The sequence below is a fragment of the Thamnophis sirtalis genome, unplaced genomic scaffold (genome assembly GCF_051295495.1).
Source record: "Thamnophis sirtalis isolate CommonGarterSnake01/CBP01778 unplaced genomic scaffold, rThaSir2_p1.2 scaffold_4, whole genome shotgun sequence".
NCBI lineage: Eukaryota > Metazoa > Chordata > Lepidosauria > Squamata > Natricidae > Thamnophis > Thamnophis sirtalis.
In genome coordinates this window covers 125,401,904-125,473,992 of record NW_028261384.1, presented here as the reverse complement: position 1 = coordinate 125,473,992, position 72,089 = coordinate 125,401,904, and the positions used below count along the sequence as shown (strand labels likewise).

At 43.2% G+C, this 72,089-nt stretch overlaps 1 protein-coding gene across 1 annotated transcript; it reads left to right on the top strand.

Moving 5' to 3' along the window:
- Window positions 1-29,174: 29,174 nt before the first annotated feature.
- LOC106549928 (solute carrier family 12 member 3-like) lies at window positions 29,175-70,766 on the top strand. Its single transcript, XM_087712010.1, has 26 exons — window positions 29,175-29,453; window positions 30,342-30,485; window positions 31,310-31,385; window positions 32,870-32,965; window positions 36,685-36,824; window positions 37,652-37,762; window positions 39,048-39,159; window positions 40,540-40,670; window positions 44,956-45,040; window positions 45,130-45,290; window positions 45,412-45,519; window positions 48,092-48,215; window positions 50,032-50,133; window positions 52,157-52,312; window positions 53,267-53,366; window positions 55,860-55,971; window positions 56,346-56,468; window positions 58,125-58,231; window positions 59,873-59,955; window positions 60,469-60,522; window positions 61,449-61,550; window positions 64,570-64,681; window positions 66,260-66,346; window positions 67,833-67,968; window positions 68,572-68,639; window positions 70,549-70,766. The coding sequence occupies exons 1-26, from the start codon at window positions 29,175-29,177 to the stop codon at window positions 70,688-70,690; spliced, it is 3,051 nt and encodes a 1,016-aa protein (XP_087568136.1). The 3' UTR covers window positions 70,691-70,766.
- The last annotated feature ends 1,323 nt before the right edge of the window (window positions 70,767-72,089 follow it).

Here is a 72,089-nt window from a genome sequence, read left to right as displayed (position 1 = left end):
GGTCCCTTCCAACTCTGCTATTGTATTGTATTGTATTGTATTGTATTGCATTGTATTGTTAAATAAATGCATCTGCCAAGTTTACAAGGACTCCATCTCCCCACTCAAGAACCCAGAGATATTCTCCACCCATAACTCTTTGAATGCCCTGCTCTGTAGTTTATGCATGGAGCTTGCCCTCATTTGCCTCTGGATTAGCAAATTTCGGGAGTTTCAGAAGTTGAGATTTACAGCTTTGGATCCTGTCCAAATCAGCACCATGGACCAGTTCCCGGGGTGCTACCATTTCAAAATCTTCACAGCTCATCAAAGAAGGAAGCAACAGACTCTAGGATTGTGTTCTATAGTTTTGCCTCCTGTTATGGATGTGCATCTCCATTTCCCAATAGCGACAGGTTTGAATGGGTTAGGTTAAACCACAGCCCGGAGCATTTCTATGACATAGGTTTATTTACACAGATACACAATAAGGGCATGTGTTGAAGGTGTGACTCCTCTCGACCTCTCTTCTCCAAGGGGACGATTAAGCAATTGAAATTACCAAAGGTAGGCAAGGCATTGCAAACCTAATTCAGTACATCCAACCCCAGTCACCCTTCATTAGCAATAGCAATAGCATTTAGGTTTACCTTCTGCCCTATGGGTGGTTCACAGCACTCTCTGACCAGTTTACAATGTTTTGCATATCGCCACCCCCACCCCCAACAATCTGTGTCCTGAGCCCTATCAGGATTGAACTCCAGGCTGTGGAAGAGTTTGCTTGCAATACGGCATTGTAATTTCCAAAGCCACTCGGGGTTAGCAGGAAGAGAGAAAGTTGGGTCATATCTACCCTACACGTAATATTTGAGCTCAGAGTACAATAGAGCTGGAAGGGACCTTGGAGGTCTTCTAGTCCAGCCCCCTGCTCAAGTAGGAGAAGCTATACCAATTCAGACAAGTGGCTATCTAGTCTTTTCTTAAAAACCTCCATTGATGGAGCAGCCGCGATTTCCAAAGGCAATTTCTGTTCAACTGGTTAATTGTTCTCACTATTAGGAAGTTTCTTCTTAATTCAAGGTTGCTTCTCTTTTTGATTAGTTTCTAACCATTGTTTATTGTCCTGTCCTCTAGTGCTTTGGAAAAGAATTTGACCCTCTTCTCTGTGGCAGGCCCACAAACACTGGAATACTGCTATCATGTTACCCCTAATTCTTCTTTTCTTTAGACTAGCCAAACCTGAATTCTGCAGCTGTTCTTCCTATGTTTTAGTCTCCAGGCATTTGATCATCTTAGTTGCTCTTCTCTGAACTTTTTCCAAAGTCTCAACATCTCTTTTGTTGTATGGGGATGTGGCTAGGTTTTTTCTAATCCCCTTGAACTGCCTTCATAAAATGTTCCTGGCTATCCATTACCTTTGATCAAACTTCACATCTTTAGAGTCAGATGTAGGAATGGAAGGCCCGCTGCTTTGTTAAAACTTCTAGCCCACAATTCAGGTTGTCCTTGATTTACAGCAGTTCATTCAGTGACCATTCAAAGTTACAACAGTACTGGAAAAAAATGAGACACAATGACCTCATTTCACAGTTACGAATTTTGGCAGCTTCTCCATGGTTATGGGATCAAAATTCAGATGCTTGGCAACTGGTTCATATTTATGACCGTCGCCGTGTCCCAAGGTCACATGCTCCTCTTTTGCCACCTTCTGACTAGCAAAGTCAAAGGGAGGAGTCAGATTCGGTTAACAACCATGTGAGTCCCTTAAGGATCAGAACGATTCACTTAATGGCTGCAGCAGACAAGATCATCAAATCGCAATGGGATTCACTCAACCACTTCCCTGGTCAAGGGTAATATAGGTTTAGGTGCTATTGCTATAGAATGGAATGGAATGGAATGGAATGGAGTGGAGTGGAGTGGAGTGGAGTGGAGTAGAGTAGAATAGAATAGAATAGAATAGAATAGAATAGAATAGAATAGAATAGAATAGAATAGTTTATTGGCCAAGTGGGATTGGACACACAAGGAATTTGTCTTTGGTGCTTATGCTCTCAGTGTACATAAAAAGACAAGTTACATCCGTCAAGAATCCTAGGTACAAAACTTAATGATAGTCATGGGGTACAAATAAGCAAATAGGAAATGATCAATCAATATAAATCGTAAGGGTACAAGCAACAAAGTTACAGTCCTGCAGTCATCAGTTGGAGGAGATGGGTGATAGGAACCATGAGAAGATTAATATTAATAGTAATGCAGCCTTTGTGAATAGTTTGATCTATTTGTTTAGCAGAGTGATGGGGAAATACTGTTCTTGTGTCTTGTTGCCTTGGTGTGCAGTGCTCTATAGCGTCATTTTGAGGGTGGGAGCTGAAACAATTTGTGTCCAGGATGTGAGTATGTCAGTAAATATTTTCACAGTCCTCTTTTTCACACGTGCAGTGTACAGGTCCTTGGCGGAAGGCAAGTTGGCAGTAATTGTTTTTTCTGCAGTTCTGATTGTCCTGTGAAGTCTGTGTCTGTCTTGTTTGGTTGCAGAACCAAATCAGACAGTTATAGAGGTGCAGATGACAGACTCAAGAATTCCTCTGTAGAACTGTATCGGCAGGTCCTTGGGCAGTTTGAGCTTCCTGAGTTGTGCAGAAAGAACATTCTTTGTTGTGCTTTTTTGATGATGTTTTAGGTGTCCACTTTAGGTCTTGAGATATGACAGAACCTAGACATTTACCTGTAGGACATGTACATGCTGGTTTCAAATGTGGAGACCTTGACGAGTACAGGATAGAAAAAGAAAGTGGCTAGGACAGCTCTATTTTTTTCCCCCTAACCAGATGCAACCACAACATTTGGCAAGGTCTGAGCCTCAGCCAATTAAAAGGGTTGTGTGTTTGGTTCCTGCTTTAGCCGGCACTAGCAAGTTCTTCCCATCTGGGGAGAGTCCCCAGTTTTGGGCCAGCGAGGTCATGCTTGTTCCTCCATGCCACATGACACCTTGCTACTGTATTCAGGACCTCACTGCCTGGTTAGTGTTGCAAGAAGACAGCCTCAGCCAGCATGGGTGGGGCTGGAGTTTCGATGCTTATGGAGTGGCTGGCACATGGTTGTGAGCTCGCCTGTGTGCAAGAGTAAGGAAGGGGAGGATACACCGACTCAACGATGAGGCATTGCTCCATAGGTTTATTAGCTGCAGGGAGGCATGTCAACCAAGAACATGCTTCCATCCCTTCTGTAGGATCAGAGCGTGCCTGTTTGGGAAGGGCTACAGGATTGGCGGGACAGTCTGCGTAGCATCTTCAGAGCGAGTGGAAGAGAGGATTGGAGATGCACTGCTGGTTGAACCGTAACCCAGGTATTGCTTTGAGGCTGTAAGAAAAATCTTCAAAAGGTAGTTTCTTCCCGACTGCACCTGATGATGTTCTGCTTGCTTTCAATGCTTTCGCATCTGATGAAGTCCTGCTGGGCGAAGCTCTAATTCAGAGCCCTTCAAACTTGGCAACCTTAAAACTTGTGGACTTCAAGTCTCAGAATTCTGGGAGCTGAAATCCACAAGTCTTAAAATTGCCAAGTTTGGGGACTCCTGCTCTAACTGTTGCCTCTTTATAGTAATGAAATGTGTTGTTGTACTTTGTATTTCAAGGGGTTGGGTGATCAGCTACAGCTTCCCCTAACTCCCTTAACTTTCTGAGTCAAGGAAAGCTTTCCTCTTCTAAGTAATGATCCTGTCCTGAAGCTGTTGGAGAGGCAATAACCCTGTTTTAAAATATCTGTTATTCCCAAATTCTGAAATTCTTTGTGTGCATGAATGTCCCCTTAATCCCCTCTGCTTTTTCTTCTTGGCCTCTTCTTTTTTCCTTTAGATTTTGTAGAGCTATCAGATCTGACTTGCAAAACCCTAATTAATCACCATATGGCAGCAAAGAGCAATGTAAAAAAAAAAAGTATACTCTGCTACCCTCAAGTGCTGAACCTGATTTTTACACTCCATGTGGAGTAGCCCCTGTTTTGTTCCCTAAAATGTGGAGATCATTTCGGACGGCATGATCATTTTAACTGTGATTGTGTTCATCGATCACTTTATATGTATTATGTGTGGTTTGATGGGTTATGTCAGCTTACAGTAGCCTGTTCAACAATCACGGTTTGGAAAATTACGGTTTAGTCTACAATACGGATCTTCTTTATTTCCATATTTATCTTGTTTATTAATGTTTCATTGTTTATTTTATTGTTCTATTATTTCGCCTTCTGTTACGGTTACTCTGCTTTCTTTTCTTCATTTATTTTATTGTTGTAAGCTGTCTAGAATAGCCCCATAGCAAGATAGGCGGCAAATAAATTTAACAAATAAAAATTTAAAAATAAGTTTATGCTGGGAGAAAAAACAAACAAACTGTGGGTATTTACAAACCCATAGAAACCTGGAATCATGCTTTCAAAGGGATAAGCAGCTTTCTCACAGTTTTTTTTAAATAAGAAAAACTGTTGCTTCTTGAGAGGAGGAGAAGGTGGCCGTTTTGTCAGGCTATTGGTGGTTTTCCTCGGTTTTTCTCAAACTTGGAAATTCGAAGATGTTTGGATTTCAACTCATGCAGGTTGCGGAGTCCTGCAGTTGAAGGACACCAGTTTCAAAATTGCCGAAGCTAGCTTATCTTCTTTTCTTCAGAAGCATAACTCTTAATAGTTTTCTCCATGCAGCCATATGTTTTGAGTTTATGGAACAAATTGTACTTTTGGCATCAGCATAGAAGCAAATTAAAAAAAATTATCTTAGCAACGCGGATCCTGATCGATAATACTTCTTGAGACATAAATCATATACGTGCCGATTTAGCAATAGAAAAAAAAAATGATTAGCAAATGACGCGTTGAAGTGTTATCATCAGTTGCTGTAGACTTGCTCTGAAGATTATATAACAAGGAAGTTATTTTCCTTCCAGGTCACTCTTCGTTACTGCTTTCTCTGTCTTTCCCAACAACTTATTTTGTCAATATGTTCTGACCTAAAAACATCAATCACAATTCTTTGTAACTAAGCCTTTCTTAAAAACCTGGAAAGTTGAGAAGAGCTTCCAACTCAGAGGTGGCCATATAGGAGAAACAATTCTCATGCTAGGACATTTCTTCAACGAGGGTTCCTAGATCATCCCTTAATTATTTGTTCCCTGCTGATCTTTGAGGTAATGTTTCTCAACCTCAGGAACTTTAAGAATTCTGGGAGTTGAAATCTACAAATCGTAAACTTGCCAGAGTTGAGAAACAATGTTCTAATGAATTCAGGGTGGTTCCTGAAACACGAGACCTTTTACTAACGCAGGATGTTATGACCAGTTGTATTGTGTCCTTTTACCTGGAACAGGTCACTTAGATGTCATCACACTTTCTTCTAGAGCTATGGAGATGTCGATCAACCATAGGGATTTCATGGATAGCTTTGAACCTGTTCTTATTTGTTGGCATAACTTAAGTTTACTGGGCTGATGCTTTGAGGTCCTAAGCAAAGATAGAAAATGGTTGTAATAAGTGGATACATTTAAATTGGGCTAGGAATTAGGTAAGATAAAGGTAAAGGTTTTTCTCGCACACATGTGCTAGTCGTTCCCGACTCTAGGGGACAGTGCTCATCTCCATTTCAAAGCTGAAGAGCCAGGACTATCCAAAGATATCTTTGTGGTCATGTGGCCGGCATGACACTGTTATCTTCCCACTAAAGGTGGTTCCTATTTTTCTACTTGCATTTTTACATGCTTTTGAACTGCTAGGTTGGCAGAAGCTGGGACAAGTAATGGGAGCTCATTCTGTTATGCTGTGCTAGGGATTCGAACCGTCAATATGCCGACTTTTCAGTCGACAAGTTCAGCGTCTTAGCCACTGAGCCACCATGTCCCTTTTAGGAATTGGGCTGTCCTTCAAATAAATAAAGTTCTTAAGTCACATCTTTGGATCCTTTTCCATTGAAAAACTTTTTAAAATGGTAAAAACTCAGTGATTTTATGTTAGTTCCCACATCACATGAGTTTGTTTAACAAGCATCCAATGGCATTGTCTAGTTTTGTACAAGGAGCTAATTTATAAACTGTGGTGCTGAAAGGCACTCTAGATGGCTTCGCTGAAGATACCTACCTTACGGAAAGATGTTTCTATCCATATTGATGTGTGTTGTTGTTAGTTGCTAAGTCATCACAACCCCATGGACAACGTTCCTTCAGGCCTTCCTGTCCTCTACCATCCTCTGAAGTCCATTTAAGCTCATGCCTACTGCTTCAGTGACTCCATCCAGCCATCTCTTTCTCTGTTGTCCCCTTCTTCTTTTATCTTGTTTATTTGGATGGTGCTAAAATTGTGGTCCTTTAGAAAGTCTTTAACTTGGTTATTCTCCTGCTCTGAAGCCCGGATGAGTAAAGTTCCCATTGGGAGAAGGTATGAAAATGAGAAAGGTCACTTCTTATTGATTATTGATTATTACTTATTATTATTGAATATTTTTGTCTTGGCTTGTTTTCTGTTGTAAGCTGCCCAGTATTCCTTTGCTCATGTTCTGGGGAGGGGGAACGACACATAATTTTTCCAAACAATTAAGCATGCTAAGGTAACCTTTGCCACTTTGTGAATTCATGGGCTGGAAGAGGATTTAAACACTTAGCAGTGCACCTTGTAAGATTTCATTTAATATAATGAATGATTGCTTATTTGTATGAAAGTGTGCATTGATAAAACAACTTTCCATAAGGATGTGTTTCTCAACCTTGGCAAGTTTAAGATTGTGGACTTCCAGAATTCCCCAGCCAGAAGATACAAGGATTTTGAGTGCCAGAATTTTGGGAGTTGAAATCCACACAGCTTAAAATTTCCAAAGTTGAGAAACACTGCCGTAAGGAATAGTCAGAGTACTGTCTCTGGCAGAAGCCATAATGGCTTCAAAATAAGGTTGCACGACAATAATTGTGTGATGATGTCATTGAAGATGATTGTGATTCTGAACATAAAATGGGAATTTCCAATATTAACATCAGATCATATTCCTGTAGAAATGAAGATTTCTACAAAAAGAAAATGAAACCTACCTATCTTAGCACATTGCATAGCCACATCAGATCTTGTGGGAGAACCAAAGTTTTCCCTATGTGGTCTCTGCATCTGCTTCCTGTTCATTCTGAAATATTTCTGTAAAATAAAAGCAACTGTGTTTTGTCATATCTTGAGGTTTTGCCTCAGGAAAAATCAAAAGTGACTCAAAAACACCTTAACTTTTCCATAACTGAAGGACAAAATCCCAGACGGGCATCTTGACTAACTGTGATACTTTAATAGTACAAAACCATTAAATCTATAGGAGAACTGAAGAGAGAAATAAGTAGAATATTAGTATGGCGTAGTGGTTAGGGAGCAGGCCTACAAATCAGAAGACTGTGAGTTCTAGGCCTGCCTTACACATGAAAAATGGTTGGATGAGTTTGGGCCAATCACTAGGTGACCATGAGTTCTAGTCCCACCTCAGGCATGAAAGCCAGTTAGGTAACCCTGAACCAGTAACTCTCTCTCAGCCCAACCTACCTCACACGGATATTGTTGTGGGCAAAATAAGAGGAAGAAGAAGTATTAGATATGTAATAAATAATAAAAGGCAGGAGAAAAATGATAAACAAACAAATAAATGAATGAATACTCCCATTCAGAGAAGTCTATTTGATGGATAAAAATGTTTCCCTGTTAATCCATTAATTTAACCAATTAATCAACGCAGTGTAACACAGGACTGCCGTTTCTCAGTTGCAAAACTCTAGCGGCTCACTAGATCGCAACAAAAAGCTAGTTTTCAGAATCTCATCTAATTTTTGCAGTCTGTATATGTAGCAATGCCTCCCTTTTTATGACACTGTAATCCCTTTTCAGGGTAGAGTTGGGGGCGACTGAACAGAGGTGAGCATTTACTGGCCAGATGCCCTTCCTGATGCCTAGGTGTAACAGGCAGCAGATTTTTTTTTTCAGAAGCCCTTATGAATCCTAATATACACGTCTCTCAATTAGCCCTTTTACAGTAAGATCGGATGCTATAGATCAGTGATGGCGAACCTTTTTTGGCCCTGTGTCAAAAGCAGGGGCAGCGCAGCGGGGTCATGCACGGGTGTGCCATATCCATAATGTTATGTGCATGACCCCCTCCCCCCATGTGCATGCACGCACGACCAGCAACAACCCCCCACGGCATGGTTTTTCCCCCTCCTCAGGCTCCAGAGGCTTTCTAGGAGCCTGGGGAGGGTGAAAACAGCCTCCCTTGCCCCCCCCCGGATATCCTCCCTGAAAGCTCTGGAGGGCGAAAAACGGACCTGCGGGGAACCTGGAAGTTCAGGAATGGTGACTTCCAGTTTGTCCATAGGGCCGATTTTCGACCTTTGGAGCCTTCAGGAGGCTTCCCTGAAGGCTCTCGAGGGCAAAAATGGACCTACTGACAAACTGGAAGTCACTTCCTGTTTGCTCACTGGGCCGTTTTTTGCCCTCCAGAGCCCTCCAGGGAAGTCTCCTGAAGGCCCCTGAAGGCTCCGGAAGGCAAAAAACAGTCCTATAAGCAAACCGGAAGTCTATTCCCGAACTTTGTAGGGCAGGTTTTTCGCGCTCTGGAGGCTTCAAGGAAACTTCCAGAGGATGAAAAATAGCCTCAAAAGAAGGCCAAAGCCAGCTGGCCAGAGCACACATGCGCGCAAGCCAACTAACAGGGCAGCACCTTGCGTCCCCCAACAAATGGCTCTGCGTGCCACCTGTGGCACGCGTGCCATGGGTTCGTCATCACGGCTATAGATGTTTACAGCCCCTTCAATAAAGTCAGTGGGGCATGACCGAAAGATCTTTGTCTGTTGTCATCTACCATTAGAAGGTCCCTGCATCAGTTTGCATAGGCTTCGCTGCTCTTAACGCAACAGTCAGGAAGTTGCTTAAACAAGGAGCACACAGAAAGGATCTCAAAATGATCTATGAACCCAGAAATGGGAAGTTGCCAAGATGCTTCCGGTCTGAGTCAAAATGCTTCCCTTTTTGTTCTAGCAATCTCAGGGATGGGGTGTGTTATGTCCCTGTTTCATAAGATGTGTCCGCGCACGGTCGTTCCTGATTGGCCAAGCCGCGAAGCCAGAGTGGGAAGATTAACGCATCCTGATTGGCCGCCACGTTGACAGCTTGGGGTGCAAAAACTGTCAAGCGGGAACTGTTCTTTAGCCTAGTTCTGGAGTTGCCGTTAGCGTGTTAATAAAGGTTTCTGTTAATAGCAATAGCAGTTGGATTTATATACCGCTTCATAGGGCTTTCAGCCCTCTCTAAGCGGTTTACAGAGTCAGCATATTGCCCCCAACAACAATCCGGGTCCTCATTTTACCCACCTCGAAAGGATGGAAGACTGAGTCAACCCTGAGCCGGTGAGATTTGAACAGCCGAACTGCAGAACTGCAGTCAGCTGAAGTAGCCTGCAGTGCTGCATTTAACCACTGCGCCACCTCGGCTCTATGTTAAGTTGCCGTTTCGCCTCAGTCATTCTTGCCACCTCAAGATATATAATAGGGTGGGCATAAATGTCCCTGTTTAGAAGATGTGCTAGTTTCTTATTAATTTATTAATCACAATATTTCCCCACCTTCTTGCAATTCTTCCTCTTCCTCTTAGAAGAGAATAGAATAGAATTCTTTATTGGCCAAGTGGAATTGGACACACAAGGAATTTGTCTTTGGTGCATATGCTCTCAGTGTATATAAAAACGCAAGATACATTCATCAAGAATCATAAAAGTACAACACTTAATGATAGTCATAGGGTGCAAATAAGCAATCAGGAAAAAAATCAATATCAATATAAATTGCAAGGGATACAAGCAGCAAAGTTACAGTCCTGCAGTCATAAGCAGGAGGAGATGGGTGATAGGAACGATGAGAAGATTAGAAGTAGCGCAGATTCAGTAAATAGTTTGACAGTGGTGAGGGAATTATTTGTTTAGCAGAGTGATGGCATTCAGGAAAAAAAAAACGGTTCTTGTGTCTTGTTGCCTTGGTGTGCAGTGCTCTATAGCGTCATTTTGAGGGTAGAAATGGAAACAATTTATGTTCAGGATGTGAGGAGTCTGTATATATTTTCACAGCCCCCTTTTTGACTCGTGCAGTCTACAGGTCCTCAATGAAAGGCAGGTTGGTAGCAATTGTTTTGTTCTGCAGTTCTGATTATCCTCTGAAGCTTGTGTCAGTCTTATTGGGTTGCAGAGCCAAACCAGACGGTTATAGAGGTGCAGATGACAGACTCAATAATTCCTCTTCCTCCTCCTCCTCTTTCTCCCCCCTCCTCCTCCAACCAATGTGACCCCCCAGTATTAAAAAAAAATCTTTCATCCCACTTCCGCTGCACATAATGCAAGATATCCTGAACAAAATTGTGAGTTGCTCAGAAAGCGACTTCTTATTGAACCTGCTGCAATGAAAAAAGTAAAGACACTGATTTCCCCTTCCCCGCCACACAGCAGATGTGGTTGGTATAATTGATAGTTGCCTTCTGTGCTTCGGGATTTATGTAATTGAATATGTTTAGAGATCTGGGCGAAGCGAAGTAACTGGGTTTGGTCTGCAAAGAGCAATTCAGCTCCCAGTGGGTTTAGCCAGAGTTTGAGGCATTGTAAAGACCATCATTGTAAGTCTCACAGAGGACTTATAAACAAAAACAAAAGAAAGAAGTAGATTATCAGATAGGAAGACTTGCCAGAGATTATATGGGCCATTAGCACATCAGAGTCTGGGTGTCAGCCAGACATTTTTGAGAAAGGTACATATGCAAAGTGATAAGAATCCTCCCCTCTGTTTAATTTAGAAAAAAAATGCTGCATCCTTTATTGAATTCCTACTTCTCAATGTCCCCTGATATTTTTTTAAATTGGCTTTGCACAAGAGCACCGCTTTCAGTTCAAAAGCATCTGGACCTACACCACTGAAATATTTCTGCACTGAACTTTTTTTTAAAGTGCCATGTTTGAGGTCAGAACAAGAGTTGGAAGGGAACTTGAAGAGTTGGAAGGGATCTTGAAGTTTCCAAATAGAAAGACAAGTGAGAGAATCAGAATCTAGCTGGAAAGGACCTTGGAGGTCTTCTAGTCCAACCCCCTTGCTCAAGCAGGAGACCCTGTACCATTTCAGAGAAGTGGCTGTCCAATCTCTTCTTTAAAACCTCCAGCGATGGAGCATGGGCTGGCTGGGGAATTCTGAGAACTGAAGTCCATGCATCTTAAAGTTGCCCAGTTGAGAAGCATTGGACTAGAAGACCTCCAAGGTCCCTTCCAACTTGGTTATTCTATTAAACCCAAACCTTTGTACCTTGGGAAGCATCTCCAAAATATGACCGTATGCCTTCCATTTGAACATATCCAGATAACTATTCTGGGTCATTGGTTCAATTGCTGAAAATTGTTAAAAAATATTTTTTTTTTGAAGGGGGGCAATATTCAATTCTTGTAACTTCCAAAACCTGCATTCTGAAGAAGGATAGAAGGGATCTGGCAAGCTGTCCCACTGGTTAATTGTTCTCACTGTTAGGAAGTTTCTCCTTAATCCCACTTTGTTTCTCTTCTTGATTAGTTTCCATCCATTGTTTCTTGCCCTCCCGTCTGGTGCTTTGCTAAATAAGCTAACTCTCTCTTCTTTGTGGCAACCTACCAAATAATCCTGCAAATATTCTTTTTAGTCTCCAGGCTTTTAATAATTTTAGTTGCGCTTCTCTGCACTTTTTCCAAAGTCTCAAAATCTTCTTTGCAATGGATGCAGTATTATTCCAGGTGTGGTCTTTTTTGAAACCAAACATTCTCTGTCTGTTGAAAGTTATTCACAGAATATAGTTTCAAATCCTCAGATTGTTGTCTGTCACCAAGTCTGTTGCAATTTCTATTAATCTTTCTTAAAATGGTGTTCCCAGGATAAGATGCAATACTCAAAGGATTCCAGCAGTGTGAGAAAACGTGGAATTGTGACTTCCCATGATTGGGAAACAATACTTGTGTTATGGAAATGCATCTGCATTTTTTTGTAGCTATTTGACACCACTGACACACATTCCATTAGTAATCCATTTTTAGTTTAGGTTATGTTTTAAATACGGTAGTTGTTAATCAGCAACAGCAAAGTGACATCACTCTACAGTGATATCGATAAAACGATACAACTTTGTGGCACAGCTGAATGCCAACTCTAGCAATGGAATGGAAATGGTGGTAGATTTTAGGAGAAACCCTCCTATACTATCACCTCTTATAATACTAGACAACACAGTATCAACAGTAGAGTCCTTCAAGCTTCTAGGTTCTATCATATCTCAAGGCTTAGACTCCTAACATCAAAAATGTCATCAAAAAAGCACAACAAAGAATGTTCTTTCTGCACCAACTCAGGAAGCTCAGACTGCCCAAAGAGCTGCTGATTCTGTTCTACAGAGGAATTGTTGAGTCTGTCATCTGCACCTCCATAACTGTCTAGTTTGGCTCTGCACCAAACAAGAGCTGCAGAAAAAACCAATTGCAACCAACTTGCCTTCCATCAAAGACCTGGATATTGCACAAGTCAAAAAGAGGGCTGTGAAAAAAAACTATAGGCCCCTCACATCCGGGACACAAATTGTTTCAACTTCTATCCTCAAAACAATGCTGTAGGGCATTGCACACCAGAACAACTAGACACAAGGAAAGTTTTTTCCCCCCGAATGCCATCACTCTGCTAAACAACTAATTCCCACAACACTGTCATATTACCTACTAAGACTATATTATTATTATTATTCTCTTCCTTTCTAGTACCTATTTCTTCCCACTTATGACCAGTGGTGGGTTTCAAAAATTGTTCGAACCTATTCTGTGGGTGTGGCCTCCTTTGTGGGAGTGGCTTGCCATCCATGTGACCGGATGGGAGTGGCTTGCCGCCCATGTGACCGGATATGAAGATGCCAACAACACTTGTCAGAACCACCTTAAATTACCTCACGCACAGCACTGGCATGCATAAGAATATGATGTAAACCTGTTTCTTAAAAGGCATCTTTGGTTTGCGTTAAAACAACTTCAACACACGCAATGTTCTGATTGCACCACAAACGCAGTAGTCATCCTTACCTTTCACAGAGGCACTGAGTTTTATAAATATGACCATGATAGTGTAGAATAATCATATCCAAGGACCAGTGGTGGGTTTCAAAATTTTTTGGAACCTCTTCTGTAGATGTGGCCTGCTTTCCGGGTCCACTGGTGGAACCTCTTCTAACCAGTTCGGTAGATTTGACGAACCGGTTCTACTGAATAGGTGCGAACTGGTAGGAACCCACCTCTGCTTATGACTATAACCATGTTGCTTGTATCTTTCCATTTACATTGTTTTATTTGTTTCCTAGTATAATTTGATTGCTAATTAGTAATCTATGACAATCACTAAGTGTTGTATCTTATGATTCTTGATAAATTTATTCTATTTTATTTTTCTTTATGTACAGTTTATGCACCAAAGACAAATTCCTTGTGTGTCCAATCACATTTAGCCAATACAGAATTCTATTCTATTCTATTCTATTCTATTCTATTCTATTCTATTTGCCATAATATGGCCAGAGATTCCATTGGGTTCTGCCCACAGTTATAGTGTTTAGCCCATATCACTGTGGGATGATCGCCTGTTATTACTACCCTGTTTCCCTGAAAATAAGACCTCCCCAGATAATAAACTCAATCGGGCTTTTGAGCGCATGCGCTAAAATAATTCCTCTCCTGAAAATAACCCCCGCGCGCCAAATATTGCAACACAGCAGCAGCCAGGAAGTGCCCAGGCTCGCTGTCTCCTGCACCTCAAAAATAATAAGGCCAAGTACCTATTTTGGAGGTCAAAAGAAAATAAGCCCCTGTCTTATTTTTGGGGAAACATGGTAACAACTAAGCCTTGAGCATTAAATACTGACTTACCATACAAATGTGGTATATTCAATGTAGTACAATTATATATCCACTGTATTACTTACTTACCATGGAAGTCTGTATATACCAATATATTACAATTAAGTTTGAGTGTTTTGATATGGAGATCCTTTGGCTGAGATCATTCTAGGTCATAAATGTGGTTGTTTGGTTTTGGCTTTATTTTGACATGCAAATCCAGGTGTGATGTTTTGTAAATCACAGTTTACCCTCCTGCATGTTGTGTAAAGCTAACCTATAGCAAACAATGACTTAGCAAAACATTTCTTTAGGGAATGGTTTTTCGGGAAAGGAAGTATATGCCTGCAATTCTTCGGTGTCTTATTTCATCCAGGTTCTCTGTCTTCATTTCATTCTGCATTTGTTTCCTTCTATGAAGAGAGTCAATTTGATCTAGTGATTAAGACACCAGAAATTGTAAGTTCAATTCCAGCATCAGCCATGAAAGCCAGCTGGGTGACTTTGGGTCAGTCACTCTCTTTTCAGCCCAACACACCTCACATGATTGTTGTGAAGAAAATAGGAGGAGGAAGGTGTGCTGGACATGTTTGCCATTTAAGAAATCCAATTTGATGTAATGATTAAGGCACCAGACAAAAGAGCAGGAGGCTGTGAGTTCAAGACTCATCTTAGCCATGAAAGACAGTTGGGTCACTTTGGGACAGTCACTTTCTCTCAACCCAGTTTACCTCACAGGATGGTTGTTGTGTGGGGGAAGGAGGAGGGTGACGTATTGGATATGTTCACTTCCTTGTGAAGACCTGTCCAACCCATTACGACGCCAAGGACAATGTTCCTCCAGGCCTTCCTGTCCTCCACCGTCCTCTGGAGTGCATTCAAGCTCACACCTATTGCTTCATCCAGCCACCACATTCTTTGTCATCCTCTTCTTCTTTTGCCCTCCATGTTTCCCAGCGTTGGGCTCTTCTCCAGTGAGTCCTTTCTTCTCATTCAGGGGCCAAAGCATTTGAGTTTCATTTTCAGGGTCTGGCCTTCTAAAAGAGCAACCAGAGTTGATTTCTTCTAGGACTGAGCGGTTTGATCTCCTTGCAATTCAAGGGACTCGCAGGAGTCTTCTCCAGCACCATAGTTCAAAGCCTCAATTCTTTGGCGCTCAGCCTTTCTTAAGGTCCAACTTTCATAGCCATACATTGCAATTGGGGAAACCATAACCTTGATTATAGGCACTTTTGTGGGCAGGGTGATGTCTCTGCTTTTTAGTATGCTGTCTAGATTTGCCATAGGCCCTTGGGAGATACACCCAAAAGAGCAAAGCATGGCATGAAAGTCTTCCTTTCAGAGATTGATTTAACTGTGCTCTCTGTGAACTTCCGAAGAGATATGCAAAAAGATGAAACCCAGCCTTCAGTCCTGAAGTAAAGAGATAAAGAGTTTCCTAATCACCCAAAACACAAATAGTATAAAAAACGGAAATAATCACCCATGCCCACAGGGTATTCAAAAATAATGGTGTGTTAGCACAAAACTGGAAAAGTGAAGAGATCCCTACTGATGAGAATGTGATTGGGAAAGTATTAGAATATGCAGAAATGAACAGACTAAAGCTGGTAATTAAGGAGAAAGAGCAAACTGAATATTATAGGATATGGGAATTATTCTATCAATGGTTAGAGAATAAAAATGGAAATTGGAAATAAAAGAAGGAGATTAAAGAAGACTAGAAAATATGTTAAACTAGAGATGTAAATAATACAATAATTGTTAGTATTATGGTTATGAGGATTATTATGCTTAATATTATTATTGTATTAGTATTTGAAGATGTTAAGAGGGAAAAATGAACAAGTTTACTATGCTGAATTGTTCAATATACTATAATTGTAAAACTAGAGAATTAATACCAACGTAGTGAATGATGTTGTAAATTCTGATGGTTATTGCACAGAGATACCGTATTTGTACTCAAACAACACATTGTTTAAGAGAAGATGTAATGTTTATATATATATATTTTAATAATTGTATGGGGGAGGAACCAGAAGGAGAAGGACCTGACTTGGCTGAGAGTTTGAGCAGTGCTTTGTCTGAATCAGAATCAGAATAGAGCTGGAAGGGACCTTGGAGGTCTTCTAGTCCAGCCCTCTGCTCAGCAGGAGATCCTATATCATTTTAGACAAGTTACTGTCCAGCCTTTTCTTTAAAATCTCCATTGTTCTGAAGGCCAGCTGTTCTATTAGTTAATTGTCCTCACTGTTAGGAAGTTTATCCTTAATTCCAGATTGCTGTTCTCTTTTGTTAGTTTTCACCTGGAGGGTTATGAGTTCTCCACTTTTGTGTTAAAGACTTTAAAATATGGAGCACAAGTGAATTTTCAGCTGGGATCTGGCTTATTCCATTGCCCCAAGTGTGAGAACATTTTTAGACACACACAGATGCACAACTACTAGTTGAGGAATGGGAGCGAGACCCATGCACCACTGATCCATTTCTGCCCAGGCATTTGGACTGAGAATTGACTGAGTGTTTTATTATTACCTTAGCAATTTAAAATGGTAATGGTTATTCAGCACCGTGTGTTATTTTTTTTAAATAATGTTTTGTTTTATTTGCATCCCACTTTTATTACTTGATAAGTAGCTCAAGGCAGTGAACATAACCAATACTCATTCCTCCTCCTTTTCCCCACATCAACAATCCTATGAGGTGAGTTCAGCTGAGAAAGAGTGGCTAGCTTTCAAGGCTACAACATGACTAGAACTCACAGTCTTCTGGTTTCTGGGCCAGTACCTAGACTAGCCGCTCTTCTTTAGAAATAAGAATTATCTATGCATCAATAAATATTATTTATCAGAGGTTGTATTCAGCAGGTAGGTTCTGACCAGTTCTGGAGAACCAGTAGAAGAAATTTTGAGTAGTTCGGAAAACCGGTAAATGCCACCTCTAACTGGTCCTGCCCCCATCTATTCTTTGCCTTCGGAGTCCCAGCTGATCAGGAGGGAATGGAGATTTTACAGTATCTTTCCCCTGCTCACCAAGCCACGCCCACCAAGCCATGCCATGCTTTACAAGCCACGCCCACAGAACCGGTAGTAAAAAAAAATTGAATCCCATCACTGTTATTTATGCTACACATTTTTGAGGGTTTTAAATTTCTCCACCACCCAAGACCACCTTGTTGAGAAAGGCGACTATATAAATTGTTTTAATCAATCAAATTGTTTCTTCCCAATGGAAGAAAGAACCACCTTACAAACTGTAGGAATAGAACGAAATATGGGTTGAAGAAAACATATATATTAAAGCTGCATTTGTTTCAAAGTAATGATTGCTTTATGTCCACTGTAAACAAACTTAAATTTAAATCTGTGCTTTTGAATTTAGCTATTTTGCATTTTTTTCACAATGCATTCTCCAGTGTTGTAGGCCAGGGGTGGTAAACTCAAGAACCGGGGGCCAGATCTGGCCCGCAGGGTACTTAGATCTGGTGGCGGGGCCAAACTGTGAAGGAGTGGCGCATTGTGCTTCTGCCAGTAAAAATGGGTTCCCAAGCAGATGGTTGTGGCAGCTGAAAACGGAGTGCTCAGAGCACTGAGGCCACCATAGGTGCCCCTGGCAGGAGTGACATTGAGCTGGCCACGGACCCACCCCTGGCAGTGATGGGATTCAAATAATTTAACAACTGGTTCTCTGCCCTAATGGCCATCTGGGTAGGTCGGGCTCGGTGGCCATGTGACTGGGTGGGCATGGCCAACTCAAGGTCACTCAGTTCGATGGACGCTTTGCCTTAGCTGTTACAATGTAATAAGGGTTAACCGGAGAGGCAGTTTCTGTAAGCAGGGCAATAAAGATTAGACTAGAAACACTACCAGAATGTTTCCTTCCTTCCTTCCTTACAGGATTAATCATGTAAAGTGGTAAAAAACAAAAGGAGATTTCTTCAAACAATCGGTTCTCCGAACTACTTGGAAAGTTACCAACCGGTTCTCCCGAATAGGTGCGAACTGGCTGAATCCCACCATTGCACCCTGGCCACGGCTCCCCAGCCCCCCCCAAAGTCAAACACAACCCAGATGCAGCCCTCAGTGAAATCGAGTTTGACACCCCTGCTGTAGTCCTTTTGCTTTCTCCTCTTCTGCTCTCCTGGAGCCTTTGGTAAAGGAACAATCGAATGCATGTCCTGTCTTGCTTTATGCAAAGTTTAATTTGAATATTTTTTTTTTCATATTGTTGTTAAAGGTGTGGTGATGAAAAGAGCAGGTTGGAATATTTACTCAGCGTACTTATTCCAATTGGTTTATTTAGAGTTTGGCTTACTAAGTTACCGGTATTTGGCAAACCGATCTCACCCAGCCAATACTGTGCAGCATTTAAGATTATTGGATGAGAGACCCAGGTTCAATTCCATATTCATCCCGGAAGATCCATAGGTAACCTTGTAATAGGCTATTGGACTTGTTCATACTTCACACTAAGCCAGACTAAATCTGATTTCGGCTATGTGTACTGTGTAGATTCAGCTATTACAATATGGAAGCCATAATTTATAACTCTACCATTCCAGACCAAAGTCTCTCTTTAAAAACTGCCAGTGATGGTTCTGCAATCCTTATTACCTCCTGAATATTCCATAAACCATGCAGGCTGGGAAATTCTGGGAGTTGGAGTCCACCCATTTTAAAGTTGCTGAAGTTGAGAAACACTGGTTTTGGCCGTCATAGCTACTTATAATGACTGTAGACCAGGTAGAATTCAATGTGAGAAAAGGGACTCTTTTTAACAAATTAACAGAGTTGGAACTCTTTTTAACAGATTAACAGAGTTGGAACTCTTTTTAACAGATTAACAGAGTTGGAAGGGACCTTGTCCAAGCCCCCTCCCCCATCCAAGCAGGCAACTCTACACCATTTCTAACAGATGGCAGTCCAATCTCTTCTTAAAAGCTTCCAGTGATGAAGCTGCCACTTCAACTGAAGGCAAGCTGTTTCATTGGTTGATTGCTGTCACTGTCAGAAAATTTCTCCCTATTTACAGATTGAATCTCTCCTTGTTCAGTTTCCATCCATTATTCCTTGTCTGGCCTTCAGTGCTTCAGAAAATAGCTCGACCCCCTCCTCTCTGTGGCAGCCCTTCAAATATTGGAACACTGCTGTCATGTCTCCCCTGGTCCGTCTCTTCTCTAGACTAGCCATGCCCAGTTCCTGCAACAGTTCATCATATGTTTTAGCCTCCAGTCCTCTAATCATCTTATTGCTCTTCTCTGCTCTCTTGTTCCAGGTCTGTGCATCTAACAGGCCATAGTTAGACCCAGAATGTTGGTCTATGTGACCATTACCCTTATCCAGCATGACAATTATCCTTGTTCAACAACCATTCTGTAGTTCTTAAAGACTCCTTTTTGCCTTGGTGAGACAAAGGTTTTGAAATAATTAGTGGGTCCCAAGAAAAGTACAACTGAAACCCTCTATCATACAATCTGCTCCAGCGGAACAATGTGCAGGAAATGTCATGGAAAGATGCTAACATCTTAGGAAATTCTTTAGTAGGGACATTCTCCCTTCCTCTGCTGCCCAGCCCAAAACTTTGATGATCAAAAATACTCAGCGGTGAATGTCAGGACATTTTGCTTTCCAGGAATTGTCACCTTAAATTAGAATAAGCCAAACAGGTGAATATAAATCGACTTCTGAATGATTAAAAATCAAGGGTTTTTATCAACTTCCTTGAAAAGCAGGGAAGGGAGAGAAATTGAGATGTTGACAATGAAGCAAATAGCACAAGACTTTCATACATATAGAGACGGAAGGACTCACACATTCCCACAAGTGATGAATGGATATTGCAGTTCATGAAGTTGGCAGAGATGACAACACTGTTTTGATTAAACAAAAGACTTTGTCTAGCTGTGTTCCTACTGGGAAACCAACTTTGAACTGTTTACTTGAAGGTGAAAGAAATTAAATTTCTAACTCTGGGTGGTTGGAACTGTTTGCAACTGTAGAAATACTATGTGCTATAATTCATTTTTGAAACTCAACATTAAGAAAACTAAGATCATGGCATCAGGCCTCTCAATTCCTGGCAAATAGATGGGGAAGAAATGGAGGTAATGACAGATTTTATTTTCCTGGGCTCCAAGATTACCACAGATGGGGACTGCAACCAAGAAATTAAAAGATGCTTGCTCCTGGGCAGGGAAGCTATAGTACATCTAGACAGCATACTAAAACGCAGAGACATCACCCTGCCAACAAAAGTGCATATAGTCAAAGCTATGGTTTTCCCAGTTGCAATCTATGGCTGTGAAAGTTGGGCCATAAGGAAGGCTGAGGGCCAAAGAATTGAGGCCTTTGAACTCTGGTGCTGGAGAAGATTCCTGCGAGTTCCTTGGACTGCAAGGTGATCAAACCGGTCAGTCCTAGAGGAGATCAACCCTGGTTGCTCTTTACAAGGCCAGATCCTGAAGAGGAAACTCAAACACTTTGGCCACCAAATGAGGACTCACTGGAGAAGAGCCTAATGCTGGGAAAGATGGAGGGCAAAAGAAGGGGACGACAGAGAATGAAGTGGGTGGATGGAGTCACTGAAGCAATCAGCGTGAGCTTAAATGGGCTCTAGAGGATGGTAGCGGACAGGAAGGCCCAGAGGAACATTGTCTATGGAGCCGCAATTAACAACAACAACATTGTTCATTTTAGAGCAAAAGAAATACTTTATTCTTGTATCTGTATCAAAGAAAGTTGGAAGTTATTCTTTTCTACACCTTTCTTCTCCTTTTTTTTCTTACATTCCCAATGTTGGCTTTTTGACACCCACTTCTTATTTTATTTCATATTTTCTTGCATTTTAGCTTCTTTTGGAACTGAACAGTTTTTTGGGGAAAAGAAACCAAGTAGTAAATCCTTATCTTGAACACACCCAGAACTTACATGAGACTATTGTAATGCTTAATGATTATGTAATTCTGAATTTCTATACCTGGAGCCCAGGATGCTGGGACAGATAAGGAGAGAAGAAATTCTCAACTAAGTTAATTGTCTCTTCCATGGATAAGAGATACTTTTCACCTTTCTTTCAAGGTATTCATGGCTGAAAACAATATATCCACACACACACCTTTAATTTTATCTTTCTAAGAATCCTCTGAGGGGAAAGGAGCTAAAAGGTTGCCTGGGTTTGTGTATTTGCTAAGTCAAGATTTGGTAATAATTACATTTGGGGAGGGGCCGAGGGGGAGGTTTAAATCACATTGTCCCAGTTGGCATAATCTTCTAAGCTAAGTCTCACTCAAAGGTATCATGATTTTGCATGATTTGAATGTCAATTCTGGAAGTTGAAGTCCATCCCTCAAATATCTTTGAATATTCTCAGTTATCATAATTGTCTCAAAGGTGCTTTAAAAGGTGTTTTATTTTTTTAAAAACACACACAATCCAGTTGCCTTTTGAAAAAAAATAAAAAGCACCTTTGAGACATCCCTCTTAAAGTTTCTGGTGTTAAGAAACGGCCTAAAACTTCAAGAATTTGTCAGCTGGACTTTAAAAACCAGGCCTCTGGTTATCACAAGTGCTAGTGGGACAAATTCAAAGTTTATACTATGAGCAGGTTAAAAACGTTTTGCCACAAATCACCTTGCTTTTAAGTTTCACAAATGAATTTGAATATATATATATGTCCCAGGATAATGTTGCAGGATACAATCTGGGTCGGTCACTGGGACTAGAGGTTTAGTCTTTAGAGGTTTTTGGATTTGTGATGGAGTCCATTCTCGGGGAACTTCTCTCTAGCAATACAATACAATATAATAGCTGAGTTGGAAGGGACCTTGGAGGTCTTCTAGTCCAACCCCTTGCCTAGGCAGGAAACCCTACACTGTTTCAGACAAATGGCTATCCAACATCTTCTTAAAGATTTCCACTGTTGGGGCATTCACAACTTCTGGAGGCAAGCTGTTCCACTGATTAATTGTTCTAACTGTCAGGAAATTTCTCCTCAGTTCTAAGTTGCTTCTCTCCTTGATTAGTTTTCACCCATTGCTTCTTGTTCTGCCCTCAGGTGCCTTGGAAAATAGTTTGACTCCCTCTTCTTTGTGGCAACCCCTGAGATATTGGAACACTGCTATCATGTCTCCCCTAGTCCTTCTTTCTATTAAACTAGATATATACCCAGTTCCTGCAACCGTTCTTCATATGTTTTAGTCTCCAGTCCCCTAATCATCTTTGTTGCTCTTCTCTGCATTCTTTCTAGATTCTCCACATCTTTTCTACATAGTGGCGACCAAAACTGGATGCTGTATTCCAAGTGTGGCCTTACCGAGGCATTATAAAGTTGTATAAGCAGAATGTGTGCTTTGGCCTACTCTCTGTGTGGTATTTATATGGTGCCCGTTGTGTGTGGTTTTTAAGTTTCAGTTCACGATCTTTTTTTCTGCAGTGAGTGAAAAGTAAACCTTCTGTCTCCCTCCACACTACAGTTAGTTCTCAACTTACAACAGTTTGTTTAGTGGCCACTTAACATTACCACGGCACTGAAAAGTGTGGCTAATGACCATTTTTTTCATGGTTACAACCTTTGTAGCATCCGCATGATCAAAATTCAGGTGCTTGTCCTCATATTTATGACCGTTGCTGTGTCCCAAGGTTTCAGGATCCTCTTTTTGTGACCTTCTCACCAGAAAAGTCAATGATGAAACCAGTTTCACTTAACAACCGGGCTACTAACTTATCCACTGCAGTGATTCGTTTAACAACTGTGGCGAGGAAGGCCGTAAAATGGAGCAAAATTCACTTAACCAATGTTTCACTTAACATTAGCTCTGTTTGTTTATTTCTACAAGCGTTGTGTTATTAACATTTATCAGTTGGGGTGTCTCTGAAAAAAGCTACGGTTTGAAGGATTTACTGTCCCGTCTGAGCGGCCTCTGTTTCCAGCTGTGGCTTGTGTACATATGAGTTGAGAAACACTTTTGTAAGATCAGGGCAAACAATGCCGCATGTTGGTGTGCAATCTTCACTTTAGTTCCCTGAATTAACTTCAAAGCCTCTGGCGTGCACCTACCTTTCTTTCTTTCTTTTTTTCTTTCTTTCTTTCTTTTTCGTTCTTTCGTTCTTTCTTTCTTTCTTTCTTCATTTATTTATTTAGAATGGCTTGGATCGCTGTCTCTCTTTTCAAAAATATTTTCAGGACATTCAGGTCTTCCATGTTCTTAGTGTTTGAATGTATGTTTGAATGTTTAATCCAGTGTTTCTCAACCTTGGCAACTTGAAGATGTCCAGACTTCAACTCCCAGAATTCCCCAGGCAGCGAATGCTGGCTGGGGAATTCTGGGAGTTGAAGTCCGGACATCTTCAAGTTGCCAAGGTTGAGAAACACTGGTTTAATCGATTTATAAACCGCCCAATCCCGGAGGACTCTGGGCGGCTTACAACGAAAGAAATAATAAAAAATGAAAATACAAAATAAAAACAAGTTAAAATCAACACGCATGCATTCGATTACGATGGGGCGCTGGACCTCAACAATGTGCCTTGTGGAAGTTATCTAGATCAGGGGTCACCAACCTTTCGGACCTCAGGGACACTAAATTCATAATTTCAAATCCCGCGGACCCCTAATAGGATCTGCCTAATGACTGGCTGGCTGGGCCTGGTGAGGTGGTCATGTGACTGGGTGGGCGTGGCCAACTCAATGTCACTCACGTCAAGGGGCGGCTTGCCGGCTTCTACTTGCCACTCTTCCCCTGCCCACTCAAGCTCCTTAGGGCCCCAACAGGAAGCAATTGTTGGAGCTAAGCAGCCACCACGAGAAAGCTCAATTCAAATTGGATCTGACAGAGAAGGAGGCTCAGCAGAAGCACCTCACTGAGGACTACGAGCATAAGCTTTCCAAGACCTGCGAGAGTGCAAGGCCAGGTACAGGTGCCTGGAGGCTCAGCGGGCTGAGATGGGCAGCCAGTTCCAGGCCATGATGCAGTCCCACTGGAACAAGGCCCTCCAGCTCTTTGCCAACAGTGGCGCTTCCCTCTAGCTTTCACCCAAAGTCCCATACCAGGGGACTGAAGCAGACCCTGAGTCGGAATTTCTGCCCCCCTCCTACCCATATCAAGAACCTCCAAAGGGGGAGGCTCTCTGCAGCAACACAAATGTTCGTTGTACATCTCTGGCCCTGGGACCATAGTTTGAGGCCCCCTCATTAAGTGCAATATAAAATCCTACTTGGATTCAAAGCTGGAATCTAAATCAATCAAGCAAGCCCCTAGCCTCCTCCTTCTTCTCCAGTCCATGCCTTAACAGATGGTTCAAGTCCCTGAGCACGCAAGGCAAAGAAGCATGGCTTAACCTGAAGCACAATATAAAAAAAAGATGTGGAGACTCTGGAAAGGGTGCAGAGAAGAGCAACAAAGATGATTAAGGGACTGGAGACTGAAACATAAGAAGAACGGTTGCAGGAACTGGGTATGCCTAGTTTAATGAAAAGAAGGACTAGGGGAGACAGGATAGCAGTGTTCCAATATTTGAGGGGCTGCCACAAAGAAGAGGGAGTCAAACTATTTTCCAAAGCATCAGAAGGAAAGAATGGCTGGGAACTAATTAAGGAGAGGAACAACCTAGAACGAAGAAGACATTTCCTGACAGTGAGAACTATTAACCAGTTCCCTTTTTTTGGCCTCCAGAAGTTGTGGCTGCTTCATCACTGGAGGCTTTTAAAAAAAGACTGGACAGCCATTTGTCTGAAATGCAAGAATCTCCTGCTTGAGTAGCGCTTGCTCCAAAGTACATCATCTACCATACCCCAAGCCCAAAGTTCATGAGAAGTTGAAACTGGAAAAAAAAAGTGCAAAGAAGAGCAACTAAATTAATTAAAGGCCTGCAGACTAAAACATATGAAGAATGGTTGCAGCATTTGGGTTTGGCTAATCTAGATAAAAGAAGGACTAGGAGGGATATGATTGCTGTATTCCGGTATCTGAGAGGCTGCCACAGAGAGGAGGGGTGTGTGTGAATTAATTAACAGATTTGTTGACAGGCAACAATCTGAGGATTTGAAACTATATTCTGTGAATAACTTTCAACAGACAGAGAATGTTTGGTTTCCCCCCAAAAAAAGACCACACCTGGAATAATACTGCATCCATTGCAAAGAAGATTTTGAGACTTTGGAAAAAGTGCAGAGAAGCGCAACTAAAACGATTAAAAGCCTGGAGGCTAAAAATAACGTTTGCAGGATTTGGGTATGGCTAGCTTAGAGAAAATAAGGACTAAGGGTGACATGCAAGCACCATTCCAGTATTTGAGATGTTGCCCCAAAGAGGAGAGAGCTTATTTAGCAAAGCACCAGAGGGATGGACAAGAAACAATGGATGGAAACGAATCAAGGAGAGAAGCAACCTGGGATTGAGGAGAAACTTCCTAAAAGTGAGGACAATGGACCAGTGGAACAGCTTGCCTCCAGAAATTGGGGGTGCTCCATCACTGGAGGTTTTTGAGAAGAGACTGGACAGACATTTGTCTGAAATGGGATAGGATCTCCTTCTTGAGAAGCGGGCTGGACTAGAAGACCTCCAAGGTCCTTTCCAGCTCTTGTCATTCTGTTAAGCCTGCCTGCAAGGCTTGGTCTGAAGCCTTCATTCTTGCATCCTGCTGCTTTTTGGCCTGCTGCCCACCCCTTGCCCACGGGCCAGCCACACACCCAGCCAGACAGATCCCCGAGGCTCCAGCCTTCCTCCAGCCTTCCATTGTCTTTCTAAGTTTCCATTGCCTTGTACAAATGGGCTTGTGGAAAGAACGCTGCAGGGGCAGGAGATAAGGCGAGCAAACAGGGCCCTTAACTTCTTATGTTATGTGCAAGAAAGGGGGAGGATGTTCTTTCAATTCCACCCCTAATCTTCTCTCCCCCCCATCGCCTCCGCCCCCCCTTTTCCTTCTTGCATTTGGAAAGTTTGTCTATTTGAAGAGGGGGGGGGGTTGGAGGTGTGGATGATGGATAGGAGGGATCAAGTCAGTGAGGAGCTGTTGGGACCAGTTTAGAAGAGCTGGACCTGCCTTTATCAGGAGGCTTTATAAGTCAGGAGAGATAGCAGGTGAGAGATAAGATATCAAGGAGACGCTGAAGGAGCAGGTAGATGAACTCTCCATCTCATCTTCTAGTTTCTGGGACTTTTTCTTTTTCTGCCCTCATTCCTAGTTCCTGGGTCTCTGCAGTTGGGCTGTTCTTCACCTCCTGCTCCCTTCTATCTCATTCTTTCTGCCTTTATTCTTCTTGGTTTTAAGCCATCTAGCACAGCATCAGTCCTAGGCTGGAGTGGTTCTTTCCATTTTGACTTTGAGGAGTGAAGGCCAAATTTCGTACCTGCAGAGAAACGAATTGTATGAGGTATCTATTTTCAGGGCAGTTGTTGGAAATACTCAAATACTCAAAACGTGAGAAAAAAAGATTTTTACTGTCTGTCTCTCTGTCATTTTCTCTCTCTCTGTCTCTCTCTCTCTGTCTGTCTTTCTCTCTTTCTCTGTCTCTCTCCCTCTCTCTCTCTGTCTCTTTCTCTGTATCTCTCTCTCTCTGTCTGTCTGTCTCTCTGTCTCTGTCTCTCTCTCTTATAGTTTATATAATTAATTTGGTCTTTTGGCCATCCCTAAGAAAAATAATTCCTGTATCTTGTTGCAGTGTAGCCTTTTGGAAGGAAAATAATAATTCTGCTGGATGAGACCAAGGTTGGTATAAATATCCTAATAATAAATATATTTTAATATGTAAAATATATGTAAAATATATTTTATAAATGTCAAATATATATTTAATTAATTTTATAATTATTATTTAAATATATTTAATTATTAGGAAAATGCATTGCCCCAGTAAATGGGAGTTTGTAAAAGTCAAAACCATCCTTGTGGCTCTTGTTAATTTATTATAGCATGACTCTTAAGCTCTTGGGGTTAGTTCTACCACAAGAAATCAGATTCATCCTTAAAGTGGCACAAAATTCTTTAGTTAACTTTAATGGATTAATTTCATATTTTTTTCTGATGAGGTATATTCCCCCTGGTCTGTTAACATAATACTGTTAATAATACTGTTAAAATAACAGGAACATAAATCAAATGTTTTGAATGTGGGAGATTTCTTTTTCCAGCTTATATTTTTCCTGGAAGAAAATCAACTGAATTCAATGGGATTTACCTCTGATTTGATATATTTGTATGTGGTCTTATAGGGAAACTGCTGTAGTTTCTACCTGAGAATTAGTTCAACTTAAATAGTGCATCTCTTTCTTTCTGTATCCTAGAAAATGTGCTAAATTGAAAAGTACGGTATTTTGATTATGTCCTTGGCAAGATCAGGATAGATGGAGACTGTGCTTTTAATTCTGTAATGACTTTATTGTGTAATTGATTTTATTTCTAATAATTTAACATGACCATTTTTACCGCTATCGTTTTTTATGAAGTGCATACTGCCGTTTTCTACTGCCATTTCATCATAGCTTATATAGTTTTAATATCAGTACCAATTATATTTTACCTGGAGATTTTTGCAATACAATGTTTGTATAGTCTTTGGCTAATATTTCTGATGTTTTGCTATTTTTTCCATAGGTTTTTATAATGTATATTAACATTATCTCACATTATTTTAAACTGTACTACACTAAACTGTTGTCTTAACAATTTATATTTGTGATGTTATTTTATAGTTGGGGCAGTAATCTTAAAAGCTCATTTTTTATTGCACCTTAGTTAGGCTGTTTGTGTAGAGATGGTGCTAAATTGCCATCCTATAATAGTATTTTATGCAGATCAATGACCTAGATAAAGCTTGATTGCTTATAGATGGCAGCCCATTGCCACTATGCCTTTATTTAATGGATTAGAAAACATGATATGCATTTCAAAGCTGTATGGAAACAAGAGGTTCAAACTGAGTTTAGAGTAATGGTGTCTTATTTTTCACTTGTAAAAATAAAGAGAAAAGTGGAGAAAGCTTTGTGATGAATATAGTTCAACTAGACTAGGAAAATGATCTTGAAAATTTAATCATTTTGGTGTTAATTAAGGGCATGCTTGAATTATTTTGAACTGGGTGTTTTGGAATGGAACTCTTCAGCTTCTGATATGAAAAAAAAAACATTTCTGCTTTTCAGAAACAGATATACAGAAAGAATATGAGCCATATATAACTTTTCTATTCCCAGGACTAACAGAACCAAATATACTTGTAAATATTCTGTGGGTTTGTTCTTATTTTATACATCTCTTTATCCAAGGTATCAAATTCTAAATCACAAGAGTCTCGTGAAAAATACTCTTGTAAAAATAATCTGTCCTATGTTATGGAATAAATTCTTTTTATTCTAATTCTAAACTCTAATTCTTTGCAGTATTTTAAATCACATGGTTATCTTGCCAGAGAGGTTCAGTTATTGGGTAGGTGACTTATAATAAGAAGGCTCTGTATAGTCACTGCCAGGAGCTTTTTGCCTTGCTCAGAAACACAGTATGTGTGCATGAGGACCTCGAGGATAAATGTTCTATCTTGTTCAGGACCCTCTTGTGTGGTTTAAAATTTGGGGATGAAGGATTATCTTGTGATAATACATTTCTGGGCCCAGGAACTGCTCAACCAGGACTAAATTCAAGTTGCGGCCTTAGCTAAGTAAGAGAGACGGTATAATGGTTAAAATACTGGCTTGAATTGTTGTTATTAGTTGAAAAGTCATGTCTGACCCATCCTGACCTCATGGACAATGTTCCTCCAGGGCTTCCTGTCCTCTACCATCCCCCGGAGTCCATTTAAGCTCATGCTGACTGCTTCAGTGACTTCATCCAGCCACCTCATCCTCTGTCCTCCCTTTCTTCTTTTGCCCTCTATCTTTCCCAGCGAGTCCTTCCTTCTCAATAGGTGGCTAAGTATTTGAGTTTCATCTTCAGGATCTGGCCTTCTAAAGAGCAGTCAGGGTTGATCTCCTCTAGGACTGACTGGTTGGATTGCCTTGCAGTCCAAGGGACTCGCAGGAGTCTTCTCCAGCATAGCAGAGAACTCTGACAAAATGTGATCCATTGGAGAAGGAAATGGCGACCCTCTCCAGTAACCTTGCCATGAAAATCCCATGGACAGTACTGGCTTGAATGGGACGGGTCAAATCACGAATGCCTACCTAACTCCTGTCTTGTTAAGTGGTGGATAAAATCAAAGGGGGCAGCCTTGCAGGAAAAAAATTATAAACACATATATGTTATTTCTCTTCCTAACAGGTGGGAACAATTCTAAGAAGGTCATGGAAGAAAATTCCTCAACCTTTAAAACTGTCCTTTCCTTTGGACGTTTCAAAGTTCAAAAATTTCAAAATGGCCTTCCCCCGGAGCAAGCCAACCACACTCCTAAACCGGATCTTCCTTCTTCCACGCAAGCAGAAGGAAACGGATCTCTTTCAGCTCCCCCTGATTATGAGACTTCGATTGATGCTAGTCCCCGATATGAGTTTTATGCGCTCTCTGCACCCCCTGGGAGGCGGAAGATCCGGCCCTCATTGGACATGTTGAGGAACGCAGAACCGGTAAGAATGTAGAGCCAGTAAGAATAAAATGAAATTCAGTGGTGAAAAGAGTAAGGTTTTACATTTAGGCAAGAAGAACGAAATGTACAGGTACAGTATAGGTGGTACCTTGCTCAATAGTAGTAACTGTGAGAGGGATCTTGGAGTCCTAGTGGACAACCGTTTAAATATGAGCCAGCCGTGTGCAGCAGCCGCCAAAAAAGCCAATACAGTTCTAGGCTACATAAACAGAGGGATAGAATCAAGATCACGTGAAGTGTTAATACCACTTTATAATGCCTTGGTAAGGCCACACTTGGAATACTGCATTCAGTTTTGATCATCACGATGTAGAAAAGATGTGGAGACTCTAGAAAGAGTGCAGAGAAGAGCAACAAAGATGATTAGGGGTCTGGAGGCTAAAACATATGAAGAACGGTTGCAGGAACTGGATATGTCTAGTTTAGTGAAAAGAAGGACTAAGGTAGACATGATAGCAGTGTTCCAATATCTCAAGGGTTGCCACAAAAAAGAGGGAGTAAAACTATTCTCCAATAGGGAGAATAGCTTGACTCCCTCTTCTTTGTGGCAGCCCCTGAGATATTGGAACACTGCTATCATGTCACCCCTTAGCCTTTCTTTTCTATACAGTATAGTAACCGAATTATTTTGTTCTGCATGTTTAAAATAAATCACAATTTAACACAGTGTGTGGGGAAAGCACCAGTCTTTTTTCCACAAAGTCACATTTTGGGGAAAGGATGGAGCCAAAATCCAGCACATTTGGAGAGCACCAGAAAGGAGATCAGCTACAAAAATGTTAAGGCGCAGAACTATAGGTGATTCACATTGGAACTAATTTCAACTTCTTTCTCTTCTCTCTCTCTCTCTCTCTCTCTGTTTAAATAGGGGAAAGGGCAGGCATATCCTGGGGGCTCAGACTGTTCTGACCCCAATATGGAAACTGGTTCTAAGGATGGGGAGGAAAAGGACGTGGAAGATCCCAAACCGGAAGCAATGCCCGTTCGATTTGGCTGGGTGACGGGAGTCATGGTAAAGTTCACAGTGCAATGTGTGAATTCATTTGACCCAAGAGGATGGGTGGGATGTCAACAGTCCCATAATTGGGAATAAATAAAGCCTGGAGCTGCCACTGATTGAGTTGGAGCCTTAATGTCATGGTTTCTTAATAATTTTTAAGTAAAAGTCAAGGGATGTGGTGGCTCAGTGGCTAAGAAGCTCAGCTTATCGACCAGAAAGGTCAGCAGTTCGGCGGTTCGAATCCCTAGCACCGCTTAATGGAGCGAGCTCCCGTTACTTGTCCCAGCTTCTGCCAACCTAGCAGTTCGAAAGCATGTAGAAATGCAAGTAGAAAAAATAGGAACCACCTTTGGTGGGAAGGTAACAGGTGCACCTTTGGCATTTAGTCATGCCGGCCACATGACCACGGAGACGTCTTCGGATAGCGCTGGCTCTTTAGCTTTGATACGGAGATGAGCAACGCCCCCTAGAGTCGGAAACAACTACCGCATATGTGTGAGGGGAACCTTGACCTAAGTAAAAATACATGCCACTGAGAGCCAGTTTAGCCTAGTGGTTACAGCGTCAGCCTAGAAACCAGGAGACTGTGAGTTCTAGTCCTGCCTTAGGAATGAAAGCTGGCTGGGTGACTTTGGGCCGATCCCTCTCCGGGTCAGCCCAACCCACCTCACAGTGTTGTTGTTGTTGTGGGGAAAATAGGAAGAGGACTAGGTGTATCTTCATCGCCTTGAGTGACTTATAAAACTAATAAAGTCAGGATAAAAAAAACGTAACTAATAATAAAATAATGAGACTTTGTGAACAGATTTTCACCCGTGTCTTTTCTTCCTCCCAAGATCCGATGCATGCTGAATATTTGGGGTGTGATTCTTTATCTCCGTTTGCCCTGGATAACGGCCCAGGCTGGCATAGGTAAGAGACTTTGTGGAATCAACGAGGGACTATTTTTATGGAGATTCTCTGTCATCCAGTTCATGGTTTTCCCACAGGTGCTTTTTCAAGAGGCAACTGGACTTCCTGGTTTTTCTTTGAAGACGTTTTGCCCCCCCCCTCCCCATCCAAGAGGCTTCTTCAGCTCTTGACTATTCAATGAGTCGTGTTCCCCACCATCCAGTCAGAGCTGAAGAAGCCTCTTGGATGGGGGGGGGGCAAAACGTCCTCAAAGAAAAACTGGGAAGTCCAGTTGCCTCTTGAAAAAGCACCTTTCGGAGGAACTATTTTCTTGATTTCACCTTCTCCCTACTGAAAAACTGGTTCTTAAATCATACATAGCCAGCCTTGATATCATGTAGAGATACTCCTTGACATACGACCATTTGTTTAGTGAAGGTCGAAGTTACAATGGCACTGATAAAAATGGACTTATGGCCGTTTTTCACACTTAAAACGTTCGCAGCTTCCCCATGCTTGGGCAATGAAACTTCCATCACTTGGTAACTGGCTCGTATTTATGACGGTTGCAGCCTCACGTGTTCCCCTTCTGAGACGCAAAGCCTACGGGAAGCCAGATTCACTTAGCAAGCGAGTTACCAACTTAACAGCTGCAGTGATTCACTTAACAATGTGGCGAGAAGGGTTATAAGGTGGGGCAAAACTCACTTAATAACATTTATACAACAATAGTTTTGGGCTCACTTGTTATAAGTTGAGAGTTATCCATACATGCAAGGAGGGGAAAGATATATATTTTAATGCTGCAGGGTGTTTTTGTATCTTGAAATGCATTTTGTCCACAGAAAATGACTATTCATCTTCAGAACAGAAGAACAAATTGTTTAACTTAATAAAAAAAGCTAATCAAGCTGCCTTCAAATTAGGAGAAAGCAAGGCAGAAATAATGTAATATAAGTAGATAATTTTAGCTGAATAATTACAGTTTAATAATTGCAAGATTGGACAGAAAGCTCCTAAAATCTTATAATCTGGTACAGATATCCCTTGCTTAACAACCACAGTTGGGGCCTGCAACTCTGTTGCTAAGCAACACAGTCATTAAGGGAGACATCACGCAACAGGGATGAACCTATGACCTCATTTCCTCCACAGTTATTAAATGAGTCAGGCACGTTGTTAAGCAGGCATCATGGGATTGCAATTGTACTGCTGACTTCTCCTATGAACCTGCATGCCAGAATTGTGGAAACCCACAAATGGCAAATCTCGTGACTATGGGAATGTTGCAATGGTCATAAATGTGAGGACCGGTTGTAACATCACTTTTTCAACTTCATCATAGCTTTGAATTATTGCTAAACAGGGCAGTCGTTAAATTAGCACTACCTGTATTAAAAAACATAATACCATTGGTCACCTCTTTGTTAAATGCATACATTATTAGGCTATGGATATTAAGACAGCCATGCTTCCAAACTACCGTATGTTCCTTGTTCTTTCAGGGCTAACCTGGTTGATCATTCTCATGTCCTCTGTGGTGACCAGCATTACTGGTCTCTCCATCTCTGCAATTTCCACCAACGGCAAAGTCAAAGCAGGTAAATCATCTTTTACAATCTTGCAAATCCTTTTCTGGCTCAGCTGCTGGCCTAGTTTACTCTGTCTGTCTGTCTGTCTGTCTGTCTGCGTATCTCTTTGCTGCCCTCTAATGGCCATTCAGGTTTCTGCAGTTCCGGTAAAGCCATCCTACAAACAGTTACACCAAATCATCACAGTTCCAAGTCAGGAAGCATAAAAAGAGAAAAAAGTCAAAGTACAAAACTGGGCAGAGTCCAAGAAGCCAATTCAAGGGGCCCAGGGTAGAGGAAAAAAAAGGAACATCCAGACAGTGTTTTTTTTCACATAGTTTTAGTTTTTTTTTTTTTTAACATAGCTTTAACATAATGAGAGCTTATTTGAAGGTACTTAAACTTTCCATCTTCAGCAGGGGTGGACAATTAAAGGCAACTTTAGGACTTTAACTCCCAGAATTCCCAAGTCAGCCACAGGTTGCCACGTTGCCATAGTTCTCCATCAAAAAAAAAAAAAAATCAGAGTATATTGTGGGAGCAATTGACCAGACTGTAAGTCTCCAAACTTGGCAACTTTTAAGACTTCAACTCCCAGTTGGCTGAGGAATTCTGGAAGTTGAAGTCTACAAGTCTAAAAGTTGCCAAGTTTGGAGACCCCTGAACTAGACATCTAATTCTAGAGAACATTTTCTTGCCCGGTCCTTGGTCCTCTCAACGTCATTGCTTTAGGGCAGTGGTTCCCAAACTTGGCAACTTTAAGACTTGTGGACTTCAACTCCAGCAGAGCTGGCTGGAGAATTCTGGGAGTTGAAGTCCACAAGTCTTAAAGTTGCCAAGTTTGGGAACCACTGCTTTAGGGGAGGACATTCCAAGGAATTCAGATCAAGTTGGGTTCCAACTCATGCTTTCTTCTGGCCGCTCCTTCAATGTCTTCCCTCGACACTTATTCACCTTTCCAAAATGAGTCTTCCACAAGAGCCATGGCTGCTCCTGCTCACTGTAGGTTTCCCTGGGCGACTTATAAAAGTTGTTGGTGCAGGGAAAAGCAGGTGGAAGTGTTAGAATAGACGTCGGATAAAGAAACTAACAAGATTGAGGATGGCTGGGTGGCATTTCTTGCATTTGAAAGGGAGATGGCTGAACGTGGTGGTGGGAAGAAGGTTTGAAGAGCCCAGGAGCTACGATGGAAAGAGACCAAATCTCAGCCCCATGAGAATTTCTTCTGAGAGCAGGGGGGAAAATAATGGATGGAAACTTATCAAGGGAAGATCCAAGTTAGAACTAAGCAGGAATTTCCTTGCAACTGAGAACAGTTAATCAGAGCTACGGCTTGCCTTCAGGAGTTATCGGTGCTCCATCACTGGAAGTATTTAAGAAGATATTGGGTAGCCATTTGCCCAGAATTGGAATTGCTTGAACAGAAGGTTAGATTAGAAGACTATTCTATATTCTGTGTTCTGCCTCTTTATTATTTAAGGTCCAATTCTGGTTCCCCCCACCCCCATTTTCTTCCATGCTATCTCTTCTCCAGCCCCACAGCGTTGATTTGCTTCCCTGGGCAGCACCAGTGACAAGGTAGCAGATACCCCTTTTAAGTGCCGCTTGACTGATAGTGTCTTCATAGGCTCGTAGATATGGGGAAGGGCTGGGCATATTCCTCTGGAATATTTTCTTCCCCGAAACCTGCAGGTGAAACAGACTTACCAGTCTAGATTATGGCCTTAGGGTAGGTCAATTTTACCATCCACACATTAATAGCAATAGCAATTAGACTTATATACCGCTTCATAGGGCTTTCAGCCTCTCTAAGCGGTTTACAGAGTCAGCCCCCAACAACAATCCGGGTCCTCATTTTACCCACCTCGGAAGGATGGAAGGCTGAGTCAACCCTGAGCCGGTGAGATTTGAACAGCCGAACTGCAGAACTGCAGTCAGCTGAAGTAGCCTGCAGTGCTGCATTTAACCACTGCGCCATCTCGGCTCCTCATATCCAACTATGCTTATTTCTTCAAAATCTGCCAGAGTCTGCCAGATTTCCCTATGGAGCTGGCTCTCACTTTGGGATGATGTTCCCTCGGTTTGGCCTTGAGCTCTTCCTGCTGGCCTGTTAGATTTCCCAATCTAGTTTCCAGACTCTGGAACTGTCTCGAAGGGCTATCCAAGCCCTGCTGATTTGTACAATTCAGTCCATGGGCAAAGACTCATAAAATCTAGAACCAAGAAACCAACGTGTTATTTAAGAATAAAGTCCAGGATAATATTCTGGGAGGTGACGATCAGAGAAACAGATGGACAGAATAACAGAGACTGGAAGGGACCTTCGAGATCTAACCCAACTTCCTGCTCAAGGAGGAGACCCCATCCCATTTCAGATCACTCTCTTCTTAAAAGCCTCCATTGATGGAGCACCCACAGCTTCTGGAGGCAAGCCGTTCCACTGGTTCATTGTTCTCACTGTCAGGAAGTTTCTCCTTAGTTCTAGGTTGGTTCCCTCCTGGTTTACTTTTCATCCATTGTGTCTTGTCTTTCTGTCTGATGCTTTGGCTGATGGTGGCTTTCTCTGGGAGTAGGATCCTTCCTCCTGTCTCTCTTCCAGTTCAGGTCTGAAGCAAAGGTGAACGTCCATTGTCTGTTGTAGCCAGGCGTGGGCTTCAAAAAATTTATCAAGGCGTTCTCTGCCCAGTTGCTGGGTGGGTGTGCCCATGCTGGGAGTGGCTTAGTCGGCCTCCTGCACCATGGAGGGGGGGTTTGCCCTCCCCGGGCTCCAGAGGCTTTTCTCGAGCCTCCGGGAGGTTGAAAACAGCCTCCCCAGGCTCCAGAGGACCTCTGATAGGCCCGTTTTTCACCCTCCCGGAGCCTTCCCACAGGCCCTGCACTTACCTGCTCCAAAACAGGCCATGTGGGGACTCTTGGGAGGGGAGGGGCATGATGGGTGGAGCCAGCCAGGAGAGGGATTTGGAGGTTCTCTGAACTGTTAGAGGGTCTCCTGAACCCCCCAGCAGCCCACCCCTGGTTGTAGCCTCAGTTGAATTTACCTTCTGCAGCTCACATATTCACAGCTACACAAACTCTTTCTAGAAACCAGAAGAGTTTCACTCCACTCATGAATTCACCAAGGCAGCCTTTGGCAAACCATTTTGCCAAAGGTTTGGTTGCTATGACCTCCAGGGCAAGACATCACAATAATACTGACGGGCTTTATAGAAGTGTTGTAAGGATTGCCAAGATTGCACACACTAGGCACCTAGCAACTGCCCACAATAAATAACAGAATAACAGAGTTGGAAGAGACCTTGGGGGGGGGGGGTGTCTTCTAATCCAACCCCCTGCTCAAACAGGAGATGCTGTACCATTCCAGACAAGGGGCTGCCCAACTCTTCTTAAAGACTTCCAGTGTTGGAGCTTTCACAACTTCTGGAGGCCAGTTGTTCCATTGATTAATTGTTCTAAGTGTCCTGAAATTTTTCCTTACTTCTAGGTTGCTCTGGAGAATAGCTTGACTTCCTTTTCATTGTGGAATAATGTCACACCTATGCTTCTTTCCACTCAAGTATATGTACCCAATTCCTGCAACTGTTCTTCACAGAGTTTAGCCTTGTTTAATGTTCAACAATAAATGTTGTTTGAATAAAGTTTTTATAGGCTGCTTCTCCAGTGTGCAAAAACCTTCTATTTCTGATTTTAAATTTACTGGTCTGGTTATAGGGAAAACAAAACTGACTTCATTTTGCTTATGTTGGGTGTAGGGGGAACCTACTTCCTGATCTCTCGCAGCTTGGGCCCAGAACTTGGTGGATCCATTGGCCTTCTCTTCTCCTTTGCCAATGCTGTGGCTGTGGCCATGCACGTAGTGGGTTTCTCCGAAACAGTGAAGGACCTGCTGGTGGTACGTGTGGAAAAAAAAAAACTCTTGTCTTTCCTCTGTTCTTCTAGTTCAGGGTTTCCCAACCTTGCAGTCTTTAAGATGGGTGAACTTCAACTCCCAGAATCCCTCAACTGGCATGGGAAGCGTGCTGTAGCAATGGATGCATGCTGGCTGGGGAGTTCTGGAAGTTGACGTCCACATATTTTAAAGTTGGCAAGATTAAGAAACACTGTTCTCACTGTTTGCTTAATAGCATGTTAGTTGTGCGTATTATGGGGTGATTGCTTGGCATTCCTGATGAAGCCAATTTTACCTTTCAATTTCCAGATCTCATACTTCTACAGCATCTATAAAAGATTTGCCCTTTCCCTTCCCTTCTTTTCCTTTCCCTTCCTTTCCTTTCCCTTCCTTCCCTTCTCCTCCCTCTCTCCTTCTCCTCCTCCCCCTCTTCTCCCTCATTTCCTTTCTTTTGTTTCCTTTCTTCCTTCATTTCCTCCCTCTGCCCCTCAACTTCTAAGTCTCCTCCATCCTTCTCTTATTTTCCTTCCTTCCTTCCATCCTTTCCTCTCGGTCTTCTTTCTCTTCCTTCTCTCTCCCTCCCTGCCTCCCCTCCCCTCCCTCCTTCTTTCTTCTTTCCCTTCCTTCTCTCTCCCGCTCCTCCCTCCCTCCCTTCTTTTCTTCCTCCCACCCTTCTCCCAGTACTGCTCCCACCTTTTAAGAACAGATGGCATTGCTGGGCTGATCTAACCTTCTCAGGATGGGTAGGATCAACCAGTTTGCATCTGGGAGGCTGCTTAGAGGAGGAAGCTGGTGTGACGGGAATGTTCACCCTCTCCATCTTTCCACAGGAGTCGGATGCCGTGATGGTTGATCCGGTGAACGATATCCGCATCGTGGGTGTGATTACTGTCACCTGCCTCCTTGGAATCGCTTTGGCTGGCATGGAATGGGAAGCAAAAGTAATGGCACAGATGTGTTGACATTGGGATGGGTGGGCAGTCCGAAGGAGAGAGTAGATCTTAGCGGTTAGAGAAGATGATTGAAGCCAAGAAATGTGGGTTGGAAGGGGAGGGGTTGTTTCTCCGTGTTGGATCTATTGTCATCTGACAATTTGCGCAGCAGCAACAACAACTTTGGGAAGGTTTGCCAAATGTTTATGAAGAGGAAAACTAGATAGACTCGTTTCTGAATATTAAACACTGGTCTAAGATGGTTATCTGGCAAAGCTGTTCTTGATATGGATACACCTTATTATACGATCGCTATCGTATTGTTATATGGTAGCACACAAAACATTTGACTGCTAGGTGTTGAAATCTTAAAAAGGAGCCGAGCAGCATTATGGTATGGACTGTTAGGCAAAATATCCTTGAGGGAGGGAGGGAGAAAACAATAAGTTAAATGGGTTATGCAAAGATGGTTTATTTTTGGATTGCCAGATCTTCATAGAAATAATCAAACTGTCCTCAAGTTTAGGAAGGGGAGAAAAAAGACAATTTTTTTACTTCTATTTCTGCTGCAAAGCTGCACTATCTACTCAGGGAACCTTGTAGAGCTTAACTGCACCAAGGATATACAGGTAGTCCTCGACTTACAACAGTCCATTTAGTGACAAGTTACAATGATACTTCGAAAAAGTGACTGTTGTCTGTTTTTCAGCACCGCTGCAGCATTCCCATAGTCATGTGATCAAAATTCAGAGGCATAACAGCTGGTTCATATTTATGACGGTTGCAGTGTCTGGGGACAGAGGGGTGTTGTCAGCTTTTGTGCACCTTCCAACAAGCAAGGTCAATGGGGAAGGCCGGATTTGCTTTAAAATCGTGTTTCTAATTTAACAACTACAGCGATTCACTTAACACAGTGTTTCTTAACCTTGGCGACTTGAAGTCCTGTGGACTTCAACTCCCAGAATTCCCCAGCCAGCTATGCTGGCTGGGGGATTCTGGGAGTTGAAGTCCACAGGACTTAAAGTCGCCAAGGTTGAGAAACACTGACTTAACAACTGTGGCAAGAAAAGTCGTAAAATGGGGCAAAACTGAACAAAGGTCTCACACAACAATGCAAATTTTGGGCTCAGTACAGGACTACCTGTATCTAGCCAGTAAATTAAAATAACTAATAATCAAATTCAGGTAAAATCCATATATATTAAATAAGTCTCCTATGAAATCCAGGATCAGGAAGCTGATCCAGCCGGGAATGAAGCTTTAATATCTTTTTTCTTGTTGCTTCTCTTTCCAGGCTCAAGTGGTCTTCTTCTTTGTCATCATGGTATCCTTCATCAACTATTTCGTCGGGACATTAATCCCGGCCTCACCAGCAAAAATGTCTAAAGGCTACTTCAGCTATCGTGGTAAGACTCATACTTTGCAATTAGCAGTTAGACTTATGTACCGCTTCATAGGGCTTTCAGCCCTCTCTAAACGGTTTACAGAGTCAGCATATTGCCCCCCAACAATCCGGGTCCTCATTTTATCCACCTCGGAAGGATGGAAGGCTGAGTCAACCTTGAGCCGGTGAGATTTGAACCGCCGAACTGCAGCTTAGCAGTCAACTGAAGTGGCTGCAGTACTGCACTCTAATCACTGCGCCACCTCGGCTCTTTCTTGATCTTCTGGACAGAATCATAGTTATATAACACAGATTTCATGGCTTCCCAGTTTATGTAGCAATACAAATACTGCTCTCCTCTTTAAAGCAGCTGTATCTTCTGAGAAGCAGCTGCTTTAAAGAGTTGCAGCAGCTGCAATATTTATACTCTTTATACTCTTGCAGCATGTTTTCCTAATTGTTCCGAACATGTTGTACAGTTCAATAACATAATAGAGCAGGCCATATTCAGGAAGAACTGAATCTCAGAAGTAGATACCACAACAGGCCCAGCGGAGGTCACAGGTTCTGACCATGGGACTTCTAATGGACTCAGACACAGAACAAATTTTGTCTAAAACAATATTGGTCATCCCTGGCCAAAGACAGATCAGTTGTCTGCCCCCCTGCCTGGCGTTCACACATTGCACTGATCCACCAGGCCACTACGTACTCTTCACATAGCCATAATTGGATTTGTGAATACAGGAAATTCTAGTTTGTTCAGTACATTATGGTTAACCATTCTGAGTATTGAGACACGGTAAAGCAGCTTCCTATGTTCGTATTAAAAGTGTCCTCTATTTGGAATCATGAGGACTAGAGCCTGAGTGCCCAGAGGTGGATCTCTCACCTCACAATCAGGAGGCTGTGAGTTTGATCCTGGGCAGAGGAAGATATTTCTCTCTCTCTGGGAACAATGAGAATACATCTGCTGAACAAAACTCTGTATCGGTGACAGGAAGGGCATCTGGCCAGTAAACACTCTGATAGTTCCATTCAGTTGCCCAGCTTCCACCCTGCGAGGGATGATGGGGTACTTAAAAGGAGATGGTGATGAGGAGGAGGAGGACTAGAGCCTTTATTTTTGGGGGACAAGGGAAAGAGCTCAGGTATCTGCTGTGCCTACTGAAGCTCCAGGTTCCCGTCTTCTGAGTCATCAAGTAGAATAATCTTAAGGAGCTGCTGCTAATTAAAGGAAACCACATTAAAGCAGATAATCAAATAGCTTGATTCTTTCTAAGGCAACTCTACAGTCTGGATTCTTGGAAATGCCAAATGCCTTTAAAACAAAAAAAAGTTCAATGGCTTTTGGGGTACTTGCTTGATTTTTTTTTTTAAAAAAATCCTTTCCTTCTTCAAGGTGACATCTTCTTGGAGAACCTCGCACCTCAATGGCGAGGAGATTCTGGAAGCTTTTTTGGCATGTTCTCCATCTTCTTCCCCTCAGCCACTGGGATCCTAGCCGGGGCCAATATTTCAGGCGATCTGAAGGTAAGTTGGCTTGGCAGATTTCCTTCAAGGAAGGGGTAGCTGTTGGCTGCAAGTTCCATCAATGCATAATGGAGTTCAGTTGGACTTCTCTTGTTCGTCTGCCTCCCTTAAAGATTCATATTCCCTTATCAGTAAAATATTCCCAGGGCGTTGTTTTTTTTCAGACGAAAGGATTCAAAAGTAGAGAGAGAGGAAAAAATGGTAACAGATTCACTGGAAACAAGAGTGGAGAAAACATAGCAAAAGGATGTCCCAAATGTGCTTTTTTCAGGAGGCAACTGGACTTTCTTGTTTTTTTCTTTTGAAGACATTTCGCTTCTCATCCAAGAAGCTTCTTCAACTCTGACAGGATAGTGGGGAATGGAATGCAGCTGAAGAAGCTTCTTGGATGAGAAGTGAAATGTCTTCAAAAGAAAAAAACAAAACAGAAAGTCCAGTTGCTTCCTGAAAAAAACACATTTGGGACAGCCACGGTCTGGTTGACTGAGACTCTCTACAGACTTGTAGCAAAAGGATGAAATTTTGCCTTCGACAGTCAAAAACCTCCTAGAAATTCTGCTTGCAAGTACTTCCAGGAAAGGAGCAGACTGAAAACGTCTTGGGGACTAGAGGTTGTTTTTTATATAAATATTATGTAATATTTTATTTTACACAAAATATTACAGAGCTATCTTGGTTTGAGATGTAGGGTGGGGGAGAGCTCCCGCCCATGATGTTCTGCGTTTGCTGACAGAGCTGGTTCTTTGGCAGCCTTGCCCCCAGGATTTGAATGGGAGCCACTTAAGAAGGACCCCAAGATGACTTTTGGATGCTGTGTGGACCCACCTAGGAGGGGAAAATCTTGAAGATTTCTGCTCTCTTTGGGAACAGCTGGAAAGTCAACTGTGTTTATCTTTAGCTTTTCCTGTCAGGAGAACTTTTTCATAAGCAAGCTTGAGACTTAGGATAGGAAGCAGAGGTGGTATTCAGCAGGTTCTGGCCAGTTCTGGAGAACTGGTGGAAACTTTGAGTAGTTCGGAGGACAGGTAAATACCACCTCTGACTGGCCCCCTCCCCCATCTATTCTCTGCCTCCCGAGTCCCAGCTGATCAGGAGAAAATTGGGATTTTGCAGTAACCTTCCCCTGCAATGGGTAGGAAATAGAGATTTTTGCAGCATCCTTCCTCTGGAGTGGTATGGGAGTGGAGATTTTACATGATCCTTCCCCTGCCACGCCCATCAAGCCACGCCCACAGAACTAGTAGTAAAAGATTTTGAATCCCACCACGGATGGGAAGCTTGGAGACTAGTTGTAGCCTTAGGGACAAAGCCAGATGGGTGACTTCGAGCCAGTGCCTTTCTCTCAGCCCTAGGACCACTTCCAAAAAAAACCTGTTGCCAAGACTGTATGGACTTGTCCATGAATCATCAAGAGTCAAACACTTGAGTCAAAGGCAAGAGATTTGCATTTCACCATTAGGATAGGATGAGGAGTGGGGATTTACGGCAATATAATTTCAGCCAAAGCTCATGATTTATTAAGAAAACAAATAGAATATCCTGTGTACTGGTATGCTCCCTTTTTTTTCCAGGCTCCCCTGCAGTGAGTTAAACACACACAAACACACACCCTTCTGCATTCTGGCGCCTTTAAAACTGACTTCTGGGAACTGCAGACCCAGCATACCTAAATTATATTGATTAAGGAAGGGTGATCTCATAACTGGATAAAAGAGAGTGTAATTTTCCATTCAGGTTACTCTTTAGGCATGTGTGAGCAAGATCTGGCCAAGCCACATTCCATAGAAGACAGAGGAATCCCACTAAATCTCCTCACAATCAGAGGGTTCAGGTTTAAAAGATTACCCCTTTTCTCCAGAAAGATAACTTAGGCCAGTGTTTTTCAGACTCGGTAGCTTAAAAATATGTGCACTTCCACCTCCCAGAATTCCTTAGCCAGCATGAGAGGTGACGTCCACACGGTAGCCAAGTCTGAAAAATACCAATTTAGACCAATCCCAAACCACCATCTGCTCAGAAAAGAAGATCAAGGCCAAGATCTTTGATTCAAGATCCTCCAAGGTCAAGGGCAGGATCAGGACCACGAATCTTGCTTCAAGAGAAGGAGCTACCAAACTGGGGGACAACACAAAAAAGGCCCTTTTCTTTATTGTTTACCTGGGTCACTTCAGATGAGGGAAGCACACAAAGAAATAATATTGGAAGATACTTCGCCATTCTACCTGGGGTTTGTGCAGCTGTAATTCAACTTTGAGGGATGTGGTGCTCAGCGGCTAAGACGCTGAGCTTGTCAATGAGAAAGGTCGGCAGGTTGAAGGTTCGAATCCCTAGTGCCGCTTAAGGGAGTGAGCTCCCGTTACTTGTCCCAGCTTCTGCCAACCTAGCAGTTCGAAAGCATGTAAAAATACAAGTAGAAAAACAGAGACCACCTTCTGTGGGAAGATAACAGTGTTCCGTGCACCTTCGGCGTTTAGTCATGCCGGCCACATGATCACGGAGACGTCTTTGGACAGCGCTGGCTCTTCGGCTTTGAAACAGAGATGAGCACCACCCTCTAGAGTCGGGAAAGACAAACACATATGTGTAAGGGGAGCCTTTACCTTTACTTCAACTTTTCAGGAAGCATCCTGGTTTTGCAATAAAATCAATCCACAAAAGTAAGATTTCGAACGGAACTAAGTCTAAGAATATCCTACAGAAGAGAATATGTATCTGTAACTTGGGGTTGAACTGTGGAGTCTTTGGTATTGTTCTCTTGAGTTTGAGTTGGCCTGCAGGTATTTCATTACCCAATTAGGTAACATGAGCAGCGATGTACTTATTACTACAGATGATATACCCAGTTGGGCAATGAAATGTCTGTAAGCAAATAACCAAGCTCAGAAAGCATCAAGGATTTCAAAGTCCATCCACACAGAGTAACTTTTTATGGGTTATGTTCTGCTGTGATTCACAGAAGGGGACTTGAATTGTTTGCACCTTGAAAAATAATTCCCATTGCCTGTGAAATTACTTTACCTGGATCAGATAAGCATAGAATGGGCACACCTGGGTAGCAGAGCTTTGAGGCTAATAGGAAATGGGGGGAAATGGCCTTACAGTCTGGGAAAGAACATGCATGTAGAGACACCATATCTAGCTGAGTAATGTCCATAGTAACCGTACTGATCTCTAATTATGTAACCAACTATATAGGAGACACTGTTGGGTTTAATATACATGTCCTGGTAAGCAAGAGAGCGGTGCCAATGAATTCCAGCACATATGGCTGGTTGCAGTAATATTGCAGCAACTGTTGCAACCGACAATTCCTTTGTAGGTTGGGGCAATGCTGTGCATTTCTTCTTGTTCCTGGCACTTGCCCCAAAAGTACATTCAGTGCTGGTGAAACATCTCATCTCCCTTAGATATAGCAGATAGAGGCAGTTCTAGGAACTGAAGAACTACATTGTCCCTGGTGCCAGTTGAGCTGAAGGTTGGATCCACTGTGTTGGAGCAGAGGATAGTCCCCTAAAGGGAGAAGCTAATTGGCTTCCAGATCATTGATGATGGCTTCTCCTCCCTCAAATATCATTTGGGGGGAGGAGAAGTGTGGCCCCTGTAGGAGGAACTTTCTGTTCCTGTTTTTTAGTTAGAAATGTGTTTATTTACAGCACCACAGAGCAAACGGAGAGTACAGTCACCATGTACCTTCTCTTATTAGCAGCATCTTCATCTTGAATTTATAAAACTGATAGTTCTGGTTTATCTGGTTTGCAAATGAAATCTTTGTTGCCACAGTATTACTGGCCATTTTATTTTTATTCTCTTGCAGTCTCCTTTCTGTTGCTGTATCTTGCACTTATTTGCTGTAGCTGGTTATGATTGGGTTGTTTATGTTGTTGCACCACACTTGGATTTCTGGGCTCATAATCTGTTAGAAATTCTTGTTTATATGTAGCACCACAGTTAAAACAGTTGAGCAGTAAAGCACATGGTGACTGTACTTTTTGTTTGCTCTGTGGCGCTACATATAAACAGAATTTCTTACACTGTCCTTCATGACGGTTGAACTGAGAAAGTTTTTCTGGTGTTTTCATCCAGCTGCCAAGAAGATGGTGCTAGAAAGAGGGTGCAGCGGTGGAAGCCTTGCTTCTCCTCAGATAGGTGGAGGCAGTTCTAGGAAGTGAAGAACCATATTGTTCATGGTTTCAGCTGAGTGCATCCCTGTTTTCTCCTGTGTCTTCTCCGTCTTCCTCCAGCAGTTTCTTAGTCATTTTTGCTCACCATGGCCTTCCTTTTGCAGGATCCAGCAGTTGCCATCCCCCAAGGAACACTAATGGCTATCTTCCTGACCACCATCAGCTATTTGGCCATTGCAGCCACCATAGGTAACTAAGATTCCATTTTGGGACCAGAGGCTCCTGACAGCCATGCCAGGGTCCCATCCTGTGAGACCCTTTTCCTTCATCTTTTACAGGAGCTTGCGTCATCCGTGATGCCTCTGGAAGTCTAAATGACACTTTGGTTTCCAACTTCACTGGCGGAGACTGTGTTGGCCTGGGCTGCGGGTACGGCTGGAACTTCACTGAATGCAGTGTGACACAGACCTGCAACTATGGGATTGCCAATGATTACCAGGTACGGCTACTGGACTCAAACACCCCCCCCCTCCCCTGATCTTTGGGAGTAGAAGAGAGATTTGGGGTGTGTGACTTGGACTTTTCTCTCTTCAAAATGGTCCCTCTCACTTCTTTTCCAGACAATGAGCATGGTGTCGGCATACAGCCCCCTGATCACCGCAGGAATCTTCGCTGCTACACTCTCATCTGCTTTGGCTTGCCTTGTGTCAGCCCCCAAGGTCTTCCAGGTAGATTGGGGGGGGGGGGAAATTATGGGGCAAGAAACACTATCAATTAATTAATAGAATAAGGTAGCACAGTGGCTCGTTTGCTTAGGACACTGGGTTGGAGATAGCAAGCCCGCGTTCTGAGACCTAAGTGCTACCATGGGGTGGGGTGAGCTTTCGTCCTTCGCGCCAGCTCCTCCCAGGGACATGAATGGAGCCCACAAATGGGCATCCCCGGGGCAATGATGATGTCACCAGTTAATCCTTTCAACCAGGGTGGGTTACTGCCCGTTTGCTTCTCGCGCACTTCGCCCGAACCAGTGCGAACCGGTAGCGGACCACCTCTGCTTTCAACCCAGAAGCATCTCAGTGCTTGTTGAGTGCACGGTTGAGTGTCATGCGATCGGTGAATTAGCTTGCCTCTCGGAGTTGTGTATTCTTATTACTGCCGCTCGGTGGAGATTCTTAGTCATGGTTGTCCCAAAGGTGCTTTTTCAAGAGGCAACTGGACTTTCTGTTTTTTCTTGGGAGACGTTTCGCTTCTCATCCAAGAAGCTTCTCAAACTCCTCGGAAGAAGCTTCCTGAGTGAGAAACAAGACACCTTCAAAGAAAAACCAGAAAGTCCAGTTGCCTCTTGAAAAAGCAGCTTTGGGTCATTGCTGGAAGTTTTCAGAAACAAACTGTACAACCATTTGACTGAAATGGTACAAGGCTTCTACCTTGAGCAGGGAATCAGACTAGAAGACCTCCAAGATCCCTTCTAGCCCTATGATTCTATGAAATAGGGATATCATGTTGGGGTTTCCCTAAGAATATCCTTCAAATTGATGTTGGCTGTGAATTCTGGTTGCTCCAAATCATCCAGAGAAGATTAGGGTTACAGAAAACACTTTGTGAAGATGACTTTCCACATGTTCCTTGGCAACAAACTCCATAATTTTCTTATGTTGTGATGGAGTTTGGTTCTATCTCTCCCCAAATTTATCACCAGGTCAATTTCATGGGTTAGCCTTTAACTTTAGAAAGGAACAAGTTCTTTTTCACCTGGCCAGGCTGAACTTTGACAAGTGGGAGGATTTCTTTCTGAATGTGCTGAGCTTGAATATTATGATTCAGCTTTAAAGCTCCCAGGTGAGGAACGGTAGAGACAGTTACCGTATTTTTCGGATATAAGATGCTCTGGAGTATAAGACACACCTTAGTTTTTGGGGAGGAAAACAAGAGGCTGCCTCGGCCTACCAGCATCCATCGGTATTCATCTGGCTAGCGTCCTTAGCTAACAACCTGGTCAGCTTCAGCACATTAGCCTGATTCAGCACAAATTTGGGTGCATCTTATACACCGAATGTAGCCCCGCCGACCTGCTGGTCCTCACCCTTCAGCCATTTTAGGCCTCCGCGTGTCATGTTTTAGACCTGTTGCAGGCTGCGGGGATTGCAACAGACCATTGCCGCTTCCATGCCTCGTGTTTCCATCCTCCATTTCTGACCCGTTCCAGGCTGCAGGAATCGCCAGATCACGTCACTGCCAATTGACACCTCCGCGCATTGTGTTATAGGCCTTTGTGCATTGCATTTTCGGCCCTTGCACACCCCATAACACGTAACATGATACATAGAGGCCAAAATGGAGGCCTCCAGAGGCTGAAAACGCAAGGAGCAGAGGCCAAAAATGCAAGTGGCGATTGGCAGCAATGTTCTCTGACAATTCCTGCAGCCCTGAACGGGTCTGAAGCGGAGCATTCAGAGACTGAAAACGTGAGGCACTAAGGCCAAAAATGCAAGGCATAGAAGTGGCAACGGTCTGAGGTAAATCCTGCAGCCTGAAAGAAGTCAAAAATGAGACGCGCAGAGGCCGAAAATGGCCAGCGGGTGGGGGCTGGCAGGTGGGCGGGGCTACATCCGGTGTATAAGACGCACCCAAATTTTCACCCTCTTTTGTGGGAGAGAAAAGGTGTGTCTGATATTCCAAAAAATACAGTAATTAAAAGCTGTACCGTCTGTGTATCGTGCTTTCTTGTTCTTCACTTTGGGGCTGTTTATCAGAGAAAAGTAGATAGAGATGTCCCAAAAATGCTTTTTATAACTGGACATTCTTCTTGAAAACATTTTGCTTCTCATCCAAGAAGCTTCTTCAGTTCTGACTGGATGGTGGGGAATGGAAGGAATTTATATTCTTCGCAGTCATCTGGTCGTAAAGAATATAAATCCTTCTATTCAGCACCACTGTCAGTACTGAAGCTTCCGGGTGGAGAAGTGAAACGTTTTCAAGGAAAAAAAACCCCGAGAAAGTCCTCTCACCTTTTGAAAAATATCTTTGGCATAACCGTGATCTGGTTGTGATAGACAATCCCCGTAGCCAGAAGGTAGAGATGTTATCGCAGGTAAATTAATGGGAACGGTGAATCAGGCCCTGTGTTCATATAGATTGAGATAGAACTAATGCCAAATCAAATCTTTCTGACTTGCTCCAACCTGCCCAACATCTGGTTATAGCAAGAAGACTTTAATCATCTCTGTGGCCATTAGTCATGATTGTCTCTAATGAGTTTTGAGACTCCTGCTTCAAAGTTTATGTCCCTCTTCCTTCTAGTGCCTCTGTCAAGACAACCTCTACCCTCTGATAGGCTTTTTCGCCAAGGGTTATGGAAAGAATAAGGAGCCACTGAGAGCCTATGGCCTGACTTTTATCCTGGCTGTTGCCTTCATCCTCATAGGTAAGCTTATACATTGGTCATCTTAATTTCTCTGTTCCAAAACGTGAACAGAAATTGAGGGCAAAGTGAGACGAATAGGTTGGAGATGCTTTGAACTAGAAGATGAATCTGACCATGGATTGTGGGGCCAGTTGTAATGAAAGGATTCACACAAACCCGTTAAGCACATAAAATAGATTGGGTGCTTTCTGGATCTGGGCGTTGTGTAGGAAGTCTTCTTTTCAATATGGTTTCCTTTAAGAGGGGATCAGCCTGTTTTCCAAAGCACTTGAAGCCAGGACAAGAAACAAAGGTTGGGCACTAATCAAGGAGAGAACCAGCCTAAAACTAAGGAGAAATTCGGGGGTGGGCTTCAACATTTTTAGCAAGGGGTTTTCTGTCCAGTTGCTGGGTGGGCGTGGCCTAGCTGACCTCCTGCACCACAGTGGAGAGGAGCGTTTTTTACCCTCCCCAGGCTCCAGAGATCCTCTGGAGGGAAGAAACAGTTTCCAGCCTTCCTGAACCCCCGTTTGGCCTGTTTCCCCCCCCTCCCCAAGGCTGCATAAGTGCCCTACACTTACCCCCTTTTACTGTAAGCCGCCCTGAGTCTCTTTGAGAGTGGGTGGCACACAAAATTTAATAAATAATAAAATAAAAAAATAACCTACATCTAATACAGGCTGCATGGGAACTCCTGGGAGGGGATGGATGGGCGCGGCCAGCCAGGAGTGGGATTTGGGGGTTCTCTGAACGGCACAGAATCTTAGCTAGAGGTTCTCCCCCTGCGGCACCCTCCCCAGCAGGCCGTCCCTGGAGAAATTTCCTGAATGATTAATCAGTGGAACGACTTCCCTCCAGAAGTCGTGGGTGCTCCATCACTAGAGGTTCTTAAGCAGAGATTTGGATCACCATTTGTCTGGAATAGCATAGGGTCTCCTCTGCTTCAGCAGGGGTGGAAGTGGAAGACCTCCAAGTTCCCTTCCAACTCTGTTATTCAGTTAGACCACAGCAGATTTGGGGGACACAGCAATGGGGTCTTCTTGAGCATGTGATGGGAATTCAGCTGAGAGGCCAGAATGGTTTAACAAAATAAAATTGTTAAAAAGAAATCCCATTGCTGGGATATACGATTAGTCACAGAGAAACCTCGACTTCCAACTGTTTGTTTAGTAACCATTCAAAGTTACAACAGCACTGTAAAAAGTGGAATTATGACTGATTTTTCACACGGTTGCCGTATGCCTATGGTCACCTGATCAAAATTTGGGAACTTGGCAACTGGCACGTATTTATGACAGTTGCGGTGTCCTGGGGTCACACGATCACCCTGTGTAACTGTCCCCACTGGTTTCCAAGAGCCGAAGTGGCGCAGTGGTTAGGGTGCAGTACTGCAGGCCACTTCAGCTGACTGTTATCTGCAGTTCAGCGGTTCTAATCTCACTGGCTCAAGGTTGACTCAGCCTTCCATTCTTCCCAGGTGGGTGAAATGAGGACCCAGATTGTGGGGGCGATATGCTGACTCTGTAAACCGCTTAGAGAGGGCTGAAAGCCTATGAGCAGTATATAAGTCTAACTGCTATTGCTATTGCTGTTCCAACAAGCAAAAACAATCGGGGAAGCCAGACTCACTTTAACGACAGCATGTTGCTTAACAACTGTAGCAAAAAGACTGTAAAATGAGGCGCAGCTCACTTAACTACCATGCTTAGGCACGGAAATTTTGCATTCGGTGGCGGCCGTAAGTCGAGGACTCACCTGGGCCCAACACAGGAGAATCCTTGCTGAGTACTGCAGTGGTTTTTTTTCCAGTAATCCTTACATCCATTTTCCTTTGCAGCTGAATTGAATACCATCGCTCCCATCATCTCCAACTTTTTCCTCTGCTCTTATGCCTTGATCAACTTCAGCTGTTTCCATGCCACCATCACCAATTCCCCAGGTAAGATGGGACGGGTACAGAGGTGGGTTCCTACCAGTTCGCACCTATTCGGTAGAACCGGTTCGTCAAATCTACCGAACCGGTTAGAAGAGGTTCCACCAGTGGACCTGGAAAGCAGGCCACACCTACAGAAGAGGTTCCAAACTTTTTTGAAACCCACCACTGGTCCTTGGATATGATCATTCTACACTAACATGCTCATATTTATGAAACTCAGTGCCTTTGTGAAAGGAAAGAATGACTACTGCATTCGTGGTGCAATCAGAACATTGCGTGTGTTGAAGTTGTTTTAACGCAAACCAAAGATGCCTTTTAAAAAACAAGTTGACATCATATTCTTATGCATGCCAGTGCTGTGTGTGAGGTAATTTAAGGTGGTTCTGACAAGTGTCGTCGGCATCTTCATATCCGGTCACATGGGTGGCAAGCCACTCCCATCCAGTCACATGGGCGGCAAGCCACTCCCACAATGGAGGCCACACCCACAGAGTAGGTTCGAACAATTTTTGAAACCCACCACTGGACGGGTACTTTGAAACTTTGGCGGAAAGTGCCAAGAAGAGCAACTAAGGCCTGGAGACAAAAAAAAAACATACGAAGGACGGCTGCAGGATTTGAGTTTGGCTGGTCTAGAGAAAAGTAGGACCAGGAAGGACATGATAGCCATACAGATAGTCCTTGACTTACAACAGTTCGCTTAGTGACCATTTGAAGTTACCAAGGCACTGAAAAAGTGACTCAGGACCATGCTTCACACTTACGACCATCGCTGCATCCACCATGGCGATGCAATTTTCATTTGGACGCTTGGCAATTGACTTCACAGTTTTATGACAGTCACAGTCATGGAATCATCTCTTGCCACCTTCTGAAAAGTAAAGTCAGTGGGGAAACCAGATTCATTTAACAACGGTGTTACTAATTTAACCACTGCAGTGATTCGCTTAGTGAATGTGGCAAGAAAACTCATACAGGCACACATACGTACTGTATGAAAATTAGTAGTCATTGTAGAGAAATCTAAAAAAGGTAATAACATTGCAAGTTGTAATACGTTACATATTAAGAACATAAATACTATGTATTGTGTATTATATATGCCCATATATATATACTGTATAGTCATGTATGCAGTCTATAATACTAGCTTATGTGATGATGTCAGGGGTGGGTTTCAACCGGTTCGCGGCGGTCCCTGCGAACCGGTTGGTCACCGAACCCGGAAGTAAGTAACTTCCGGGAACGGCGAAGGGGCCGCCCGCCCGCCCGCGGTCCTTACCCGCTTTTGACGAGTTCTGCGCTTCCACGCATGCGCAGGACGCATACAGCGCCTGCGCGATCGTCCAGGAGCAGCTGGAGCGTCGCGCAGACGCTAGTACGCATGCATGCACCGTGCGCGTGCACGAGGACGCCGCCGGCCCCGTTCCAACCGAACCGGTTGGAACGGGGCGAGAAACCCACCCCTGGATGATGTGGCTCAGTGGCTAAGATACTGAGCTTGTCGATCAGAAAGGTCAACAGTTCGGTGGTTTGAATCCATAGCACCGCATAATGGAGCGAGCTCCCATTACTTGTCCCAGCTTCTGCTTTTCGAAAGCACGTAAAAATGCAAGTAGAAACATAGGAACCACCTTTGATGGGAAGGTAACATTGTTCTGTGCGCCTTTGGTGTTTAGTCATGCTGGCCACATGACCACGGAGGCGTCTCTGGACAGCGTTGGCTCTTCAGCTTTGAAATGGAGATGAGCAACGCCCCCTAGAGTCGGGAACAACTAACACATATGTGCGAGGGGAACCTTTACCTTTAAGTGATGATGTATGCTGTATGTAATAGTAGATTTCATGATTAATATATATTTCTATTATACATAACCCCAAAACAGAAACTCTCTAAATTTCTGGCCTTGCATGGCCAACATTAAAAATATTAAATCTTTTGCATGGCTAAAGCTTTAGATTAAACTGGTGGGAAGGCTCCGGAGATGATAAAATGAGATTCCCATCTTCCTTTTGCCCCTTCTAGGTTGGAGGCCTTCCTTCCGCTACTTCAGCAAATGGACCGCACTTTTTGGAGCCATTGTCTCTGTGGTCATCATGTTCCTACTGACTTGGTGGGCAGCCCTCATTGTGGTTGGGATCATCATTGTGAGCTTGGCGTATGTCACCTACAAGAAACCAGGTGAGGACATCTTGATATTGAAGTTCCTAAGGTAGGCACAGCTCACCCACATGATGTTCTCCAGAGTTGGAGAGCTGCAATGCCCTCCATTCACAACCTGATACCAAGATCAGGTTAGTCGCCATGATGTAGAAAAGATGTGGAGACTCTAGAAAGAGTGCAGAGAAAAGCAACAAAGATGATTAGGGGACTGGAGACTAAAATATATAAAGAACGGTTGCAGGAACTGGGTATGTCTAGTTTAACTAGAAGAAGGATTAGGGGAGACATGATAGCAGTGTTCCAATATCTCAGGGGTTGCCACAAAGAACTGTGCATGATTTACATTTATTTCAGTTTAATTTTTGATTTTCTCATCTTGCAAAAAGCTATTTCAGAGGTTTAAAAATCCCCCCCTTTTTTTTGCAATTACAGATTGGAGGCTTCAACTCATTGCAGTAGAGGCCAGTTTAACTGACCCTCTTATCTGCTTTCAAATTTATTTGATATCATATTGGTTTCTCAAAAGAGGGCCTTGTTCATTGGGAATTTCTAATTTAATGAAAAGAAAGACTAGGGGAGATATGATAGCAGTGTTCCAATATCTCAGGGGTTGCCACAAAGAAGAGGGAGTCAAGCTATTCTCCAAAGCACCCGAGGGTAGGACAAGAAGCAATATATGGAAACTAATCAAGGAGAGAAGCAACCTAGAACTAAAAAATTTCCTGACAGTCGGAATAATTAATCAATGGGACAACTTGCCTCCAGAAGTTGTGAATGCCCCAACACTGGAAGTCTTTAAGAAGAGATTGGACAATGATTTGTCTAAAGTGGTGTAGGGTTTCCTGCCTAAGCAGAGGGTTGGACTAGAAGACCTCCAAGGCCCTTTCCATTCTGTTATTCTATTTCTGTTTCTAGTAGGAAATGACTGACAGAATATCTCATTTTTCTCTTCTCAATCCTTTTTCTTCACAGAGGTAAACTGGGGCTCCTCAGTGCAAGCCGGGACCTACAACATGGCTCTTTCAAATGCCATGAACCTGAACAATGTGGAAGACCATGTCAAGAATTTCCGGTAAGTGTCGAAGTGGAAGAATGTGTCCTTGGCTCTTGGGTTCATCCCATAGAGGGAGTAAGGGCTGCAAAGGTGCTTTGAATTGTGGTTGTCCCAAAGGTGCTTTTCTCAAGAGGCAACTGAACTTCCTGGTTTTTCTTCGAAGACGTGTCGCTTCTCATCCAAGAAGCTTCTTCAACTCACCAGGACAACAGCACTGGGAAAAAATGAGTTATGACCAGTAGTGAAATTCAATATTTTTTACTACTGGTTCTGTGGGAGTGGCTTGGTGGGCATGGCAGGGGAAGGATACTGCAAAATCTCCATTCCCTCCCCACTCTGGGGGAAGGATACTGCAAAATCTCCATTCCCACCCCACTGCAGGGGAAGAATATTGCAAAATCTCTATTCACACCCCACTCCAGGGGAAGGATACTGCAAAATCTCCATTCCCACCCCACTGCAGGGGAAGAATATTGCAAAATCTCTATTCACACCCCACTCCAGGAGAAGGATACTACAAAATCTCCATTCCCACCCCACTGCAGGGGAAGGATGCTGTAAAATCTCCATTCCCATCCCATTGCAGGGGAAGGATGCTGTAAAATCTCCATTCCCATCCCACTGCAGGGGAAGGATACTGCAAAATCTCCATTCCCTCCCAACTCTGGGGGAAGGATACTGCAAAACCTCCACCCCACTGCAGGGGAAGGATGCTGTAAAATCTCCATTCCCATCCCACTGCAGGGGAAAGATACTGCAAAATCTCCATTCCCTCCCCACTCTGAGGCCAGCCAGAAGTGGCATTTGCTGGTTCTCCGAACTACTCAAAATTTCCAGTACCAGTTCTCCAGAACCTGTCAGAGCCTGCTGAATTTCATATGACCATACAACCATAGCAGCATCCCCACGGTCCAGTGATCAAAACTCAGATGTTTGGCAAATGACTTGTTTTTTTATGACAGTTGCAGTCTCCTTGGGGGGGGGGGTTTCACGTAATCACCTTCTGCAAACAAAGCCAATAGGGAAACCCATTTTGCTTAACAACCCTACTGCTGAAGTAGCAAAAGTGGTGATTCCCTTACAGCAGGGGTGTCAAACTTGATTTCATTGAGGGCTACATCACGGTTCTGTTTGACCTTGGGGGACCAGGGTGGGTGTGGCCTTGGTAGGCGTGGTCAGCTGGACGTCACTCCTGTCGGGAGTGCCTGTGGCGTCCTGAGCACTCTGCCAATGAAAACTGGCTACTGAGCTACGTTTTAGGCTATGACAACTTCCTGCTGCCCTCTGTCAGCTCAGGGGGTGGGGGGACCTCTGTTTTCGTTAGCAGAGACACCGTGGGCCGGTCCTTCATTGTTTTCAGGGCAGCCCAGATCTAAGTACCCTGGGGGCTGAATCTCACCTGCAGGCTTTTGAGTTTGACACCCCTGATTTACAGGAACTACTGTGGCAAGAAAAATAGTAAAACGGTGCAAAACTCATTTAACAAATGGCTCACTTGGCAACAGAAATGTTGGGTTCAATTGTGGTCTTAAGTCGAGGACTAATGTTTTGAGGAACATCCTAGTTATGCCAGTTGCTCCCCCCGTGCTACCTGCCTAATTGAATTACATTCCTTAATGCGCCTGCATGAAGAACATGTAGCACATCTGCAGCTGAACCGAGTTAAAGGGAGCTTGTCCATCCCTGAATGCCAAGTTCATCTTGTGGTTATTTATTACCATTTAATATATGATGAGAACATGACGGAGGAGAAGTAAACCTATATACACCATCCATGTAATAAGTAAAATCTCTATGGGAGTAAAGCAGTAGCTTCCTAACAGGATGTTCTTGTGGCCCGCCAGGTGGCAGCAGATTCCGACAGTGAGGAGGTTGGGGAGGAAGATGGGCCAGCTCTGGGGTCTGGGGAAGGCTCTGATGAGGGCTCTGTGTCAGAGGCAGAGATGTGGCCATGCCATCTGACAGTTATCAGCTGCCTTTGGAGTCAGACATAAATGAGGCAGAAGAACAACTGGAGCCTGTTCCCAGTGTGTGCATGCATAGAATTGTCAGACGAGGGGAACAGCTAAGGAACAAGGGTCGACTTGGGAGTAAGGCCACAGGTGGATGGTGAATGGCCCCTCCCATAGGGAATAAAAGAGCAGCGAAAGGGGAGTGGAGTTTGCAGGATACAGTTCATTTCTGCATTCTTGCCAATTGGGGCATCTGAAAGATATCGGTCTGGCCACTTCAAGCCTGATAAAAGGCGGTAATTGTGAACAATCTTGAAAAACTGTGGGAGGGGAAAGACTTTGCTGGAGAGGAATTCATTGTAAATTAAATAAAAGAGGCTTATTGGGACAAGGACTCAGCTTCACGCTGAAAAGCCTCGTTCAGAACAGATGCACAATTCAGCTCTTCAGGCGATTGCCTCTGGTTTCATGCAGATCTTCTAGGGAAACAGAGAACACACGTTATGGTGCGATACATATTTACTAACCATCTTGCGGTTTCTACCTTTCCCATCTGCAGACCTCAGTGTTTGGTCCTGTCAGGTCCTCCCAATTTCCGACCAGACCTGGTGGATTTTGTTGGCGCCTTCACTAAAAATGTCAGCCTCATGATATGCGGAAACGTGACCGAGGTTTGTGAATCTTATTGGGGGATCAGCTCTTTGGGGGGGTGGGGTGTCTAGGACAACTCATTGCGGGCCATCTTGCCAGGGCCAACTTGCTGCGGGACAATTTGCCACAGGACAATTCCACACGGGGTAACTCAAACACGATAAATGTTATCTGCCATTGTTTCTTCTACATTATTTTCATGTTTGTCCAATTCCACAAAATAACGTCGTAGAAATAATAGTGGGTAACATTGAGTTATCCCACTTATAATTTTCCTACGGCAATTTGGCCATGGCAAGTTGGCAGCAGCCGTGGGGCAAGAATAAATTGGTTGGGCAAGGTCTGCTGCCCCTTTTAAGCCCAAACCCTCTGGTATTTTTACCATCACCCACAGGATTCCTCCTGCTTTGAGGATTACGATGAGCAACTCCAGTGGCTCGGTGAGCGGAAAATCCAAGCATTCTACAACTTCATCACCATCGGAGACTTACGTTCAGGAGCTAGAACCCTTATGCAGGTATCACATTTGTAAAGTTGACCGAGGTTTGGGGAGTGAAGCAGTGGTGGGTTCCAGCCAGTATGCCCTGGAATGGCAGTACCGGCGGTTGCTGGGAGCAGCAGCCACTGTACCGGAACGGTGCTTTGGTGGGCCCACCCGCCCACCCTCGTTCCTTACCTTTATTGGAGCTAACCGGGCCATTTGCGCGTTGAAACGGAGAGAATAACTCTCAGTTTTGTTCTGGTGGTGCTTACTCAGTCAAAGATGATGGGTTTGGCCAAACAAGGACGATAGCAACAGTAAAGAATATTTGTAGCTCATGGTTGAATTATTGGGGTTCTTGGTGCTTTCACAGCTGGGTGGTTTTTTTGTAGATGATTCATTACCAAACTAGGTGATGTACTGATGATGTTACCTTATTTGGTAATGAAATGTCTGCAAGAAAACCACCCAGTTTGGAGAGCACCAAGGACCACGAAGAGGATAGCAGAGATTCCAAGCTACTCTGTAATATTGGTGTTCTGTATCAGCCGCTTCAAGACTGCTTGGAAATCTCCCCTTGGTGGCCTGGAGATCCGATTCTGTTAGCCAAGATAATGAGGACAAAATCTTCTATATTTCTTTGGAAAGGGGTTGTAGCTTAGTGGTAGAAAACCAACATTAAAAAGTGGGTATACCCTTTACAATTTCTATAACATGCCTGATTCCAAACACATTGATTAAAAACAATAATATAATAATAATTAAAAAAAGCAATCACAGGACATTGCAACCATCATAAACATGAATTTTTGATGAATCTTGATGCTGCAACGGTCATAAGTATAAAAATTGGTCATAAGTCACGTTTTTCAGTGCTGTTGCAACTTCAGTCACTAAATGAATGGTTGTGAGTTGAGGATTACCTATAATTCTCTAAATAATCTTTACACTTACGGTAATCGATTGATTTATTATATTTATATAGCCTTATCACTGAATGTGTTGACAATTAGAACAAGTTGAAAGTAAATTTTTGGCTCAAGTTAAGTTCTAAGTCCACCTGGATGGATAGATGGGTGGAATGGATGGATGGACGGACCAAATGATAGGCCAACAGACATGGTTATCAAGACACGGTGGCTCAGTAATTAAGACACTGAGCTTGCTGATCAGAAAAGTTGGCAGTTCAGTGGTTCGAATCCCTACGGCCGCATAACAGAGTGAGCTCCCGTTACTTGTCCCAGGTTCTGCCACCCTAGCAGTTCGAAAGCATGTAAAAGTGCAAGTAGAAAATATAGGGACCACCTTTGGTGGGAAGGTAACAGTATTCCTTGTGCCTTTGGTGTTTAGTCATACTGGCCACATGACCACGGAGGCATTTTTGGACAGCACTGGCTCTTCAGTTTTGAAACGCACCACCCCCTGGAGTCAGGAACGACTAGTATATATGTGCGAAGAGAACCTTTACCTTTAGCATTTAAAACATTACAAGGCACACATACCCCTAGGCTGAAATTTTGAGTATGCTGGATTAACCTAACCACGATGATTTCTAGGTATTAGTTTATGGTCAATTTATATAAACCAGGCCACCATAATTGTTCAACAGACTGTGGTTAAAATAAACCATGTTTAGCACAGTATGTAAATGTGGACAGGATAAAAAAAATTCACCATACTTTCTCCTTGCAGGTCTCAGGTCTAGGACGTCTAAAGCCCAACACCATAGTTCTCGGTTATAAAAGTGATTGGCAGACCGACTCTCCCCAAAACCTGGAGAATTATGTGGGCATAATACAGTAAGGACATCATGTTCTCAAGAAGAATAAATGGGAAAAGGGGTGGGGTTAGGAATGAAGAAAAAAGGGAATGGATAGAGATACAGCGAGTTTATGAAAGGATGGGTTTGGATCTCTCCTAAGGTAGAGAGTTTGTAGAAGAATCTTTGCCCTTTACACTTTATATATTCTTTTAGTATGTAAAATCAGTTCCAGAGGATTATCAATGAAAGCCATACAAATATATTGTTTTTTGAGTTTGATAAGCCAGGTGTCACTTAATATCAAGAAAACGTTTGGCATTTGGAGAGAATTAGATGAAAGATATTCCATGTTGTTGTTGTTGTTGTTGTTGTTGTTGTTGTTAGTGACCCCATAGACAATGTTCCTCCATGCCTTCCTGTCCTCTACCATCCTCTGGAGTCCATTTAAGTTCAGGCCTACTGCTTCGGTGACTCCATCTAGCAACCTCATTCTCTGTCGTCCCATTCTTCTTTCGCCCTCAATTTTTCCCAGCATTAAGCTCTTCTCCAGTGAGTCCTTCCTTCTCATTAGGTGGCCAAAGTATTTGAATTTCTTCAGGATCTGGTCTTCTAAAGAGCAGTCAGGGTTGATCTCCTCTAGGACTGACCGGTTGGATCGTCTTGCAGTCCAAGGGACTCGCAGGAGTCTTCTCCAGCGTCATAGTTCAAAGGCCTCCATTCTTTGGCGCTCAGCCTTCCTTATGGTCCAACTTTCACAGCCATAGATTGCAACTGGGATAACCATAGCCTCCAGTATATGCACTTTTGTTAGCATTTTGATGTCTCTGCCTTTTTTTAGGATGCTGTCTAGATTTGCCATAGTTTTCCTCCCCAGTAGCAAGCGTCTTTTAATTTCTTGGCTGCAATCCCCATCTGCGATGATCTTGGAGCCCAGGAAAATAAAATCTGTCACTACCTCCATTTCTTCCCCATCTCTTTCCCAGGAATTGAGAGGATATTCCACAGCTGTTCATTTGGTGTAGAGGTTAAGTCACCAGGCTAGAAAGCAGGAGATTGTGAGTTCAAGTCCTGCCTTGTCAATGAAAACCCAGTCCTTCTCTCTCAGCCCAACCCACCGCATAGGGTTGTTATGGGGAAAATTGGAGGACAAAAGGATAGGTTCGTGGCCTTGAGTTATCTGTGAAGATTAATAAAAGAGGGATACAAAGACATATTTGGGCAAACTCCAAGAGACAGTGGAAGCCAGGTTAGCCTGGTGTCCATGAGGTTGCAAGGAGTTAGACACAGTGAATGGAAAAACTACAAATAATACATAAATGAACACCCTGTTTTCCCGAAAATAAGACCTCCCCAGATAATAAGCCCAGTCGGGCTTTTGAGCACATGCACTAAAATAAGCCCTCCCCGAAAATATTGCAACTCAGCAGCAGCCATGAGGTGATCATACTCACTGCCTCCTGAACCTCAAAAATAATAACATCTCCCCGAAAATAAGGCCAATTATGCTTATTTCAGGGATCAAAAGAAAATAGGACCCTGTCTTTTTTTTCGGGGAAACACGGTAGACTTCTCTTAGCTTATTCTGGTTTTTTTTTAAAAAAGCAGATGATAGGGACAATGCATAAAAGTTAGTTGATAATTATTCCAAATTTTCTCTTCCACCTCCACTCTCTTGCAGTGACACTTTCGACCTCGGCACTGCAGTCTGCCTGTTTCGGATGAGACATGGGCTGGACGTGTCACGGGTGATCAAAGCCCAAGGTGAGTGAATCCAAAAAAATGAGTTTTGAATCAACAATCTACCTTACTTTAGTTGGGGGGATGGGGGAAGCAGGTTTCTATTGCAAAAGAGGATCACGTGATCCTGGGGGCACTGGGACCGTCACAAAATATGAATTGGTTGCCAAGCATTTTAATTTGGATCATGCAACCCTGGAGATGCTGCAATGTTTGTAAGGGTGAAAAGCGGCCGTAAGTCCATTGTAGCGTCGGACGGTCATTAAATGAACTGTTATAAGTCGAGGACTGCCTGTACACATTTTGGAACAGCGTTTAATGTTGCTGTTTATATTTTAATTTCTCCCTGCTACCTGTGCGACAGAATTAGGTGGAAGGCAGGATAATACATAGCTTATTGGTTGATTTATTTCTAAATAAATCAATAATAAAGGAGGGGAGGAAGACTGTAAAGTAATAAAGGCAGAATATAAAAACTTAATAAATAAATAAACACAGCTTTGATTAATGGTTATTTTTCCTCGTTTCCTGGGACAGTGAACCTGGGTTTTGAAGACACAGAAGCTGCCTTGGGGAAGGAAAAACAGAAACGTAAGTTGGTCTATAATAAGAAATGGGATCTGTTGGGATTAGCCTATTTTCAGACCTTTCAAACTTCATATAAAAAAAAATTCAAAAAAAAAGAGGACTGGAAGCTTGAATGTGCTATGGGAATTTTTTAAAATCTTAATCTAACGTTTTCCCACAAATGGTAGGGTCTGCTTTCCTCAGGTCAACCAAGTGTTGATCCTTTGGTTGCAACAAGAATTGGCTAGTGGATTTATTGTTTGATATCGTGAGCTACTTGTGACTGGCTTGAAGTCACCCAGCTATCCTGCATGCCTAAGGCAGGACTAGAACTCACCGTGTCCTGGTTTCGAGCCTGGTGCTTTAATACTAAGCCCCAGGTATCACTTAATCAGGGGTGGGCTTCAAAAAGTTTAACAAGGGGTTCTCTGCCCGGTTGTTAGGTGGGCGTGGACATGGTGGGTGTGGCCTAGTTGGCCTGCACCACGGCGCCAGTGGGTGCTTTTGCCTTCCCCGGGTTCCAGAGGCTTTCATCGAGCCTCCGGGAGGGCAAAAACGGTCTCCCCAGGCTCTGAAGGCCATCTGGAGGCTGGAAACAGAGCCCCTGAACTTCCGGTTGGCACATTTTTCACCCTCCCTGAGTCTCCGCATGTGCCCTGCACATCCAAAATGGGCTGCGTGAGGACTCCTGGGAGGGGCGGGGTGGGGTTGGGGGAGCCGGTAGTGCGATTTGGGGGTTCTCCAAACTGCACAGAATCTTAGCTACAGAGGTTCTCCCGAACCCCTGCAAACCCCCAACAGCCCACTTCTGCTAACACTGGGAAAACTATGGAGTTTGGAGAGAATTGGATGAAAGATATATTCCGTAGCTGCTCCTAAAGCCGGTTTGGTCTAGCCGTTAAGGCACTGAGCCATGTGGAACATCTCTTTATCTTTATATTTCACTATAGGTGCCATGTATAAAGTTGGTGCCGATGCTGCATTGGAGACCGTGTTCCAGAGGAACCAGAAGAAGAAAAATATCGATATCTATTGGTTGTTCGATGATGGCGGTACGTGGATTTCCCTGGAAATAATAATTCTTGTTTTTAATCGCTATTGTTTATGGCCAAAAAAGCAGTATCTAACAGCCTACAAATACAATTGGTGCCATGATACTGTGATAAAATGGCGACCTTCTTTTTTCCTTGCAAAACTGGAAGGACACATTTGAAGCAGGTGTGTGATTATGAATAGGGCAAAATTCAGATACAGATGGGAAAGCCATAAAGGGAGGGGTTTTTTTCATGGCTCTTTATGGCTTTTATTACATAAATTATTAACAGCAATAGATATATAGCATATGCAATATTTAACTATATATAATTTCATAAATGATAGATAATGTGCCATCAAGTTGGTGTTAAGCCAGCTATCACAGATAGATCTTCCACAGATAAATGAATGAAAGAGGTAATTCTTGACTTATCACCACAATTGAACTCAGAATTTATGTTACTAAGCGAGACATTTCTTAAGTGCATTTTGCCCCATTTAACAACCTTGCTTGCCACAGCTAAGTGAATCACTGGAGTTGTTAAGGGAATTTGGCTTCCCCCATTGACTTTGCTCATCAGAAGGTCTCAAAAGCTGATTACATGATCCCTTCAATCACTGCAATCGTCGTAAATTTGAACCAGCTGAAAAGCATCAAAATTTTGATCACGTGACCATGGGGGATGTAGCAATGGTCGTAAGTGTGAAAAATGGTCATAAGTCACTTTTTTCACTATTTGAATGGTCTTTGAATGGTCACTAAATGAACGGTTGTAAGTCAAGGACTACCTGTATACAGATATGTGTGTCTGCATCTATATCTCTGTGTGTCTAGCTTCGCGCACCTGCAGATATTATGTAATTAAAATTAAATGTATGCTCCCACATATGTATATATATGTATATATGTATGTGTATATATGTGTGTGTGTGTGTGTGTGTATGTGTGTATACAAGTAGTCCTTAACTTCTGCCCAAATTGAGCCCAAAATTATGTTGCTAAGTGAGAAATTTGTTCAGTGAGTTTTGGCCCATTTTACGACTTTTCTCACCGCATTTGATAAGGGAATCACTTCAGTTCTTAAATTAGTAAGTGAACCTGTTTTCCCCATTGACTTTACTTGTGAGAAGATCAAAGTCACAAAGGGGGATCACATAACTCCGGGACGCTGCAACTGTCATAAATGTGGGTCAGTTGTCAAGCATCTGAACGTAAATCACCTGACCTGTAACAGTCATAAGTGTGAAAAATGACATAAATCTCTTCTTTCAGTGCCATTGTAACTTTGAATTGTTGCTAAATGAACTATTGTGCATCAAGGAATTCGTGTGTGTATGTATGTATGTGTGTTTGTGTGTATACATCAGTGGTGGGTTTCAAACATTTTTAGAACCTCTTCTGTAGGTGTGGCCTGCTTTGTGGGGGTGGCTTGCTGGCCATGTGACTGGGTGGGCATGGCCAACTTCTAAAATGTGGTGAAACTCACTTAACAACGCTCTTGCTTTGCAACCAAAATGTTGGCTCAGAAACTCTGGCATTTGAAGCACTCAAGTCTTCAAGCTGTCAGGTTACAAGACCCTTGCACCCCTAACCCTTTAGAAAAAAAAACCAGGGGTGTTCAAACTTGACAGCTTTAAGACTTGTGGACTTCAACTCCCAGAATTCCTTCTCCAGTCATGTTGGCTCAGAAACTCTGGCATTGAAGTCTGCAAGTCTTAAAGCTGTCAGGTTACAAGACCCCTAACCCTTCAGAAAAAAACCCCCAGGGGTGTTCAAATTTGACAGCTTTAAGATTTGTGGACTTCAACCCCCAGAATTCCTCCTCTCGCTCTTCATCTTGATGATGTACGGACAGCGGGGGGGGGGGGGGAAGGAACTGGAACCGGTTCTAAATGGCACTGTAGATTTGTGGAATCTCTTCTATAGAAGAGGTTAGAACTGGCAGGAACCCACCCTGGTATACATATATGTATACTGGACATAAACGCAATCATTATTTTATATAACATGTTTATTATATACAGATATATATCATGAATGATATATCTGGGATCTGTTTCTTAACAACTGTGAGAAATTGGAAATAATCTTTTCCTTCCATCTCGTCATTGGTTCTCATGGGCAAACCCTCCATCGATGTAAAAAGGCTATTTTCGGGTGTAATGGAATGTGTGAATGGCCTTGAGGGATGAGGGATAGCAGGAAACTAAAATTAGACAACAGGTGTAGGTGCCCCAAAGAAAGCCACAAGAAACTTAGAAGCACCCCTTCCTAATTAACCAGATGGTTAAACCAATGGTAGGAAATTTGTACCTTCAAACTTGTAAGATTCTAGCAGCATAGCCTTACAATAAAGTAGAATTACCTCATCTAGCCACATTTCATATCTGGTTTAGCAATGGAAGGCTGACACCAGATGATAACGGCGCCTGTTTGCCCTATTGAATTGGAACTTCAACTGGATGGGAGAGATGCCTTCCCAGCAGTGGTGGGATTTGGTCGATTCACCCTGGTTTAAGCGAACCGGTTGTTAAATTATCCCTGCCCCACTCTCAAAGTAGATCCTGGGTGCTGCGCTGCAATGGAGAAGCGGGCAACGGAGTGGCTGGTGTGTGGAAAAGAGAAGGCCCCTTTCCTTCTTCCATTGTGCCAGCCACTCCAATTCTGATTTCTCCATTGCAGCACAGCACTCAAGATCCACTTTGATAGCTGGGGGAGCGGGGGGGGGATTTAACAACCAGCCCAGGGCCAGGTTGGCTGTCATGGGAGGTTTGTCCCATATGTGCGGCGAAACCAGAAGTTGGGGATGGGCCACACTTCCCACGACAGCCAACCTGAGCGAATTGGTTGTTAAATGATTTGACTCTCACCACTGCTTCCCAGTGCGGTTGTTAAATGATTTGACTCTCACCACTGCTTCCCAGTGCAGCTAAGGCTCTGCTTTCAAGACAGGATGTTATTTTTGGCAGTGTGGTTGTGCCACCATGTTATGCAGCTGGTCTCTGGACTTTTTTTTCCCCCTCCTTGCTCCGCAGGGCTGACCCTCCTCATCCCCTATCTTCTGACTCGCCGGAAACGTTGGAGCCAGTGCAAAGTCCGAGTCTTCATCAGTGGGCAGATCTCTAATGCCGAGGAACACAGAGAAGAGTAAGGGAGAAAGGGCAGGGATGTTGGGGAGATTAAAATCCAAAGCTAAGCAGTTCCAGGAAAGGGCTGGTGATGTTTCCAGCTAACCAGAGTTTGCTCAGGGAGATTGTAAATGCGAGAGAGACACTCTGTTCTGAAAGTTACACTTTGTCTTTAGATTGCCCCCAAAGTTTGCGGTGAAGTGTTGACATTGCTTTGAAAAACTTGTCCTATTCTCTTTGTTTATGGCCTCTTCATCATGGATGTGCCAGGAAGAGCCTGTATTTTATTGATCAATTGATTTGATTTAATTTGATTTCTGTAGCCGCCCAACTTTGGGCAGCTCACAATTCAATAACGTATTATTACAATTGAAATCTTAAAGACATTTAAGCCATGGTGGCGCAGAATTGGAATGCAATACTGCAGGCTAATTCTGCTGACTGCTCACTGCAAGCAGTTCAGCAGTTCAGTTCCCACTGGCTCAAGGTTGACTCAGCCTTCCACCCTTCCGGGGTTGGTAAATTGGGGGGACGCAGACTGTTGGGGGCAATATGCTGACTCTGTGAACCACTTCGAGAAGGCTGTAAAAGCACTGTGAAGAGGTATATATAAGTCTAAGTGCTATTGCTAAGTGCTATTTTATTATATATAGTAGGTAGATAGATAGATAGATAGATAGATAGATAGATAGATAGATAGATAGATAGATAGATAGACAGACAGACAGACAGACAGACAGACAGACAGACAGACAGACAGACAGACAGACAGACAGACAGACTCTAGAAAGGGTGCAGAGAAGAGCAACAAAAATAATTAGGGAACTGGAGGTTTAAAACATATAAAGGTTGCTGGAATTGGGTATGTCTAGTTTAATGAAAAGAAGGACTAAGAGTGACATGATAACAGTATTCCAATATCTCAGAGGTTGCCACAAAGAAGAGGGAGTCAAGCATATTCTCCAAAGAACCTGAGGGTAGGACAAGAAGCAATGGGTGGAAACTAATCAAGGAGAGAAGCAACTTGGAACTGAGGAGAAATTCCATGACACTTAGAACAATTAATCAGTGGAACAACTTGCCTGCAGAAGTTGTGAATGCCCCACCACTGGAAGTTTTTAATTTTTTAAAGAAAAGATTGGACGATCATTTGTCTGAAATGGTATATGGTTTCCTGCCTGAGCGGTGGGTTTGGACTAGAAGACCTCCAAGGTCCCTTCAAAAAAAAAAAACCACACACAATGAAGAATGCTCTTCCTGCATCAATTCAGAAAGCTCAGACTGCCCAATACCTGCTGCTACAGCTCTACAGAGGAATTATTGAGTCTGCTGTTTGTACTTTTGTATATACACTGAGAGCTTATGCAACAGAGACGAATTCCTTTTCTATTCTATTCTACTCTACTCTACCCTGTCCTGTCCTGTCCCATTCCATCCCATTCCATCCCATTCCAAAACAATAAAAACCATTAAAACACCAAAGAACTATAAAATGTCTCACTTGAGTAGATATACAAAGCAAAGCATCTGGTGTGTCAACAATATAATCATGAAATTAAAAGATTTTTCTTGTCTAATAACTCTTTCTGTTCTACAGGATCCGGTCTCTGTTGGACAAATTCCGCCTCGGCTTCAGTGAGGTTGTGGTGCTGCCTGAAATTATATGGAAACCTGAAGAGAACATGTAAATACCCAGTGATTTGTCCTAATTATTGTCCCTGAGCCTTGGTTTCCTAATCCAGCTCCCTCTTCTCAAACCAATACAGATAGTCCTCAACACTACGGCCACAATTGTGACCCAAATTTCTGTCGCTAAGCAAGACAACTGAGTTTTGCCCCCTTTTATGACAGCTGCCGCCAGTTGTTAATTGGATCACTGCAGTTGTTAAGCCAGTAACACGGTTGTTAAGTGAATTGGGATTCCCCACTGACTTTTTTTGTCAGAAAGACTCAAAAGGAGATGATGTGAGACTGGGACACCGTCATAAATGTGAACCATGCCTGGATCTTGATCACATGACTGTTAACAGTCTTGTGAAAACGATAGTAATCCACTTTTTCAGTGCTGCTGTAACTTTGAACGGTCACTAAATGAATGGTCGTAAGTCCAGGACTGCGTGCAAAAGAAAAAGAAAAGAAGTGCAAAAAAAAAATGTTTGAAAAGTAGTAACCTCTTCACAATCCTCTTCTTTCAAAAAGGGTGCAGCTGGGCATGTTTTTTTTAAAGACAATGAGAGTTAATCCTCGACTTACAACCATTCATTTAGTTGACTGTTCAAAGTTATGGCACCGGGAAAAGTATCTTGTGATTGTTTTTCACTTAACGACCGTTGCGTGACGACCTCTCACTTACGACTCCCCAGGGTCGCATGATCGAAATTTGGCTGCTTGGCAACTGGTATGTATTTACGGTGGTTGCAGCGTCCTGGATCATGTGATCACATTTTTTTTTTACGGCATTCTGGCAAGCGAATGCCATGGGAAAACAATATTCACTTCCCAACCCTGTTAACAGCAACTGCCTGTTTCATTTGACAAATGTGGCAAGAAAGGTAATAAAATAGCAATAGTGATAGCACTTAGAGCAGTGTTTCTCAACCTTAGCAACTTGAAGATGTCCGGACTTCAATTCCCAGAATTCCCCAGCCAGCGGAATTCTGGGAGTTGAAGTCCAGACATCTTCAAGTTGCTAAGGTTGAGAAACACTGACTTAGAGTTATATACCACTTCATTGTGCTTCACAGCCCTCTCTAAGCAGTTTACAGAGTCAGCCTATTGCCCCGCAACAATCTGGGTCCTCATTTTACCCACCTTGGAAGGCTGGAAGGCTGAGTCAACCTTGAGCCTGGTGAGATTCCATCTGCCAAACTGCTGGCAGCCGGTGATCACCAGAAGCAGCCTGCAGTACTGTACTCTGACCACTGCCCCACCGCAGCCCAAAATGGGGCAAAACCCACTTAACAACCATCTTGTTTAGCAATGAAAAGTTTGGGATCAATTGTAGTCGTAACCCAAGGACTAACTTTATCGTTTCTTGAGGGATGTGTGATGTTTGTCCTCTGCTGTCTGATGCCCGTGTTCCCTAAACAGTGATGCTCCTGTCCATTCAAATTTTCCCTTCCTCGCTTTTCATACAACTTCTCTTTTTGTTTTCCTCTTCTCCATGACAGTTACAAGGAATTTGAGGATCTTATAGCTCCATATCGGCTGAATGAGGGCCAAAAAGATCCCGAAACCATAGAAACAATGAAGAAGGAGATGCCATGGAAAATCACCAGTGAAGACCTGAGAATCTACAAGAAAAAGGTGAGAATGTCCAGGCTGGTTTTCCTTGAGGTCAAAGAAACGGTTCCACCACAAAACCGCGGTCGACTAAAGCACGTTCGACGAAACCGCGTACCTGATGTCATCACAGCGCGATGAAAAAAGCACGCTGTGAGCGCTAAAGCTAAAATTAACCTCTAAACCTAAACCTAACCCCCCGAAACCTAAACCTAAAGCTAAACCTAAACCTAACCCTTAACCTAACACTAAACCTAACGCTAACCCTTAACCTAACCCTAAATCTAACCCTAACGCTTAACCTAATCCTACCCTTAACCTAACCCTAACCCTAACCCTAACCCTAACCCTTACCTTAACGTGAATCGGCTTGCTTTGAAAGTGCTTTTTAAAGCACCCTTTTTTCTCCGCGGTCGCTGTTGTCGCGCTGCTGATGACGTCAGCGACACAATTTAATCGGGCGCGCTTTAGTGGGCCGCAGTTTTGTCGTGCCACGAAAGAAACAAGAGAAGAGAATGTTTGAATGAATACTTTAAAGGGATTAAAAGGGTTGGGAAAGGGAAGAAAAAGAAGTCCCCACTAAAAACTTATTTTTTTCCCCCCTCCTCCATGATGTCATCCGTCTAGTCTGAACAGCACTTGCGCCTTCACGAGGTTCTACAAGATCACTCCCGCAATGCAGCCCTCATTGTCATGTGAGTTGCGTCCCCTTTCTCAGAATGGCCAGCACCCCTAATGGTTGTAGCGTTCTTACCTGGGGCAACGATGCAGCCCCTTCCTTTGGGAATTAAGTTTGTGGTAATGGATGGGTCACAAAACAGCAGTTTTGAAAGATTTGCCTTGTTAAGCCCTATTCATTTGACAAATAACATGGTGTGATTTGAGTGCCAGCGTGGTTTAGTGTTAAGGATACTGGACTAAGAGCAAAGAGATTTATGCTCTATCTTCAGACCCACAAGCGTCCTGAGGGGCTTTCGGTCAGTTCCTAACTTTCATCCTACCTTACAAGGTTGTGGTGGGGGAAAAGTTGAGGAAGGAATACAAGTTGCATTAGCATAAGCTCCTGAAGTAAAGGCAAGAGACATGTGTATATGTTTGGCCACAAAACCTCCTGCATTCCAGTTTTACACACAAGAATATTGGGTGGAAAATCCAAGACTCAGAAAATTCAGCTTTCTGAGGATATACATTTAATCCCTGTGGCCACCCTCCATAAGCTTGGGAACAGGAAATCTCCAGAGCTTATTGTGTGTCATTAAAAGTTCCAAAGTACAGTGTTTCAGGTCTTAGTGTCCTATCCTCTTTTTTTTTGTGTGTTGCTAGACAATTAAAAACTCTTTAGGCAGGGAAAAATAAACTACATGCCTGGCTATGAAAACAGACCTGATTCACCTTTTAAAAAATATTTTTTTATCCCGCCTTTATTATTTCTATAAATAATAAATAATAGAAGGCAGCAAACATACACTTTCCTTCTATTTTCTTCACAACAATCCTGTGAGGAGGTTGGCAGAGAGAGAGAGAGAGAGAGAGAGAAAGAGAGGGGGGAGGGAAGGAGGGAGAGACAGACAGACAGACAGAGACAGACAGACAGACAGACAGACAGAAAGAAGAGAGACAGAGAGACTGACTGGCCCTGGCTTTCTAGCCTGGTACCTTAACCACTAGACCAAATTTATTTTAATTTTAATTTGAAAAGTTGTATACCTATTAAACAATTCTCTCTGGGCATATACTCTCACCTGCTAGAAAAATAATCACCGCTTCCCCCTCAAAAAAAGTGACAGCAGGTTTTGGGGGAAAATAAGCAAAATATTTAATTTTTAATTCTTTGCATCTCGCCTTCATTATTTTTACAAATAATTAAAGGCAGTTAATATATCCAACCCATCTTCTTCCTCCTATTTTCCTCATAACAACATAAGATTGTAAAACAGGTTGTAAACAGTAAGCAGTCCAAGATGAAACTATTATTAATAACCAGCCCACTCAAGAGTTTATTAAAGACTATTTGAGGCTAAGATGAGGCAATCAAATTACCACGTGGCATTCAGTAGTTACAATGAAAATAGCCTACAGGCCACCCCAAAAGTTCTCCTTGACTGGTTTCCCACCAAATGAAAAAGGCTATTGATTTAAAGAGATTAATGATCTTCAGGTTAATAAACTTTCAGCAATTAATGGTCTGAATTAGTGGCTTTTCCTCTGAGCGGGGATAAAGTATTGCCACGTATTGTGTTGTTGTGCAATGATCCAACGATGAGCCATACAAATGCGGATACTTAGAAGATGCTGTGTCCAACCTTAAAACATGAAAGGATCCTTTCTAAGTTACCATTTTTGTTGCGAGATTATTGCTTGCTTGCTAACATCATTTTTAGAACAAATGGCCTTATATCACAGCTTGTTCAAACAATGGTAAAATGCAGGAGGTCAAGTTAATCAGGTAATGGCAGAAATTGTCTGCTCTGTTTTCTTCGGGAAGTCATATCTACTTACACAATGCCCATCCTAGTTGTAACATACATATAGATTTTATAATGTGGGCCTCTCAGTTCCTTACTAGCAGATCCCTAACTTCTCTACTTTCCCTTAATTCTCCAGAAGCCTTCCGGTGGTGCGTAAAGGAGCCTGTCCCAGCTCCCTCTACATGGCCTGGCTTGAGACAGTCTCCAAGGACTTACCCCCACCAATTGTCTTCATCCGAGGCAATCAAGAGGATGCACTCACCTTCTACTGTCAATAGGGGGTAGCAGGATCCCAAAGAAGACTTGCGCAAATAGGCTATAAGGGGCTATCTATTATGCCAGCCTAATTACAAGGGGGAACGGGGACAGAAGACTCCAAAGTCTGACAGTCCCGTCCCCCCCGCCATGGAAAGCAGATGGGCATTGTCACTGAGTGTGTCAGCATCACCACGAGGCCGGGACCATCCATACACAACGAAGGGATTTTGCTGAGGATTTTTTTTTAAAAAAAATCCCTGCTTGTTGTTGAGTTTGAACGCAAAGGACCGATTCTGGGTGTGTTGTGGATGTGTTGTGTCTCCATGCTCTGTAAATAGTGATACTTTTTTGAATATTGTTATTTAATAACCCTGGTGTGTCTCCTACTTTGTTCTTCTTGGCGTCGTACTTCCGCTGATGGGGTTCCTTTTCTAGAAAAGCTCTACTTTAGGGTGCAACTCTCGAGTGACAAATACAAGGCCTTTAAGATAGGGAGGGCTTTACCCACCCAAAAGCCAGCCAAGGAAAAGCAGAACCAAGCTTGCAAATCACACGAACACAAACAAGCAGATATAGGTTTAATGGCCAAGAACCTAGTAGGTATAATATATTGCAATAATATAATCATAGCCCCGCCCCTGGCCCCTCAGACAGCATCCGGCAGCTTCAGGTGCTACTTCCGGACCGCTCCCCGATCCATGGTGCCTTCCCTGGTGCCCGTCAGCTGCTCTGACTGATTGGCAGCTGCTCCGGTCAACTATTGCACAATGGGACCAGGCAGCCATCGGGAATTGGCCCTGTGCACATCAGCCGTCTGAGAGCCTCCTGTCAGTGCCAATCAGCTGTGGAGAAACCAGACTGCAGGTCTGGAAGAGAAGGAGAAGGCAGCCGTCCAGTGCTTCCCTTTCTCCCCAGGTATGGCAAGCTGATGGGGTTTGACAGGAGGGCAGTTATGGCCCCTTTACAACGTATGGCAGTGATGGGGAACTTTTTAGGCCCAGAGTGCCCAACGTGGAAGGCATGTCTGTGTGCATGCATACACGCCCGCACCCGAGTACCAGAAACCCAATGGGCCAGCTGGCTGGTGCGCATGCGTGCCTCGGAAACCCTATGACCAGCTGGCACATCAGGGGTGGGTTCCTGCCAGTACTAACCTCTTCTATAGAAGAGGTTCTGCAAATCTACAGTGCCATTTAGAACTGGTTCCAGCACCCTCCCCCTGCCCATCGGGACATCATCAAGATGAAGAGTGAGAGGAGGAATTCTGGGAGCTGAAGTCCACAAGTCTTAAAGCTGTCAAGTTTGAACACCTCTGGGTTTTTTTCCTAAAGGGTTTAGAGCAGTGTTTTTCAACCTTTTTTGTGCAAAGGCACACTTTTTTCATGAAAAAAATCACGAGGCACACCACCATTAGAAAAT

Coding starts and splice junctions, on each gene's coding strand:
- LOC106549928 (XM_087712010.1), top strand. CDS start 29,175: ATGGAAGAAAATTCCTCAACCTTTAAAACTGTCCTTTCCTTTGGACGT. Junction 59,956..60,468: donor ACGGGTGATCAAAGCCCAAG/GTGAGTGAATCC, acceptor TTCCTGGGACAG/TGAACCTGGGTTTTGAAGAC. Junction 68,640..70,548: donor AATGCAGCCCTCATTGTCAT/GTGAGTTGCGTC, acceptor TTAATTCTCCAG/AAGCCTTCCGGTGGTGCGTA.